The 72,089-nt window shown below is 39.5% G+C and overlaps 2 protein-coding genes across 2 annotated transcripts; one reads left to right on the forward strand and one right to left on the reverse strand.

Moving 5' to 3' along the window:
* Nucleotides 1-27,363: 27,363 nt before the first annotated feature.
* Nucleotides 27,364-28,302, forward strand: LOC122914510 (olfactory receptor 5AN1-like). The gene has a single exon (XM_044261124.1). The coding sequence runs from the start codon at nucleotides 27,364-27,366 to the stop codon at nucleotides 28,300-28,302; it is 939 nt and encodes a 312-aa protein (XP_044117059.1).
* A 23,734-nt stretch (nucleotides 28,303-52,036) lies between these two features.
* LOC122914511 (olfactory receptor 5AN1-like) lies at nucleotides 52,037-52,975 on the reverse strand. Its single transcript, XM_044261126.1, has one exon. The coding sequence runs from the start codon at nucleotides 52,973-52,975 to the stop codon at nucleotides 52,037-52,039; it is 939 nt and encodes a 312-aa protein (XP_044117061.1).
* Nucleotides 52,976-72,089: the final 19,114 nt, after the last annotated feature.

Here is a 72,089-nt window from a genome sequence, read left to right on the forward strand (position 1 = left end):
AGTGGCTTATTGATCTTATTGATTCTTTCAAAAAACCAGCTTCTAGTTTCATTGATACGTTCTACTGTATCTCTTGTTTCTACCTCATTGATCTCAGCTCTAATCTTGATGATTTCCCTTCTTATGTGTGGAGTTGGTTTGATTTGTTGTTGATTCTCCAGTTCTTTAAGGTGTAGAGACAGCTGCTGTGTTCTAGATTTTTCAATTTTTTTGAGGGAGGCTTGGATGGCTATGTATTTTCCCCTTAGGACCGCCTTTGCTGTACCCCATAGGTTTTGGACCGAAGTGTCTTCATTCTCATTGGTTTCCATGAATTGTTTCAGTTCTTCTTTGATCTCCTGGTTGATCCAAGCATTCTTAAGCAAGGTGGTCTTTAGCTTCCAGGTGTTTGAGTTCCTTCGGAACTTTTCCTTGTGATTGAGCTCCAGTTTCAAAGCATTTTGATCTGAGAATATGCAGGGAATCATCTCAGTCTTTTGGTATCAGTTGAGTCCTGATTTGTGACCCTGTATGTGGTCTATCCTGGAGAAGGTTCTGTGTGCACTTGAGAAGAATGAGTATTCTGTTGTTTTAGGGTGGAATGTTCTGTATATATCTATGAGGTCCATCTGGTCCAGTGTGTCATTCAATGCTCTTGTTTCTTTATTGATTTTTCTGCTTTCTCTGTCTAATTCTGAAAGAGACATGTTAAGATCTCCTACGATTAGTGTATTCATATCAATATGACTCTTTATCTTGATTAACAGTTTTCTTAAGTAATTGGCTATGGGAACATAGATATTTACAATTGTTAGATCATCTTGGTGGATAGTCCCTTTAAGGATTATGTAGTGTCCTTCTGTATCTCTGACTACAGTCTTTAGTTTGAAGTCTAATTTATCTGATATGAGAATCGCTACCCCGGCCTTCTTTTGAGGCCCACTGTCATGAAAGATGCTTCTCCACCTCTTCACTTTCAGTCTGCGTGTATCTTTAGGTTCAAAATGGGTCTCTTGTAGACAACATATGGATGAGTCCTGTCGTTTTATCCAATCTGCAACCCTGTGCCGTTTTATGGGTGCATTTAGGCCATTCACATTGAGAGTGATTATTGATAGATACGTTTTTATTGACATCGAGTTACCTTTGAAGTCTTTCTTTCTGTAGACTGTCTCTATATTTCTGTTCAATGTTATTCTTGGGATTTTTTCTCTTTTATAGAACGCCCCTTAATATTTCCTGCAGTGTCGGCTTGGTGGTTGCATAGTTTTTTAAGCCTTGCCGGTCTTGAAAACTCTTTATCGGTGCACCTTGACTGCACCAGAGTTGATACATCCAGCTACATCTGTTCAGTCTTCTCCCACCAAAATGACTAGGAGGAGGAATGCCTAAGAAAAATACAGAGGATGGACCTTCTGCAACAGAGCTAACGGCTATCAACATAGACAATATGTCGGAAAGAGAATTCAGGCTAACAATTATCCAGGCAATAGCTAGGTTGGAGAAAGCCATGGATGACCAAACAGAATTGATTAGGGCCGAACTGAAAGCAACCAGACAGGATGTTCACAATGTTAGGGCGGAGCTCAAAGCTACCAGGGAGGAGGTTCACAATGCTCTCAATGAGTTCCAATCTAATCTAAACTCTCTCAAAGCTAGGGTAACTGAGACAGAAGATAGAATTAGTGATCTGGAAGACAAACAGAGAGAAAGGATCAGGAGGAAGCCTGGAACAAACAGCTTAGAAACCACGAAAACAGAATCAGGGAAATAAATGATGCCATGAAGCGTTCCAACGTCAGAATTATTGGAATCCCTGAAGGGGAGGAGAAAGAAAGAAGTCTAGAAGATATAGTGGAACAAGTCCTTCATGAAAATTTTCCCAATCTCGTGAATTGAACCAGCGTTCATGTACTAGAGGCTGAACGGTCTCCACCCAAGATTATATATTCCAAAAAAACATCACGACACCTGATAGTCAAATTGAGGAATTATAATTGTAGGTATAATTTCTTGAAAGCCGCCAGGGCAAAGAGGCTCCTTACTTACAGAGGGAAGCCCATCAGAATAACGTCAGACCTGTCCACAGAGACCTGGCAAGCCAGAAGAGGCTGGCAAGATATATTCAAGGCACTAAATGAGAAGAACATGCAGCCAAGAATACTTTATCCAGCAAGACTGACATTCAAAATGGATGGAGACCTGGAACACTTCTGAGCAATCAGGATTCCCCACCCAAACGAGAGACAAAAGAAAAGAAAAAGAAAAAGAAAAAAAAGAAAAGAAGAAGAAAAAGAAAAAAAAAAGAAAAAAAAGAGAGAGAGAGAGAGACAAAAAAGAAAGGGAAGATGAAAAAGAAGGTTCAGCCCAGATGGGCCCCAAGGTAAGATTTATCAAGTAGACAAAAAAAAAGGGATAAAAAGACTGATACAAGTATATGGCAAGAGAAAAAAAATATATATGCAAATAAAGAAAGAACCTCGTCAAAAAGAACCACAAGTGTAAGATTTATATGCTATCAGGACAAACACAAAAAACACAGAAACACTGGTGGAAGAAGATGGGAGAGTTCTTATAAATTCTCAGTGTGTGCGAGGAAGGTTGTTTTGATTCTTCCTGGATGTATCTTGATATCTTTGTTAAAGGACTCAACTTTCCTAAGATAAAGGGGATTAAAAATTGGTTTACCTATAGGGGTAGTATTGATTGGGGAAAGGAGATTATTTTGAAGTTTAACTCTATATGAATATTAGAAGATAAAAATAAGAAGGAATAAACTAGACTAAACTAAACTAAAATTTTAAAAAAGGAATTCAAAAAATAAAAATGCAAAAGAAAAACATAGGTGTATGCATCAAAAAGTTCAGGTTAGAAAGGTATTATGGAATTTGATGTACTGTACAGCTCGCTGTGATGGTAAATAGGTTAAAAAAATTACCTATGTGTAAAAAAAAAAAATATATGAACCGGAATAGTGGAAACGAGGTGAACAATACAAGTTTTCCTATGAAGTAGTGGTTGTTCTCTTGTAGTCCTTTTTTTTTTTCTTTCTTGGTTTGTTTTCTGGGGGAGGGGCCTGCCACGTGGGTTGTCAGTCAATGATGTTTCCTGAGTTGATTCCTCCCGCCCCCCTCAAGGGGGTGGGCTCTGGGGAAACTGGGTTTTTTTCAGGCTTTCAGGCATAAAAAGCGGTTTTTATGCTTGCTCACTTTTTTTCCTCTCACCTTGACCGCCTTTGATGGTTTTTGTAGTATTAGAAGAAATCAAACCGCACCCTGATCTCCCTCTCAGAGAGAAGCCTCAGTCTGGGTGCAGAAGCTGAATAAATTCCCCCTTGGCCGCTGGCAGAGCAAGTTCCAAGTTGCAGACTCTGGGGGCACAGGATCTTTTGCTTGTACCCAAAGCCAAGGCAGTGGCGGCTGTCTGGGGGCTCCCGACCGCCAGAGAGGTTCCAAGCAGCAGTCGCACACTGAGATTTTGCCTCTGGCCCGGGCTGGGAGTGCCTGGCTTGCGCGCACCTCTTTTCAGAGGCGGCTATGAGTCGGGCACGCGTCTGGGGCACTGAGAACGGGGCGCTGGTCCATAAGCCCCAGGCTGGGCTTTTGCGAGCCTCTGTCAGGGGAAGAGTTTTGGGCGTGCGGCTTAGGTTTTGAAACAATGGCACGGGTCAAAGAGCGCCAGCCGGGCCTTTGTAACTCAGGGAAGCATGAGGGACAGGCTGGGCTTTTGCACGCCTCTGTCAGGGGGAGAGTTTCACGCACATGGCTTAGGCTTTGAAACAATGGCGCGGGTCAAAGAGCTCCGGCTGGACCTTTGTAACTCAGGGGAGCATGAGGGACGTGCGCGTGTATCTCGAGCTTTGTGGTAGGGCTAGCGCGCGTTCTGCAGACCGGCGCGGCTCCCATCCCCTCACAGGAGCCAGAACCCACCCATTCTTGGGCGTGCTGGCGGCTTAGGGACCAAGAGCGGTTTCTCCACCGCACTCTCTCTGCCTCAGCGCCGGAGAGGCTGTCTGGGACCGGGGACTTAAGCCCCTGTCCCTAGCTGCCCCGATTCCCACAATTTCCCCCCGTGATCCTTTGCTCTTTTGGAGTGCTTTCAACCAGTCTCCAAGTTAATGCTGGTCCCCAGACGCAGGGCACTCTCCCTCGTATTGGGGTATTAGTTTCCAACCGGTCGCCTCTGGTGGCTCCCTCCCCCCTTTTGTTTATCTTCCGATATCAGTCTGCAGTTCCCATTCCGCTTTACCTGCCCACTGGTGTCTTCTGCCCCTGTAGAGATCCAGACGTGTATAATTCTGATCTCAGGCTGATTTCATGGGTGATTGGAGTTCTTTGGTAGGTAATCAGCTCACTTTGTGGTACAGGCTGAAAAGGCGCCTCTTCCTACTACCCTGCCATCTTGTCCCCCCTCTCTTATATAGTTTTAATATACATTTGAACTTAAGTTGTTACCAGTTTAAAGTAGACCGTTGTAATGTGTTTTATGTAAGCCTTGTGGTAATCACACATCCATACCTATAGTAAATCCACAAAAGATAAGGAGAAGGGAATCTAAATATACTACTACATGAAATTATCAAGTAGAAAGGGAGAGAGCAAGAGATCAAGAAACAAACGAATTACAAAACATGGCAAAAAACAATGAACAAAATGCAGCATTAATCCACACTTGTTAATACTACGTTAAATATTAAAGGACTAAATTCTCCAATCAAACATGTTGAGTGACTGAATGGATTAAAAAAAACAAGATCCAACTATATGCTGCCTACAAGAGACTTTCTAGAGCTTTAAAGATACACACACAAAGACTAAAAATGAAGGGGTGGAAAAATAAATTCTATATAAATTGAAATCAAAAGAAAGAAAGTTCAGATGTCTTTATTAAAAAAAGATTTAATAGGACACAGAGATCATTATATAAGAATAAGGGGTCAACTCAACAAGAGGATATAACATTTGAAAGTATTTATGCACCCAACTTAGGAACATCTAAATGCATCAAGGAAATGTTAACAGACTCAAAGGGAGAAAGAGCAATACAATAACAGTAGCAAAACTTGCTAACTCATTTTAAACACTAGATAGACCAGACAGAATATTAATATCAACATGTGGGACTGAAACTACATGTTAGAACAAATGGGCTTAAGAGATGTTTCCAGAATATTTGATCCAAAAGAAGCAGAATATATACTCTTCTAAAGTACAAATGAAACATGCTCCAGAACACTTCATATGTTAAACCACAAAATAAGTCTTATTAAATTTAAAGAGATTAAAATCATATTGAGCATCTTTTCCTGTGATATGAAACTAGAAATCAAGTACAAGAAGAAAACTGGAAAATTCACAAATATGTGCAGAGAAAACAACATACTACTCAACACCATGCTACTGAGCACCAACATGCTATTGAACAACGGATCAAGAAGATATCAAAAACAGAAACTGAAGTATTTTTGAGGCAAATGAAATTCAAATATAACATTTCAAAACTTAGGGATACAGCAAAAGCAGTTCTAAGAGGGGAAGTACATAGCAATGAATGCTTGAATTAAGAAAGGTGAAATGTAAGGGGGTGGAGTCAAATGGCGGAGACGTAGCAGGCTGAGACTACTTCAGGTAGCAGGAGATCAGCTAGATAGCTTATCTAAACATTGCAAACACCTACAAATCCAACAGGAGATCAAAGAGAAGAAGAACAACAATTCTAGAAACAGAAAATCAACCACTTTCTGAAAGGTAGGACTGGTGGAGAAGTGAATCCAAAGCAATGGGAAGATAGACTTCGGGGGGAGGGGCCAGCTCCCGGCAAGCTGTGGAGCAATGGAGCACAAAATCAGGACTTTTAAAAGTCTTTTCTGCTGAATGACATCGCTCCAGAGGCTCAACCGGGGTGAAGCCCACGCGGGGTCAGCATGGCCTCAGGTCCCGCAGGGTTACAGAAGGATCGGGGGTGTCTGAGTGTCACAGAGCTTGCAGGTATTAGAACAGGGAAGCTGGCTACAGAGACAGAACCGAGGAGTGATCTTACAGCTCAGGGTTACCTTGAATCTGTCGCAGGCTTGGGGAGCTCAAACGCAGCCGGAGGCCAGGCAGACGGGAGTAAATGGGCGCTATTCTCTGGGTGCACTGAGTGGGGCCCTGAGCTCTGGGCTCCTCTGGGCCAGAGACTAGGAGGCCGCCATTTTCATTCCTGTCCTCTGGAACTCTACGGAAAGTGCTCAGCGAACAAAACTCCTGAAAGCAAACCCAAGCGGATTACTCAGCCCGGCCCCTGGTAAGGGCGGTGCAATTCCGCCTGGGGCAAAGACACTTGAGGATCACTACAACAGGCCCCTCCCCCAGAAGATCAACAAGAAATCCAGCCAGGACCAAGTTCACCTACCAAGGAGTGTAGTTTCAATACCAAGGAGAGCAGCGGAATTCCAGAGGAGGAGAAAGCAAAGCATGGAACTCATGGCTTTCTCCCCATGATTCTTTAGTCTTGCAGTTAATTTAATGTTTTTATTTTTCAATTTCTTTTCTCTTCATCTGCTAATTTTTTTAACCTTTACCCTTTTCTTTTTTAACGTTTTTTAACTAGTTTACCTAATATATATACATATATATGTATATATATACGTATATATGTTTTTTCTTTCTTTTTTATATTTTTCTTTATCCGTTTTCTATTTTTAATTATTTCTTTTTTTTTCTGAACCTCTTTTTGTCCCCTTTCTCCCCCCCCCATGATTTGGGATCTCTTCTGATTTGGTTAAAGCATATTTTCCTGGGGTCTTTGCCACCCTTTTAGTATTTTACTTGCTCCTTCATATACTCTTATCTGGACAAAATGACAAGGCGGAAAAATTCACCACACACACACACAAAAAAAAGAACAAAGAGGCAGTACCAAAGGCTAGGGACCTAATCAATACAGACATTGGTAATTTGTCAGATCTAGAGTTCAGAATGACAATTCTAAAGGTTCTAGCTGGGCTCGAGAAAGGCATGGAAGATATTAGAGAAAACTTCTCGGGAGATATAAAAGCCCTTTCTGGAGAAATAAAAGAACTAAAATCTAACCAAGCTGAAATCAAAAAAGCTATTAATGAGGTGCAACAAAAAATGGAGGCTCTCATGGCTAGGATAAATGAGGCAGAAAAAAGAATTAGCGATATAGAAGACTAAATGACAGAATAAAGAAGCTAAGCAAAAGAGGGACAAACAGCTACTGGACCATAAGGGGAGAATTTTAGAGATAAGTGACATCATAAGATGAAGTAATATTAGAATAATTGGGATTCCAGAAGAAGAAGAAAGAGAGAGGGAAGCAGAAGGTATATTGGAGAGAATTATTGGAGAGAATTTCCCTAACATGGCCAAGGGAACAAGCATCAAAATCCAGGAGGTGCAGAGAACCCCCCTCAAAATCAATAAGAATAGGTCCAGGGGCACCTGGGTGGCTCAGTGGGTTGAGCCGCTGCCTTCAGCTCAGGTCATGATCTCGTGTCCCGGGATCGAGCCCTGCATTGGGCTCTCTGCTCAGCAGGGAGCCTGCTTCCTCCTCTCTCTCTCTCTGCCTGCCTCTATGCCTACTTGTGATCTCTCTCTGTCAAATAAATAAATAAAATCTTTTTAAAAAATTAAATAATGAATAATGTTTTTCTGAAAATAAATAAATTGGAAAAAATATATACTTAAAAAAAATTAAAAAAATAAAAAAAATAAGAATAGGTCCACACCCCATCACCTAATAGTAAAATTTATAAGTCTTAATGACAAAGAGAAAATCCTGAAAGCAGCCAGGGAAAAGAAGTCTGTAACATACAATGGTAAAAATATTAGATTGGCAGCAGACTTATCCACAGAGACCTGGCAGACCAGAAAGAACTGGCATGATATATTCAGAGCACTAAATGAGAAAAACATGCAGCCAAGAATACTATATCCAGCTAGGCTATCATTGAAAATAGAAGGAGAGATTAAAAGCTTCCTGGACAAATGAAAACTGAAAGAATTTGCAAACACCAAACCAGCTCTACAGGAAATATTGAAAGGGGTCCTCTAAGCAAGGAGAGAGCCTAAAAGTAGTAGATCAGAAAGGAACAGGGACAATATACTGTAACAGTCACCTTACAGGCAATACAATGGCACTAAATTCATATCTCTCAATAGTTACTCTGAATATTAATGGGCTAAATGCCCGAATCAAAAGACACAGGGTATCAGAATGGATAAAAAAACAAAACCCATCAATATGTTGCTTTCAGGAAACTCATTTCAAACCCAAAGACACCTCCAGATTTAAAGTGAGGGGGTGGAAAGCAATATACCATGCTAATGGACATCAGAAGAAAGCAGGAGTGGCAATCCTTATATCAGATCAATTAGATTTTAAGCCAAAGACTATAATAACAGATGCAGAAGGACACTATATCATACTCAAAGGATCTGTCCAGCAAGAAATCTAACAATTTTAAATATCTATGCCCCTAATGTGGGAGCATCCAACTATATAAACCAATTAATAACAAAATCAAAGAAACACATCAACAATAATACAATAATAGTAGGGGACTTTAACACTCCCCTCATTGAAATGGACAGATCATCTAAGCAAAAGATCAACAAGGAAATAAAGGCCTTAAATGATACACTGGACCAGGTGGACATCAGAGATATATTTAGAACATTTCAACCCAAAGCAGCAGAATATACATTCTTCCCTAGTGCACATGGAACATTCTCCAGAATAGACGACATCTTCGGCCCTAAATCAGGTCTCAACCAGTATCAAAAGATTGGGATCATTCCCTGCGTATTTTCAGACCACAATACCCTGAAACTAGAACTAAATCTCAAGAGGAAATTTGGAAAGAACCCAAATACATGGAGACTAAACAGCATCCTACTAAAGAATGAATGGGTCAACCAGGAAATTAAAGAAGAATTGAAAAAATTCATGGAAACAAATGATAATGAAAACACAATGGTTCAAAATCTATGGGACACAGCAAAGGCAGTCCTGAGAGGAAAATATATACCAGTACAAGCCTTTCTTAAGAAACAAGAAAGGTCTCAAATATACAACCTAACCCTACACCTAAAGGAGCTGGAGAAAGAAACTCTAAACCCAGCAGGAGAAGAGAGATCATAAAGATCAGAGCAGAAATCAATGAAATAGAAACCAAAAAAAAAAAAAAAACAATAGAACAAATCAATGAAACTAGGAGCTGGTTCTTTGAAAGAATTAATAAGATTGATAAACCCCTGGCCAGACTTATCAAAAAGAAAAGAGAAAGGACCCAAATAAATAAAATCATGAATGAAAGAGTAGAGATCACAACTAACAACAAAGATATACAATTATAAGAACATTCTATGAGCAACTCTACACCAACAACTTTGACAGTCTGGAAGAAATGGATGCATTCCTAGAGACATATTAAATTAACAAATGAACCAAGAAGAAATAGAAAACTTGAACAGACTCATAACCAGTAAGGAGATTGAAACAGTCATCAAAAATCTCCAAATCCATTCATATGTTGTCTACAAGAGACCCATTTTGAACCTAAAGATACACGCAGACTGAAAGTGAAGGGATGGAGAAGCATCTTTCACGACAATGGGCCTCAAAAGAAGGCTGGGGTAGTGATTCTCATATCAGATAAATTAGACTTCAAACTAAAGACTGTAGTCACAGATACAGAAGGACACTACATAATCCTTAAAGGGACTATCCACCAAGATGATCTAACAATTGTAAATATCTATGCTCCCAATATGGAAGCAGCCAATTACTTAAGAAAACTGTTAATCAAGATAAAGAGTCATATTGATATGAATACACTAATCGTAGGAGATCTTAACATGTCTCTTTCAGAATTAGACAGATCATCGAAGCAGAAAATCAATAAAGAAACAAGAGCATTGAATGACACATTGGACCAGATGGACCTCATAGATATATACAGAACATTGCACCCTAAAACAACAGAATACTCATTCTTCTCAAGTGCACACAGAACCTTCTCCAGGATAGACCACATACAGGGTCACAAATCAGGACTCAACTGATACCAAAAGACTGAGATGATTCCCTGCATATTCTCAGATCAAAATGCTTTGAAACTGGAGCTCAATCACAAGGAAAAGTTCCGAAGGAACTCAAACACCTGGAAGCTAAAGACCACCTTGCTTAAGAATGCTTGGATCAACCAGGAGATCAAAGAAGAACTGAAACAATTCATGGAAACCAATGACAATGAAGACACTTCGGTCCAAAACCTATGGGATACAGCAAAGGCGGTCCTAAGGGGAAATACATAGCCATCCAAGCCTCCCTCAAAAAAATTGAAAAATCCAGAACACACCAGCTGTCTCTACACCTTAAAGAACTGGAGAATCAACAACAAATCAAACCAACTCCACACATAAGAAGGGAAATCGTCAAGATTAGAGCTAAGATCAATGAGGTAGAAACAAGAGATACAGTAGAACGTATCAATGAAACTAGAAGCTGGTTTTTTGAAAGAATCAATAAGATTGATAAGCCATTGGCCACACTAATACAAAAGAAAAGAGAGAAAGCCCAAAATCATAAAATTATGAATGAAAAGGGAGAGATCACAACTAACACCAAAGAAGTAAAACAATCGTCAGAAGTTATTATCAACAGTTATATGCCAATAAGCTTAGCAACCTAGATGAAATGGATGCATTCCTGGAAAAATATAAACTACCAAACTTGAACCAGGAAGAAATCGACAACCTGAATAGACCGATATCTAATAACGAGATTGAAGCAGTGGTCAAAAACCTCCCAAAAAACAAGAGCCCAGGACGTGACAGATTCCTGGGGGAATTCCACCAAACCTTCAAAGAAGAAATAACACCTATTCTGAAGCTGTTTCAAAAAATTGAAGCAGAAGGAAAACTTCCAGACTCTTTCTATGAAGAAAGTATTACCCCGATCCCCAAACCAGGCAAGGACCCTACCAAAAAGGAGAATTTTAGACCAATATCACTGATGAATATGGATGCTAAGATTCTCAACAAGATCCTAGCCAACAGGATCCAACAGCACATCAAAAAGATTGTACACCATGATCAGGTGGGATTCATCCCTGGGCTACAAGGATGGTTCAACATTTGCAAATCAATCAATGTGATACAACAAATTAATATGAGAAGAGAGAAGAACCACATGGTCCTCTCAATTGATGCAGAAAAAGCATTTGATAAAATCCAGCATCCGTTCCTGATTAAAACGCTTCAAAGTATAGGGATAGAGGGAACATTCCTGAACCTCATCAAATCTATCTATGAAAGACCCACAGCAAATATCATCCCCAATGGGAAAAAGCTTGCAGCCTTCCTGTTGAGATCAGGAACAAGACAAGGATGCCCACTTTCACCACTCTTGTTCAACATAGTATTAGAAGGAGATTCAAATTAAAACCACATTGAGATATCACCTTACACCAGGTAGAATGGCCAAAATTAACAAAACAGGAAACAACATGTGTTGGAGAGGATGTGGAGAAAGGGGAACCCTCTTACACTGTTGGTGGGAATGCAAGTTGGTGCAGCCTCTTTGGAGAACAGTGTGGTGGGACGCCTGGGTGGCTCAGTTGGTTAAGCAGCTGCCTTCGGCTCAGGTCATGATCCCAGCATCCTGGGATCAAGTCCCACATCGGGCTCCTTGCTCAGCAGGGAGCCTGCCTCTCCCTCTGCCTCTGCCTGCCACTCTGTCTGCCTGTGCTCGCTTGCTCTCCCTCTCTCTCTGATAAATAAATAAAATCTTTAAAAAAAAAAACTTTATAGAACAGTGTGGAGATTCCTCAAGAAATTAAAAATAGAGCTTCCCTATGACCCAGCAATTGCACTCCTGGGTATTTACGCCGAGGATACAAGTGTCGTGAAAAGAAGGGCCATCTGTACCCCAATGTTTATAGCAGCAATGGCCACGGTCGCCAAACTGTGGAAAGAACCAAGATCCCTTCAACGGATGAATGGATAAGGAAGATATGGTCCATATACACTATGGAGTATTATGCCTCCATCAGAAAGGATGAATACCCAACTTTTGTGGCAACATGGACGGGACTTGAAGAGATTATGCTGAGTGAAATAAGTCAAGCAGAGAGAGTCAATTATCATATGGTTTCACTTATTTGTGGAGCATAACAAATAGCATGGAGGACAAGGGGTGTTAGAGAGGAGAAGGGAGTTGGGGGAAATTGGAAGGGGAGGTGAACCACGAGAGACTATGGACTCTGAAAAACAATCTGAGGGGTTTGAAGTGGCGGGTGGGTGGGAGGTTGGGGTACGAGGTGGTGGGTATTATAGAGGGCACAGCTTGCATGGAGCACTGGGTGTGGTGAAAAAATAATGAATACTGTTTTTCTGAAAATAAATAAATTGAAAAAAGAAAAAGAAAAAAATAAAGAAAGTTTAGTCAGTTATCATATGGTTTCACTTATTTGTGGAGCATAACAAATAGCATGGAGGACAATGGAAGGTGGAGAGGAGAAGGGAGTTGAGGGAAATTGGAAGGGGAGGTGAACCATGAGAGACTATGGACTCTGAAAAACAATCTGAGCATTTTGAAGGGGCAGAGGGTGGGAGGTTGGGGGAACCAGGTGTTCGGTATTGGAGAGGGCACGGTTTGCATGGAGCACTGGGTGTGGTGCAAAAACAATGAATACTGATGAACAATGAATACTGAATATGCTGAAAATAAATTTAAAAAAAATTTTTAAAAGTTTACTTTGAAAGACTAAGGAATCATGAGGGGAAGCCATGAATTCTATGTGTTGTATTCCCCTAGCACTGGAGTTTTGAAGTTTTCATTGGTCAATAAACTTGATCTTGGCTGGATGTTCTTGCTGATATTCTGGGATAGTGGCCTCTTGCAGTGATTCTCAAATATCTTTGCCTGAGGTGGAACTGGACTGCCCTTGCAAGGGGCCATGCTAAGTAATTTTCTTAGTTTTGCTCTCAATTGATTTTGTTCTTTGAAAGTTTTCTGTATAGCTTTGGAGGACAAGAATGAAAATGTTGGCCTCTGAATCGCTGGCCCTGGAGCTGAGAACTAGGGGTCCCACTCCTCTGTGAGCCCTCAGAGAAAAGCAGTCAATCACTCCCTTCTCCCTGGTCTCTGGGCATCCTCCATGCTCTCCTGGCCTGTGACTGAGAATTTCTGTCTCTGGCACACAACCTTGTTTGGCATCTCCAAACCCAGCTAATTCCTGCAGTGCTGTCCTGTGCCACTCCTCCTGGGGAGGAAGGGTAGTATCCCTGGATCAAAGAGTAGTGGTCTCGCTGTGCTGCAGATCATGGTGTATGGCAACCCCGAGCTCAGAGCCCACTCCTGGGCTCTGTCTCTGAAGTCCAGCTTCCCCACTTTGCTACCTGGGAGCTTTGCCCCAGTCAGGCACCCCTGGTCTTTTGGTGACCCTGAGTGTCCCAAGACCACACTATCCCAGTGAGTGTTCCATCCCTGGCTTAGCCCCTGAAGCGGAGCAGACTTCTAAGAGTACTGATTTTATGCTCTGCTGCTCTATCACTTGCTGGGAGCCAGCTTATGGAGACTCCAACCCCATAGAATCTATCTTCCCATATATAGCCTCAGACATACTTCTCTGTATGTCCTGGCTTCCAGGAAATGTTCATTTTTCTGTGCATAGAATTGCTGCTATTCTTTTCTTCAATCTCCTGTTGAGTTTGTAGGTGTTCAGAATGGTTTGATAACTATCTAGCTGAATTCTGGGACCAGACAAAATTTAGGTCTCCTACTCCTCTGCCACCTTACACCTCCACCAGTGTTATACCTTTAAAACTACGTTAAGAACCTGCTTAGTTTAATATTAAGTTATTATAGTTCTTATCAGAAGGAATATATAACTATTAACATATCAGAAGGAGTTAAATAATTAATCATTGCCCACCCACCCCTATCTCCCTAGAAATGAAAATAGTTGAAGTAGATCAAAGCAAGAATGGGACCTCACCGAAAACATCTCTGGATCCTTTTTTTTTTTTTAATTATTATTTATTTATTTATTTTCAGAAAAACAGTATTCATTATTTTTTCACCACACCCAGTGCTCCATGAAAGCCGTGCCCTCTATAATACCCACCGCCTGGTACCCCAACCTCCCACCCCCCCACCACATCAAACCCCTCAGATTGTTTTTCAGAGTCTATAGTCTCTCATGGTTCACCTCCCCTTCCAATTTACCCAAATTCCCTACTCCTCTCTAACACCCCTTGTCCTCCATGCTATTTGTTATGCTCCACAAATAAGTGAAACCATATGATAATTGACTCTCTCTGCTTGACTTATTTCACTCAGCATAATCTCTTCCAGTCCCGTTCATGTTGATACAAAAGTTGGGTATTCATCCTTTCTGATGGAGGCATAATACTCCATAGTGTATATGGACCACATCTTCCTTACCCATTCATCCGTTGAAGGGCATCTTGGTTCTTTCCATAGTTTGGCAACTGTGGCCATTGCTGCTATAAACATTGGGGTACAGATGGCCCTTCTTTTCACGACATCTGTGTCTTTGGGGTAAATACCCAGGATTGCAATGGCAGGGTCATAGGGAAGCTCTATTTTTAATTTCTTGAGGAATCTCCACACTGTTCTCCAAAGAGGCTGTACCAACTTGCATTCCCACCAACAGTGTAAGAGTGTTCCCCTTTCTCCACATCCTCTCCAACACATGTTGTTTCCTGTTTTGTTAATTTTGGCCATTCTAACTGGTGTAAGGTGATATCTCAATGTGGTTTTAATTTGAATCTCCCTGAGGGCTAATGATGATGAGCATTTTTTCATGTGTCTGATAGCCATTTGTATGTCTTGATTGGAGAAGTGTCTGTTCATATCTTCTGCCCATTTTTTGATGTGTTTGTCTGTTTCATGTGGGTTGAGTTTGAGGAGTTCATTATATATCCTGGATATCAACCTTTTGTCTGTACTGTCATTTGCAAATATCTTCTCCCATTCCGTGGGTTGCCTCTTTGTTTCCTTAATAACTGCCAAGGTACATGACTTTCATTTTCAAAACACTAGAAACAAAAAAAACCTCTAGACACAAGCAAACATATTTGTGGGAATGATGTTAAGTAGATATATTTAGTGAAAGATTAGTAATGCAGCATAACATGTTGGAGAGAACTCCAAATAAGAACATAGAAATTACACTGTTAACAGAAGACATGCTTGTCCTACACCTCCTGGTCAGTGCCTTACAAGCATTATCCAGTTTGATTCTTTCTATGAAGACCTACTCTATAGAGTAGCTACTACTATCAGCCCCATTTTATGATAATCCTGAGGTGATAATCCCGAGTCTGGAAGAGGTTAATTTTTTTTTTACTACAATCTGAAGTTTTTTTGTATTTTTACATTTTTGTAATATATTTGAACGGAAGTTATACTATACTAATCACATTTTTTTTACTTATCTAGTAATTTTTTTTAATTTTTTTAATCTTTTTTTATTTTCAGCATAACAGTATTCATTATTTTTGCACGACACCCAGTGCTCCATGCAATCTGTGCCCTCTCTAATACCCACCACCTGGTTACCCCAACCTCCCACCCCCCACGCCACTTCAAACCCCTCAGATTGTTTTTCAGAGTCCATAGTCTCTCATGGTTCACCTCCCCTTCCAATTTCCCTAAACTCCCTTTTCCTCTCTAACTCCCCATGTCCTCCATGCTATTTGTTATGCTCCACAAATAAGTGAAACCATATAATTGACTCTCTCTGCTTGACTTATTTCACTCAGCATAGTCTCTTCCAGTCCCATCCATGTTGCCACAAAAGTTGGGTATTCATCCTTTCTGATGGAGGCATAACACTCCATAGTGTATATGGACTACATCTTCCTTATCCATTAGTCTATTGAAGGGCATCTTGGTTTTTCCACAGTTTGGCAACTATGGCCATTGCTAATATAATCATTGGGGTACAGATGGCCTTATTTTCACTACATCTGTATCTTTGGGGTAAATAACCAGTAGTGCAATTGCAGGGTCATAGGGAAGCTCTATTTTTAATTTCTTGAGGAATCTCCACACTGTTCTCCAAAGAGACTGCACCAACTTGCATTCCCACCAACAGTGGAAGAGGGTTCCCCTTTCTCCACATCTCCTCCAACACATGTTGCTTCCTGTCTTACTAATTTTGGCTATTCTAACTGGTATAAGGTGATATCTCAATGTGGTTTTAATTTGAATCTCCCTGAGGGCTAGTGATGATGACCATTTTTTCATGTGTCTGATAGCCATTTGTATGTCTTCATTGGAGAAGTGTCTCTTCATATCTTCTGCCCATTTTTTGATATGATGGACCTGACGGATTCCTGGAGAATTCTACCAAACTTTTTTTTTAATTTATTTTTTATTTTCAGCATAACAGTATTCATTATTTTTGCACCACACCCAGTGCCCCATGCAATCCGTGCCCTCTCTAATACCCACCACCTGGTACCCCGACCTCCCACCCCCCACCCCTTCAAAACCCTCAGATTGTTTTTCAGAGTCTATAGTCTCTCATGGTTCACCTCCCCTTCCAATTTCCCCCAACTCCCTTCTCCTCTCTAACTCCCCATGTCCTCCATGCTATTTGTTATGCTCCACAAATAAGTGAAACCATATGATAATTGACTCTCTCTGCTTGACTTATTTCACTCAGCATAATCTCTTCCAGTCCCGTCCATGTTGCTACAAAAGTTGGGTATTCGTCCTTTCTGATGGACTTTCAAAGAAGAAATAACACCTATTCTCCTGAAGCTGTTTCAAAAAAATTGAAGCAGAAGGAACACTTCCAAACTCTTTCTATGAAGCCAACATTACCCTGATCCCCAAACCAGGCAAAGACCCCACGGAAAGGGAGAATTTCAGACCAATATTACTGATGAATATGGATGCTAAGAATCTCAACAAGATTCTAGCAAACAGGATCCAACAGCACATTAAAAAGATTATCCACCATGAACAGGTGGGATTCATCCCTGGGCTACAAGGATGGTTCAACATTCACAAATCAATCAATGTGATAGAACAAATTAATAAGAGAAGAGAGAAGAACCACATGATCCTCTCAATTGATGCAGAAAAAGCATTTGAAAAAATCCAGCATCCATTCCTGATTAAAATGCTTCAAAGTATAGGGATAGAGGGAACATTCCTGAACTTCATCAAATCTATCTATGAAAGACCCACAGCAAATATCATCCCCAATGGGAAAAAGCTTGCAACCTTCCCGTCGAGATCAGGAACATGACAAGGGTGCCCACTTTCACCACTCTTGTTCAACATAGTATTAGAAGTCCTAGCAACAGCAATCAGACAACAAAGAGAAATAAAAGGTATCCAAATTGACAATGAAGAAGTCAAACTCTCTCTCTCCCCAGGTTGTAACCATGGTAAGTCATGGCTCAATCATCGATTAGTTATACTATTTTCCTTATGGACTCAATGTCCCTGTTTACCCATAGGAAATAATGCCATGCATGCCTCACAAGTTGCAGTGACAATTGGATCTGGTCAGATAGTTGAGAAAATGTACGGATGTATATATCTAAGATGAAAGTACTTTGACAACATGGAAATGCCTGCATATCTAATTTATTTTAATTAAAGTATTTCACCAACTAGTATTTTACCAGTGTCATCTTGAGCAAATCTTTTAGCTTCTCTAGCTTTAGGCTCCTCACCTGGTAATTGAAGGTATCAGAGTGAATGATTCCTAGGTTCTTCCCTGCTCTAATGATTCTTTCTAATAGAAAAGCTTCTAATAGAAAAGTTTCTATTAGAAAAGCTATAATTATATGGACATGACTGGACTATGGGGTAGGTGGGGAATGGATCCACAAGGGACATGGCAAAATGGGACATGAAATTAGCAGGGATAAAAACTCCATGACAACCATGACCCCAGAGAACAAGTACCTAGAGGGTTTTCTCCCTCTAATTGTCTTTCCCCCTATTATCTCTGCCCTTAACAATAACACATTTAAGAGGATCACCAGTTGTTGGCATCTCTCTTACTCTGAGTGGACAGCCTATTTTGTGGCCAAAGGGTCCCATCTTGGAGAGCAATAGAATCCACCTGGAAAATTCCTTTGGAAAATAAATAAACAATTTCAGCTTTTGGTAAGAGCTCTGTCTTCTTGTGGAATCTGGGTCAAGGTGAGAGGGCAAGATTTAGTGAGAACAGTGGATTCTGTGCTATCTTAACAGCCATGTGATTCTTCCAGTAGGACCTGTGTAGAGCAAGGTTTATCATTCTCAGTCTCTCCAATTCTTTACCTCTCTTCACTTCCACACCCTCTGCTGTGGGCTATTTTTGGGTTCTCTTTCTCTTTTCCCAACTTCTCTGACCTTCACTGAAAAGATTAATCTCTAACCAAAAATTTCAGGGATAATTCTGGGGTGAGGGATGAATGTGGAAGTCCAGTTCTGCAATTTTGTAAGGGTGTGATCTTGGGCTCTGTTATCTTCTGTTGTTTTTCCCCCCACGTGTAAAATAGGGAATAATGGGATTATTTAAAATCTAATGAGACAATGTTTATAAAATCTACCAAATTTTAGAAGTCAATAATTGAGCACTGAATTAAAAATAAAAAAAGAAAAGAGTGGAGGGAACAGGGACATAGGAAGTAAATGGACAGATGAAGCAAGACTTCAAGACTGGTGAAAGGTAAGATGTAGATATTCATGATAACTTCTCCTACCCTTTTGGAATTTCCCAGTAAGTTTCTGGGGCACCTGGGGTGGTTCACTTGGTTAACTTTACTGACTTTCAGGAGAATTTCCTAAGATCCCAAATTCTTGTCTAGATTTTCCAACTTTTTCATCCCAAGAACTCTTTGAATTTTTTTTATTTAAGGAGTCTGTTTTTTTCTTAAGGAGTCTGTTTTTATAATAATATTAATTAATTTCATTTCCATGTTAATATATGGCTTTGATAATTTCTGAGTAGCAAAAGGCAAGCAGCTCACCAATTAATGATATAATAAAGTACTCATGTACAATGCCATTGGTCTTTTGAAATACTTCCAATAGTTCTCTCTGGTCATCTTCAGAGTACCTGCAGGTCTGGAGGCACTGTGTGGGTAACACAGATATCAGAGATGCCTCACTTCAAGTCATTGTTGGTCTGTCTCTTTTAACCTTTTCTGTTACTTATATTGTTCTAATTCATTGAAACATCTTGGCTTTCCTTACCTGATTTTGTACTCTGCACAACCTTGCGAACTGGCTACATCCTCAGTAGTCAAAATTGGAAAGGATTTGTTTATCTAGATGTACATAGTAAAATCTCCAATTAATATTGGAAATAATAATAATAATAATAATAAACCAGTCTCCGTTTCTTTAACTTGTCTTGGGAAATGGTGGACACATGCAAAAATTTAACTGAAAGGTGAACTTTTCCCCCTTTCCTATAGCTTAACAAGATATGTTTTGTCTTGTGTGTATTGAGTTTGAGAAATTCTTTATAGATCCTGGATATCAGCCCTTTGTTTGTAGTGTCATTGGCAAATATCTTCTCCCATTCTGTGGGTTCCCTCTTTGCTTTATTAACTGTTTCCTTTGCTGTGGAGAAGCTTTTGATCTTGATGAAGTCCCAAAAGTTCACTTTCGCTTTTGCTTCCTTTGCCTTTGGAGACATATCTTGAAAGAAGTTGCTGATATCGAAGAGGTTACTGCTTGTTCTCCTCCAGGATTTTTTTTTCCTTTTTTTAAAAAAATTAATTTATTTTTAAAATTTCTTTTCAGTGTTTCAGAATTCAATGTTTATGTACCACACCCAGTGCTCCATGCAATACGTGCTTTCCTCTAGGGTTTTGATAGATTTCTGTCTCACATTGAGGTCTTTTATCCATTTAAAGTTTGTCTTTGTATATGGTGTAAGAGAATGGTCAAGTTTCATTTTTCTACATATAGCTGTCCAATTTTCCAACCACCATTTATTGAAGACTGTCTTTTTTCCACTGTATACTTTTTCCTGCTTTGTCAAAGATTATTTGACCATAGAGTTGAGGGTCCATATCTGGGCTCTCTACTCTGTTCCACTGGTCTATGTGTCTGTTGTTGTGCCAGTACTGCTGTCTTGGTGATACAGCTTTGTAGTAAAGCTTGAAATCTGGCAACGCAATGCCTCAGTTTTGTTTATCTTTTTCAACATTTCCCTAACAATTTGGGGTCTCTTCTGGTTCTATACAAATTTTAGGATTGTTCTTTCCAGCTCTTTGAAAAATGCTGGTGGAATTTTGATCAGAATGGCATTGACAGTATAGATTGCTCTAGGCAGTATAGATATTTTAACAATGTTTATTCTTCTGACCCATGAGCATGAATGGTCATCCTTCTTTTTGTGTCTTCTTCATTTTCTTTTTTTTTTTTTTTTTTCCCCAATTTATTTATTTTCAGAAAAACAGTATTCATTATTTTTTCACCACACCCAGTGCTCCATGCAAGCTGTGCCCTCTATAATACCCACCACCTGGTACCCCAACCTCCCACCCCCCCGCCACTTCAAACCCCTCAGACTGTTTTTCAGAGTCCATAGTCTCTCATGGTTCACCTCCCCTTCCAATTTACCCAAATTCCCTACTACTCTCTAACGCCCCTTGTCCTCCATGCTATTGGTTATGCTCCACAAATGAGTGAAACCATATGATAATTGACTCTCTCTGCTTGACTGATTTCACTCAGCATAATCTCTTCCAGTCCCGTCCATGTTGCTACAAAAGTCAGGCTCCCAGCTCCATGGGGAGTCTGCTTCGCTCTCTGGTCTTCTTCATTTTCTATCACGAGTGTTCTGTAGTTCCTCAAGTACAGATCATTTACCTCTTTTGTTAGGTTTATTCCCAGGTATCTTATGGTTCTTGGTGCTATAGTAAATTGAATAGATTCTCTAATTTCCCTTTTTATATTTTCATTGTTAGTGTATAAGAAAGCCACTGATTTCTATACATTGATTTTGTATCCTGCTACATTACTGAATTGCCATTTTCTAATGGTTTGGGGGTGGAGTCTTTTGGATTTTCCAAATAAAGTATGTCATCTGCAAAAAATGAGCAGAAGATACAAACAGACACTTCTCCAAAGAGGACATACAAATATCTAATAGGCACATGAAAAAAAGTTCATCATCATTAGCAATCAGGGAGATCCAAATCAAAACCACATTGAGATACCACTTTACACCGGTAAGAATGGCCAGAATTAACAAGACAGTAAACAACAAGTGTTGGAGGAATTGTGGAGAAAGGGTGAGAATGCAAGTTGTTTCAGTCACTTTGGAAAGCAGTGAGGAGAATCTTTAAGAAATTAAAAATAGAGCTTCCCTATGACCCTGCCATTGCACTACTGGGTATTTACCCCAAAGATACAGATGTGGTAAGAAGAGGGGCCATCTGTACCCCAATGTTCATAGCAGCAATAGCCACAGTTGCCAAACTGTGGAAAGAACTAAGATGCCCAATGGACGAATGGATAAGGAAGATGTAGTCCATATACACTATGGAGTATTATGCCTCCATCAGAAGGGATGAATACCCAACTTTTGTATCAACATGGATGGGACTAGAAGAGATTATGCTAAGTGAAATAAGTCAAGCAGAGAGAGTCAAGTATTATATGGCTTCATATCCTTTGTGGAGCATAAGGAATAACATGGAGGACATTGGGAAATGGAGAGAAGTGAGATGGGGGAAATTGGGCGGTGACACAAACCATGAAAGACTGTGGACTATAAGAAACAAACTTAGGGTTTTGGAGAGGAGGGGGTGGGAGTATGGGTGAGCCCGGTGGTGGGTATTATGGAGGGCATGTATTGCATGGAGCACTGGGTGTGGTGCATAAACAATGAATTTTGGAACACTGAAAAGAAATAAAATAAAATGGGAAAAAAGATACATATTGTCATGAAATAGTAGAACAATCCACAATTCCTTATCTTTTTGGGAATGATGAGTCACATGAAATACCTTTTTTTTTCCAATTTAATTATTTTCAGAAAAACAGTATTCATTATTTTTTCACCACACCCAGTGCTCCATGCAAGCTGTGCCCTCTATAATACCCACCACCTGGTACCCCCAACCTCCCACCCACCCGCCACTTCAAACCCCTCAGACTGTTTTTCAGAGTCCATAGTCTCTCATGGTTCACCTCCCCTTCCAATTTACCCAAATTCCCTACTCCTCTCTAACGCCCATTGTCCTCCATGCTATTTGTTATGCTCCACAAATAAGTGAAACCATATGATAATTGACTCTCTCTGCTTGACTTATTTCACTCAGCATAATCTCTTCCAGTCCCGTCCATGTTGCTACAAAAGTTGGGTATTCATCCTTTCTGATGGAGGCATCATACTCCATAGTGTATATGGACCACATCTTCCTTATCCATTCATCCGTTGAAGGGCATCTTGGTTCTTTCCATAGTTTGGCGACTGTGGCCATTGCTGCTATAAACATTGGGGTACAGATGGCCCTTCTTTTCACGACATCTGTGTCTTTGGGGTAATACCCAGGAGTGCAATGGCAGGGTCATAGGGAAGCTCTGTTTTTAATTTCTTGAGGAATCTCCACACTGTTCTCCAAAGAGGCTGCACCAACTTGCATTCCCACCAACAGTGGAAGAGGGTTCCCCTTTCTCCACATCCTCTCCAACACATGTTGTTTCCTGTTTTGTTAATTTTGGCCATTCTAACTGGTGTAAGGTGATATCTCAATGTGGTTTTAATTTGAATCTCCCTGAGGGCTAATGATGATGAGCATTTTTTCATGTGTCTGATAGCCATTTGTATGTCTTGATTGGAGAAGTGTCTGTTCATATCTTCTGCCCATTTTTTGATGTGTTTGCCTGTTTCGTGTGTGTTGAGTTTGAGGAGTTCATTATAGATCCTGGATATCAACCTTTTGTCTGTACTGTCATTTGCAAATATCTTCTCCCATTCCGTGGGTTGCCTCTTTGTTTTTTTGACTGTTTCCTTTGCTGTGCAGAAGCTTTTGATTTTGATGAAGTCCCAGAAGTTTATTTTCGCTTTTGTTTCCTTTGCCTTTGGAGACGTACATGAAATACCTTTATCTCTGGCTGCCTCTGTCACCAGAATGTGATAAGAAAGTGAAGAATTCTACTGCAAGTGATTGATCAGAAGCCTGATTTCTTTTCATCAAATTGATTGATCAGAATATTTTCATTGACTCCAACTCACCTTGGATAAAATTGTGGAGAAGTTATATTGGCCACACTTTAGGAGTCAAAAGAAAGATTTCCAAGTTCATAAAAGTATAGTTGAAATGAAATAAGATAATTTTAGTTTTGCTCCCAAAAGTGGGTGAAAGAACCATTTGCTCACCATGTATTTGTTCAGTAACACAAATACTCGTATACAAGGTGCTTGTCGGTAATAGTGAAACATGTCCACTAGACCATGCACTGTATGGAGCTTCATCAGCTCAGAGTGCCTGGTGGTGGTGGTCCATGAAAAGCGGCATCAGCAGTTTACACTGCAGCTGACTGGGAGATAACGGAGTAACACCAGACAGAAATAAATACTGTCATTAACTAACAATATTCTTGAGTCTCAGATTAGAGACCATCTAATTTAGAAAAAAATTTATGTGAAGAGCTTCTTGATATTTCAGTATTACTTTGCTGTATTTTTCCTTCACAGAGAGGAATGATAATGGGGATGATAGTCGCCAACATTTATTGAGTCCTTACTGTTTTAAGCACTTTATGTCAATCAGTCTTTGCAGCAACCCGCTGAGGTGGTAAGTACTCTTTTTTTTTTCTTTCCAGCATAACAGTATTCATTATTTTTGCACCACATCCAGTGCTCCATGCTATCCACACCCTCTCTAATACCCACCACCTGGTACCCCAACCTCCTACCCTCCCCCACCACTGCAAACCCTTCAGATTGTTTTTCAGAGTCCATAGTCTCTCCTGGTTCACCTCCCCTTCCAATTTGCCCAACTCCCTTCTCCTCTCTAACTCCCCTTGTCCTCCATGCTATTTGTTATGCTCCACAAATAAGTGAAACCATATGATAATTGACTCTCTCTGCTTGACTTATTTCACTCAGCATAATCTCTTCCAGTCCCATCCATGTGGATACAAAAGTTGGGTATTCATCCTTTCTGATGGAGGCATAATACTCCATAGTGTATGTGGACCACATTTTCCTTATCCATTCGTCCATTGAAGGGCATCTTGGTTCTTTCCACAGTTTGGTGACCGTGGCCATTGCTGCTATAAACATTGGGGTACAGATGGCCCTTCTTTTCACTACATCTGTATCTTTGGGGTAAATACCCAGGAGTTCAATTTCAGGGTCATAGGGAAGTTCTATTTTTAATTTCTCGAGGAATCTCCACACTGTTCTCCAAAAGGTACAAAGGTAAGTACTCTTAGTGCTGTTTATAGATGAGGCAACTGAGGCACAGGGGGGTAAATAACTTGCTAAGGGTGATACAGCCAGTAGGTAAAAGCCTGGAAATTCTGAAAGTCTGTTTTCTGTGTGATTCTCTCTTCCCTTTACTTCCCCTCTCCCTTTCTCTCTCACTCTGTGCTTCCTTTTAAGGATTTATATCTATCTTAACAGCTTTTGTTCCTGTCAATATAGGGGTTCTTGAAAACTGATCAAACATGGAGAGGTTTAAAGAAGGAAACCAGAATCATACCTTTCATTACTTCAGGCAGTTTTATTTATTTCCTGTATTGAATGTGTGTGTAAGAGAGAGAGAGAGAGAGAGAAAGAGACAGAGAAATGCTAAGAGACAGAGATATTTTAAAAAGCAAAAAAAAAAAAATTCCTTCAGGCAGGTATAATCATTCTGTACCCTCATCAGTAGTAAATATGAGTATCCCATCCCCTGATTTATGCCTTTTATATTAAAGGCATTACTATGTCTTTTTAAATGCATTGTGACTATTTTCCCCTTATGAATTGTATTTCAAAAGTATTTAACTTAGGGACGCCTGGGTGGCGCAGTTGGTTGGACGACTGCCTTCGGCCCAGGGCGTGATCCTGGAGTCCCGGGATCGAGTCCCACATCAGGCTCCCAGCTCCATGGGGAGTCTGCTTCGCTCTCTGACCTTCTCCTCGCTCATGCTCTCTCTCACTGTCTCTCTCAAATAAATAAATAAAATCTTTAAAAAAAAAAAAAAGTATTTAACTTAAGTGGGTTTTTCTCACCTAACCAAATTTTAAATTGTCATATTTTACTCTTATACTTTCTGTTCTGGTGTTATATTTCAGACATTTTTCCACATACCAAGATTATATAAATGCATATCAAAATTTATCCTTTTCCTTTTCTATCGCTTTGAAATACAAATTTTATCATATTTAAATTCTTAACTGATATTTAAATTTTCATAAAATGTCTATAAGGTCTTTTGACACATGTCTATTTTCTTGTTCCTTTTTTAAAATATTTTACTTATTTATCTGACAGAGAGGGGAGAGAGATCACAGATAGGCAGAGAGGCAGGCAGAGACAGAGAGGGAAGCAGGCTACTCACTGAGCAGAGAGCCCAATGTGGGACTTGATCCCAGGACACTGAGATCATGACCCGAGCCGAAGGCAGAGGCTTAACCCACTAAGCCAACCAGGCACATGTCTATTTTCATAGGAATAGTAAGTGATCAGTGTTCACAATGCTTTTTGATATTTGAAAGTTCATGTCTTTTTAATTACTAATATTTTCTCAAAATTCCTAAGCTGTTCTCATTGATGTACTCTTTCTTCTGAAGGAAAGACAGGCAGTTATGGAGTATGGGCCATTGTTGCAACCTACTGTGAATCTGTTAATGAGCTCTAATATGGTGACTGTATCAATAAAACATATGACATATAGCTATGTAATACTTGGTAATTAAAATTATTTACTTTTCCTCTGCATCAGTGTCCATCATAGTCTGATGCAGGTTGTCAGTTAATCAACTGCACTCAAACTCAAACAAACTAAATAGAAAATTGTTTATGTGCTTTGTGTCTTCATGGCCCTGGGTGGTTTGATTTGCTTCTACATGAGGTCTGAATCTACATCTGCCTAGAGGTAATGATTACTCACTGTCTGCAAGGTCAGTGATGCCTCAGAAAATCCCTTAAATTAACCCATACAACTGTAACACTGTTGACATTCCTAAGCATGGGTACAGCTGTCATTCATGGTTATCTGTAACCAATCCATAATAATAGCCAACACCTATTGAACAATTACTGTGTACAGGATTGTGTGCTGAGCATCTCCATGAATTTTCTTGTAACTGTCCTAGTAATTTCATAGTCCAGGGGTTCTTAATTTTATCACTTCACTTTGAGTAAATCAATATTAGTGTTTTTAAGCTACTGGGAGAAGCTTATAAAGTGAGAGAGTATCAGACAAAACTCCAAAGTCTGAATCTTTAAGCAAAGTACCATGTTTTTTCTCAAGTAGTAAAGTACCCTAAAATTGAAAAAATGTTAGAGTCAATAGTGAGCTGCACTGCCTTCCCTTTGGTATATGTAGTACAAAGGCTTCCCTAAGAAGACTAGTTCCATAACTTTATTGGGCACATATACTGTGCCTCAAGAAAATATTATCAGAGTCATAAGTTATGGTGTAGTTTTCCAGGTCAGTTAAAAGATGATACATTAACTGCATTCATATAAAAGTTTGTGATATTATTAAAAGAGGATAAATAACTTTCTTAGGGATAAAAGAGGAAATTTCAAAACATTATCTAGATGGCCATGTGGGCCTGAGAGCTATCTCAGTTTTAATCTAGAGCGATTCTACTTATGGTCTTGTAAAGCAGTGCTAATATAATGAATTATCAGAGGTTTTAAAAAACTTTTAATGAATGATCTCTGTAATAATCACTTTATTTATATATTTTAGTTATCAAATTCAAACATATCTCTTTTTTAAATTTATTTTTTATTTATTTTCAGCATAACAGTATTCATTATTTTTGCCCCACACCCAGTGCTCCATGCAATCTGTGCCCTCTATAATACCCACCATGTGGTTCCCCCAATCTCCCACCCCCCCGCCACTTATCTCTTTAATTTTCATGAGAATTTATGAAAAGATTGAGAACCTGAAGCCCTTAAAAAAATTTCAGTTCTATTAGGTAACATATAATACATCATTTTTGAAGCATTTTTAAAATCACTCTTCTTAATAATTTGAGATGAAGAGCTGGGTCTTTTCATCAGGACAGTGAGACATTGGTGCTTTCCAGCACTCTATGGAGGGAAAAAACAGCACACACAGGAATTGTAATACTGTCATCTCACCTGAGTCAGCTGTGCATTCTCTTCTCTCTTTCCTGATTTTAGAAGCAGCAAGCCAATGATTGGGGGAGGAAATATTACACAGATCACCTATTTCATCCTTTTGGGATTCTCTGATTTTCCCAGAATCCTAGCAGTGCTCTTTGTTGTATTCCTGCTGATCTACATTTTGACTCTGACTTGGAACCTGTGCCTCATCATCTTAATAAGGATGGACTCTCACCTCCACACACCCATGTACTTCTTCCTCAGTAATCTGTCCTTCATAGATATCTGCTATGTGACCTCTATAGCTCCCAAGATGCTCTCCAACTTTTTCCAAGAGCAGAAGACCATTACCTTTGTGGGTTGTGCTGTTCAGTACTTTGTCTTTTCAACCATGGGACTGAGTGAGTCTTGTCTCATGACAGCCATGGCTTATGACCGATATAGTGCCATTTGCAATCCACTTATCTATTCATCCATCATGTCACCCACCCTGTGTATTCGGATGGTGCTGGGATCCTATTTGGCTGGACTCTCTGCTTCTACATCTCAGTTGTGTACCATGTTTCAGCTCCACTTTTGTGGGCCTAATGTCATCAAGCACTTCTTCTGTGACATGCCCCAACTGATAATCCTGTCCTGCACTGATACTTTCTTTGTGCAACTGTTGATTGCTATATTAACAATGTTCTTTGGGATAATAAATGCCCTCATTATCATGATATCCTATGGCTATATTGTTAAGTCCATCATGAAGATCGCTTCAGCTAAAGGCAGGTCCAAAGCATTCAACACTTGTGCTTCTCATCTGACAGCAGTTTCCCTCTTCTATACTTCAACTGTCTATGTTTATTTGAGTTCCAGCTCTGGCAGTTCCTCCAGTTTTGACAGATTTGCATCAGTATTCTACACTGTGGCCATTCCGATGTTGAATCCCTTGATTTACAGTCTGAGGAACAAGGAAATCAAAGATGCCTTGAAGAGGTTCCAAAAGAAGAGATGGTTCAGCTGAGGCTCTGTCCAGATTTGTCCTTTCATAAAACTTAACCCCTAGTAACATGCACAGGAATGAAATCTAACAAAATTTATACTGCCTTTGGGTAAAGAAAGGTTAATTTGACACAGATAATATGCCAAATGGACTGACAGCTGACTTGATTCCACACAAGAACAATACCTTTAAGTCCTGGAGGTTCATACTTTCACCCTACACAAGGAGTGGCCTCATCATTTATTAGTAAACTGCATGTGGGGCACCTGGTTGGCTCAGTTGGTTAAGCGTCTACCTTCTGCTCAGGTTAGAATCCCAGGGTTCTAGTGATTGAGCCCTGCTAAGCAGAGAGCCTGCATCTCCCTCTCCCTCTATCCCTTGTTCTCCTTGTGTTCTCTCTCTCTCTCAAATAAATAAATAAAATCTTAAAAATAATCTGCAAGTATTTGTAAAATGTTAAGCTTTAAAAACTTGTACTTCTCTTTACTTTAGAGATTGAGCCCTGTTCAATCTTAGACCTCTGACTGTAAAAGAGTGATACCTGACAGAGGTCCCCAGGAGTGTAGAGACCTTGTCTCCCAAAAATTTTGATGCAGCATAATCCAGACACGAGGGTGATTGAGGTTTCTTCTGTATATCAGACCTTAATGGGAACAAAAATATATAGGTGATGTGCCTTTGAATAGAAACATAGCTATACAATTGCCCTGGTTGTGTCTCCTGGGAAGAACAGTCTGAGCTGGCTAATGTTTGTCTGAAGTCTCTTTTCTGCTTAAGCACCTAGTAAATTTAGTCACATCCCAGTTTTCACCAGCTATAATCTAAGGAAGCAGGAGATGATTTGAAGCATACAGAGGAATGGAATGAAGGATGTGTTTCCTTCAGTACCATTTATTTTATGAGTCTAATGACGTGTTTCTTGCTTCTAGTATTCAGTGGGGATTTCTCTTTTTTTTTCCACATCCTAATTTAATTTTATTTTTTTCAGTGTTCCAGGGTTCATTGTTTATGCACTGCACCCAGTACTCCATGCAATATGTGCCCTCCTTAATACCCACTACCAGGTTCACCCATCACCTCTCCTGCCTCCCTTCCAAAACTCTCAGTTTGTTTCTCAGAGTCCACTCTCTGGTTCTGTCTTACCCTCTGATTTTCCCCATTCACTTTTCCTTTCCATCTCCTGGTATCCTCCATCTTATCAACATGGATGAGACTTGGAGGAGATTATGCTGTGTGGAATAAGTCAAGCAGAGAAAGTCAACTATCATATGGTTTCACTTACTTGTGGAGAATAAGGAATAACATGGAGGACATCAGTGGGGATTTCTGATAGAAGATGATGTTCAAAATCCATATCCTAGCCAAAAGCTTTTTCTGACATTGTGGGATTCAAATTTCTCTCTCAATGAGAGAAAATTTACCCTGACATAGCTGGCATTTCACACTCTCAAATCATTTCTAATATTTCAGACATCTGTTCATGTTTGGTGTGAGGAGACTTGTGTGAAAACTGATTGTAATAATGGTTACTGAGGGGTACCTGCATCGCTCAGTTGGCTAACTGTCTACTTTCAACTCAGGTCATGATCTCAGTGTCCTGGGATCAAGCCCCACATTAGACTCTGCTCAGTGTGGAATCTGATTCTCCTTCTCACTCCATCTGTGTTTTCTTTCTCTCAAAAATACATGAAAATATTTTAAAAATAATAGAGTTATCAAAGATTAAATGTTGCCAACTAAGACCAAATATGGAAAGCTAGTATACTTCTTTATTGTCTTTGTTCAACATTTTATGTCATAGAGATCTATGGTTTTGTATGGGGTGATCTAATTTATGGAGTAGATAGTTAGACTTACACAAATGCTGATATTTTGTGGGAACCCTTAAGAGCCAGAGAGGAAGGAGATTGTGTGATAGGCAGGGTTTTAAACGCTGGCCAGTTTTTCTGTCTAAAGTAAAACACAATACATTTGGTCCTTGTGATCTTCTTGAAACGTGGAACAAGAAGTGTATCTTGGGGTGCCTGGGTGGCTCAGTGGTTAAGCCACTGCCTTCGGCTCAGGTCATGATCTCAGGGTCCTGGGATCGAGTCCCGCATCAGGTTCTCTGCTCAGCAGGGAGCCTGCTTCCCTCTCTCTCTCTATCTCTCTCTCTGCCTGCCTCTCCATCTACTTGTGATCTCTCTTTGTCAAATAAATAAATAAAATCTTAAAAAAAAAGAAGTGTAACCATGAGAGACTATGGACTCTGAAAAACAATCTGAGGGGTTTGAAGTGGTGGGGGGGTGGGAGGTTGGGGTACCAGGTGGTGGGTATTATAGAGGGCATGGCTTGCACGGAGCACTGGGTGTGGTGAAAAAATAATGAATAATGTTTTTCTGAAAATAAATAAATTGAAAAAAAAAAAGAAGTGTATCAACACTGACTGTTGATAACCAGGTTCCTCAGACTTGAACCAACTGATATAAAACAGATGTCATTACAATTACATATTATCCTTGGAGATTCACTAGGTTCCTAATGTGGTTTTGGGGGCAGCGTCTTAACTCTGGTAAATCACATAATTCTTCCATTTAGTTAAGGACTATAACTGAAGAGGTATTGGAAGCCTTGACAAATTTTTCACAAGTTTACAGTTGGACAGGACTAAGAGCAGGAGAGTCACTGAACCTCTGAGAGAGAATGTGAAGGCTTATCCCATGCCAAAGAAGTAGTGCAGTATTAATAAAGGATGCGTGCCCTCCTCCCCCCATTGCAGGCACAGGTATGTTCTTTGAAGCATTGTTCTTTCAAAATGTGCAAGAACATTTGAGACGTCTTTCTAAGAACAATAAGGGCTTCAGTAGGAGAAGCACCTCTGTGAGGAATGTAACACAGTGTTATTGATTATGGTCATTATTCTATGCATTATATTGCCAGATTTCTTCATCTTTTAGTTGCAAGACTGTATCTTCAAAAAACATCTCTCCTGATTCCATACAGATTTTAGGATTATTTGCTCCAGCTCTTTGAAAAATACCGGTGGAATTTTTATCAGAATGGCCTTAAAAGTATAGATTGCTCTAGGCAGTATAGAAATTTTAACCATGTTTATTCTTCCAATCCAAGAGCATGGAATGGTCTTCCATCTTTTTGTGTCTTCTTCAATTTCTTTCATGAGTGTTCTGTAGTTCCTCGAGTATGGATCCTTTACCTCTTTGGTTAGGTTTATTCCCAGATATATTATGGTTCTTGGTGCTATAGTAAATGGAATCAATTCTCTAATTTCCTTTATTGGATTTTCATTGTTAGTGTATAAGAAGGCACTGAATTCTGTACATTGTCTTTGTATCCTGCCACGTTACTGAATTGCTGTATGAGTACCAGTAGTTTGGGGATGGAGTTTAAGGAAATGTGAAAAACAAAAATAAAACCGGTGGCATCACATTACCTGATTTCAAGCTTTACTACAAAACTGGGATCACCAAGACAGAATGGTACTGGCATAAACAGACACATAGACCAGTGGAACAAAGTAGAGAGCCAAGATATGGATCCTCAATTCTATGGGCAAATAATCTTCAACAAAACGGGAAAAAATATACAGTGGAAAAAAGACAGTCTCTTCAACAAATGGTGCTGGGAACACTGGACAGCTATATGTAGAAGAATGAAACTCAATCATTCTCTTACACCATACACAAAGATAAACTCAAAATGGATAAAAGACCTCAATGTGAGACAGGAATCCATCAGAATCCTAGAGGAGAATATAGGCAGTAACTTCTTCGATATCAGCCACAGCAACTTCTTTCAAGATATGTCTCCAAAGGCAAAGAAAACAAAAGTGAAAATGAACTTTTGGGACTTCATCAAGATCAAAAACTTCTGCTCTACAAAGGAAATAGCCAATAAAACAAAGAGGCAACCCACAGAATGGGAGAAGATATTTGCAAATGACAATACAGACAAAAGGTTGATATCTAGGATCTATAAAGATCATTTCAAACTCAACACACACAAAACAGACAATAATATCAAAAAATGGGCAGAAGACATGAACAGAAAATTCTCCAATGAAGACATACAAATGGCTATCAGACACATGAAAAACTGTTCATCATCATTTACACCGTACACGAAGATAAACGCAAAATGGATAAAAGACCTCAATGTGAGACAGGAATCCATCAGAATCCTAGAGGAAAACATAGGCAGTAATCTCTTCGATATCAGCCACAGCAACTTCTTTCAAGATATGTCTCCAAAGGCAAAGGAAACAAAAGCAAAAATAAACTTTTGGGACTTCATCAAAATCAAAAGCTTCTGCACAGCAAAGGAAACAGTCAAGAAAACAAAGAGGCAACCCACGGAATGGGATAAGATTTTTGCAAATGACAGTACAGACAAAAGGTTGATATCCAGGATCTATAAAGAACTCCTCAAACTCAACACACACAAAACAGGCAATCATATCAAAAAATGGGCAGAAGATATGAACAGACACTTCTCCAATGAAGACATCAGAGAGATTCAAATTAAAACCACATTGAGATACCACCTTACACCACTTAGAATGGCCAAAATTAGCAAGACTGGAAACAACATGTATTGGAGAGGATGTGGAGAAAGGGGAACCCTCTTACACTATTGGTGGGAATGCAAGTTGGTGCAGCCACTTTGGAGAACAGTGTGGAGATTCCTCAAAAAATTAAAAATAGAACTTCCCTATGACCCTGCAATTGCACTCCTGGGTATTTACCCCAAAGATACAGATGTAGTGAAAAGAACGGCCATCTGTACCCCCAATGTTTATAGCAGCAATGGCCACAGTCGTCAAACTGTGGAAAGAACCAAGATGCCCTTCAATGGACGAATCGATAAGGAAGATGTGGTCCATATAGACTGTGGGGTATTATGCCTCCATCAGAAAGGATGAATACCCAACTTTTGTAGCAACATGGCTGGGACTTGAAGAGATTATGCTGAGTGAAATAAGTCAAGCAGAGAGAGTCAATTATCATATGGTTTCACTTATTTGTGGAGCATAACAAATAGCATGGAGGGCAAGGGGAAATGGAGAGGAAAAGGGAGTTGAGGGAAATTAGAAAAGGAGGTGAACCATGAGAGACTATGGACTCTGAAAAACCATCTGAGGGTTTTGAAGGGGCGGGGGGGTGGGAGATTGGGGGAACCAGGTGGTGGGTACTAGAGAGGGCACGGACTGCATGGAGCACTGGGTGTGGTGCAAAAACAATGAATATTGTTTTGTGGAAAAGAAATAATTTTTTAATTAAATTTATTTCTTTTCCGCATAACAATATTCATTAGTTTTTCACCACACCCAGTGCTCCATGCAATCCGTGCCCTCTCTAATACCCACCACCTGGTACCCCAACCTCCCACCCCCCGCCACTTCAAACCCCTCAGATTGTTTTTCAGAGTCCATAGTCTCTCGTGTTTCACCTCCCCTTCCAATTTCGCCCAACTCCCTTCTCCTCTCTATCTCCCCATGTCCTCCATGCTATTTGTTATGCTCCACAAATAAGTGAAACCATATGATAATTGACTCTCTCTGCTTGACTTATTTCACTCAGCATAATCTCTTCAAGTCCCGTCCATGTTGCTACAAAAGTAGGGTATTCGTCCTTTCTGATGGAGGCATAATACTCCATAGTGTATATTTTCAATTTTTTGAGGAATCTCCATACTGTTTTCCAGAGCAGCTGTACAAGCTTGCATTCCCACCAACAGTGTAGGAGGATTCACCTTTCTCTGCATCCTCGCCAGTATCTGTCATTTCCCGACTTCTTAATTTTAGCCATTCTGACTGGTGTGAGGGGGTCTCTCATTGTGATTTTGTTTTGTATTTCTCTGATGCCGAGTAATGTGGAGCACTTTTTCATGTGTCTGTTGGCCATTTGGATGTCTTCCTTGCAGAAATGTCTGCTCATGTCCTCTGCCCATTTCTTGATTGGATTATTTGTTCTTTGGGTGTTGAGTTTGGTAAGTTCTTTATAGATTTTGGATGCTAGCCCTTTATCTGATATGTCATTTGCAAATCTCTTCTCCCATTCTGTCACTTGTTTTTTGTTTTGTTAACTGTTTCCTTTGCTGTGCAATAGCTTTTGATCATAATGAAGGCCCAAAAGTTCATCTTTCCACTTGCTTCCCTTGCCATTGGCGATGTTCCTAGGAAGAAGTTGCTGAGACTGAGGTCGAAGAGGTTTCTGCCTGTGTTCTCCTCAAGGATTTTGATGGATTCCTTTCTCACACTGAGGTCCTTCATCCGTTTTTTTTTTTTTAAAGATTTTATTTATTTATTTGACAGAGAGAAACCACAAGTAGATGGAGAGGCAGGCAGAGAGAGAGAGAGGGAAGCAGGCTCCCTGCTGAGCAGAGAGCCCGATGCGGGACTCGATCCCAGGACCCTGAGATCACGACCTGAGCCGAAGGCAGCGGCCTAACCCACTTAGCCACCCAGGCGCCTGGTCCTTCGTCTGTTTTGAGTCTATTTTTGTGTGTGGTGTGAGGAAATGCTCCAGTTCCATTTTTCTGCATGTGGCTGTCCAATTTTCCCAACACCATTTATTGAAGAGACTGTCTTCTTTCGATCAGACATTCTTTCTTGCTCTGTCGAAGATTAGTTAACCATAGAGTTGATGGTGTATTTCTGGGCTCTCTATTCTGTTCCATTGATCTATGTGTCTGTTTTTGTGCCAGTACCATACTGTCTTGATGATGACAGCTTTGTAATAGAGCTTGAAGTCTGGTATTGTGATGCCACCAACGTTGGCTTTCTTTTTCAATATTCCTCTAGTTTTTTGAGGTCTTTTCTGGTTCTATATACATTTTAGGATTATTTGTTCCATTTCTTTGAAAAAATAAACGGATGGGATTTTGATAGGGATTGCATTAAATGTGTAGATTGCTTTAGGTAGCATAGACATTTTTACAATATTTGTTCTTCCAATCTATGAGCATGGAATATTTTTCCATTTCTTTGTGTCTTCCTCAATTTCTTTCATGAGTACTTTATAGTTTTCTGAGTATAGATTCTTTGCCTCTTTGGTTAGGTTTATTCCCAGGTATCTTATGGTTTTGGGTGCAATTGTAAATGGGATTGACTCCTTAATTTCTCTGGTGTTGGTGTAGAGAAATGCAACTGATTTCTGTTCATTGATTTCATATCCTGACACTTTAATGAATTACTGTACAAGTTTTAGCAGTTTTGGAGTGGAGTCTTTTGGGTTTTCCACATATAGTATCATATCATCCGCAAAGAGTGCGAGTTTGTCTTCTTCTTTGCCAATTTGGATGCCTTTAATTTCTTTTTGTTGTCTGATTGCTGAGGCTAGAACTTCTAGTACTCTGTTAAATAGCAGTGGTGTAATGGGCATCCATCCCGTGTTCCTGACCTTAGTGGAAAAGCTCTCAGTTTTTCCTCTATTGAGAATGATATTCGCAGTGGGTTTTCCTTAGATGGCTTTGATGATATTGAGGTATGTACCCTCTATCTCTACACTTTGAAGAGTTTTGATCAGGAAAGGATGCTATACTTTGTCAAATGCTTTTTCAGCATCTATTGAGAGTATCATATGGTTCTTGTTCTTTCTTTTTTTAATGTATTGTATCACAAAGACTGATTTGCAGATGTTGAATCAACCTTGTAGCCCTGGAAAAAATCCCACTAGGTCATGGTGAATAATTCTTTTAATGTACTGTTGGAACCCATTGGCTAGTATTTTGGTGAGACTTTTTGCATCTGTATTCATCAAGGATATTGGTCTGTAATTCTCTTTTTTGATGGGATCCTTGTCTGGTTTTGGGATCAAGGTAATGCTGGCCTCATAAAAGGAGTTTGGAAGTTTTCCTTCCATTTATATTTTTTGGAACAGTTTCAGGAGAATAGAAATTAATTCTTTTTTAAATGTGTGGTAGAATTCCCCTGGGAAGCCATCTGGCCCTGGGTTCTTGTTTCTTGGGAGATTTTTTTTTTCTGATATGATTTATTACAGGTTTTCACCTTTCCTTTTGTTTTTCTTTTTTTTTTAATTTATTTTCAGCATAACAGTATTCATTATTTTTATACCACACCCAGTGCTCCATGGAATAAGTGCACTCTCTAATACCCCCCACCTGGTTCCCCCAATCTCCCACCCCCTGCCACTTCAAAACCCTCAGATTGTTTTTCAGAGTCCATACTCTCTCATGGTTCACCTCCCCTTCCAATTTCCCCCAACTCCCTTCTCCTCTCTAACTCCCCATGTCCTCTATGCTATTTGTTATGCTCCACAAATAAGTGAAACCATATGATAATTGACTCTCTCTGCTTGACTTATTTCACTCAGCATAATCTCTTCCAGTCCTGTCCATGTTGCTACAAAAGTTGGGTATTCATCCTTTCTGATGGAGGCATAATACTCCATAGTGTATATGGACCACATTTTCCTTATCCATTCGTCCATTGAAGGGCATCTTGGTTCTTTCCACAGTTTGGCGATGGCCCTTCTTTTCACTACATCTATATCTTTGGGGTAAATACCCAGGAGTGCAATTGCAGGGTCATAGGGAAGCTCTATTTTTAATTTCTTGAGGAATCTCCACACTGTTCTCCAAAGAGGCTGCACCAACTTGCATTCCCACCAACAGTGTAGGAGGGTTCCCCTTTCTCCACATCCTCTCCAATACATGTTGTTTCCTGTCTTGCTAACTTTGGCCATTCTAAGTGGTGTAAGGTGGTATCTCAATGTGGTTTTAATTGAATCTCCCTGATGGCTAGTGATGATGAACACTCATGAAAGAAATTGAAGAAAGCACAATAAGATGGAAGACCATTCCATGCTCTTGGATCAGAAGAATAAACATTGTGAAAATGTCTATACTGCCTAGAGCAATCTATACTTTTAATGCCATTCCGATCAAAATTCCACTGGTATTTTTCAAAGAGCTACAGCAAATAATCCAAAAATTTGTATGGAATCAGAAGAGACCCCGAATCACTAAGGAAATGTTGAAAAACAAAAATAAAACTGGGGGCATCACGTTACCTGATTTCAAGCTTTACCACAAAGCTGTGATCACCAAGACAGCATGGTACTGGCATAAAAACAGACACATAGACCAGTGGAACAGAGTAGAGAGCCCAGATATGGACCCTCTACTCTATGGGCAAATAATCTTCGACAAAACAGGAAAAAGTATGCAGTGGAAAAACGACAGCCTCTTCAATAAATGGTGCTGGGAAAACTGGACAGCTATATGTAGAAGAATGAAACTCGACCATTTTCTTACACCGTACACAAAGATAAACTCAAAATGGATAAAAGACCTCAATGTGAGACAGGAATCCATCAGAATCCTAGAGGAGAACATAGGCAGTAATCTCTTCAATATCAGCCACAGCAACGTCTTTCAAGATATGTCTCCAAAGGCAAAGGAAACAAAAGCGAAAATAAACTTTTGGGACTTCATCAAGATCAAAAACTTCTGCACAGCAAAGGATACAGTCAGCAAAACAAAGAGGCAATCCACAGAATGGGAGAAAATATTCGGTTTTCTCCTTTTCCAATTTACCCAAAAGCACATACCCTCCCCAATGTCCATAACCCTACCCCCCTTCTCCCAACCCCCTTCCCCCCAGCAACCCACAGTTTGTTTTGTGAGATTAAGAGTCACTTATGGTTTGTCTCCCTCCCAATCCCATCTTGTTTCATGGATTCTTCTCCTACCCACTTAAGCCCCCATGTTGCATCACCACTTCCTCATATCAGGGAGATCATATGATATTTGTCTTTCTCCGCTTGACTTATTTCGCTAAGTATGATACGCTCTAGTTCCATCCATGTTGTCGCAAATGGCAAGATTTCGTTTCTTTTGATGGCTGCATAGTATTCCATTGTGTATATATACCACTTCTTCTTGATCCATTCATCTGTTGATGGACATCTAGGTTCTTTCCATAGTTTGGCTATTGTGGACATTGCTGCTATAAACATTCGGGTGCACGTGCCCCTTTGGATCACTACGTTTGTATCTTTAGGGTAAATTCCCAGTAGTGCAATTGCTGGGTCATAGGGCAGTTCTATTTTCAACATTTTGAGGAACCTCCATGCTGTTTTCCAGAGTGGTTGCACCAGCTTGCATTCCCACCAACAGTGTAGGAGGGTTCCCCTTTCTCCGCATCCTCGCCAGCATCTGTCATTTCCTGACTTGTTGATTTTAGCCATTTTGACTGGTGTGAGGTGATATCTCATTGTGGTTTTGATTTGTATTTCCCTGATGCCGAGTGATATGGAGCACTTTTTCATGTGTCTGTTGGCCATCTGGATGTCTTCTTTGCAGAAACGTCTGTTCATGTCCTCTGCCCATTTCTTGATTGGATTATTTGTTCTTTGGGTGTTGAGTTTGCTAAGTTCTTTATAGATTTTGGACACTAGTCCTTTATCTGATATGTCGTTTGCAAATATCTTCTCCCATTCTGTCAGTTGTCTTTTGATTTTGTTAACTGTTTCCTTTGCAGTGCAAAAGCTTTTGATTTTGATGAAATCCCAAAAGTTCATTTTTGCCTTTGATCCCAATCTTTTGATAGCAGTTGAGACCTGATTTGTTACCCAGGATGTGATCTATTCTGGAGAATGTTCCATGTGCACTAGAGAAGAATGTGTATTCTGTTGCTTTGGGATGGAATGTTCTGAATATCTCTGTGATGCCCATCTGGTCCAGTGTGTCATTTAAGACCTTTATTTCCTTGTTGATCTTCTGCTTGGATGATCTGTCCATTTCAGTGAGGGGAGTGTTAAAGTCCCCTACTATTATTGTATTCTTGTCAATGTGTTTCTTTGATTTTGTTATTGATTGCCTTTTATAGTTGGCTGCTCCCATGTTAGGGGCATATATATTTAAATTTTAGATCTTCTTGTTGGGCAGACCCTTTGAGTGTGATATAGTGTCCTGCCTCATCTCTTGTTATAGTCTTTGTCTTAAAATCTAATCTAAAATCTAATCCTAATTGAGGGTAAATTGGAAGGGGAGGTGAACCATGAGAGACTATGGACTCTGAAAAACAGTCTGAGGGGTTTGAAGTGGCGGGGGGGGGGTGGGAGGTTGGGGTACCAGGTGGTGGGTATTATAGAGGGCACGGCTTGCAAGGAGCACTGGGTGTGGTGAAAAAATAATGAATAATGTTTTTCTGAAAATAAATAAATTGGAAAAAAAATCTAATTGATCTGGTATAAGGATTGCCACCCCAACTTTCTTTTGACATCCATTAGCGTGGTAAATGGTTTTCCACCCCCTCACTTTAAATCTGGAGGTTTTCTTGGGTCTAAAATGAGTTTCTGTAGGCAGCATATTGATTCTTTTCTTTTTTAATCCATTCTGATATCCTGTGTCTTTTGATTGGGACATTTAGCCCATTTACATTCAGGGTAACTATTGAGAGATATGAATTTAGTGCCATTGTATTGCCTGTAAGGTGACTGTTACTGTATATTGTCTCTGTTCCTTTCTGGTCTACTACTTTTAGGCTCTCTCTTTGCTTAGAGGACCCCTTTCAATATTTCCTGTAGAAGCCGTTTGGTGTTTACAAATTCTTTTAGTTTTTGTTTGTCCAGGAAGCTTTTTATCTCTCCTTCTATTTTCAGTGATAACCTATCTGGATGTAGTATTCTTGGCTGCATGTTTTTCTCATTTAGTGCTCTGAATTTATCATGCCAGTTCTTTCTGGCCTGCCAGGTCTCTGTGGATAAGTCTGCTGCCAATATAATATTTTTGCCATTGTATGTTACAGACTTGTCCTGGGCTGCTCTCAGGATTTTGTCTTTGTCACTAAGACTTGCAAGTTTTACTGTAAGATGACTATAGGGTGTGGACCTATTCTTATTGATTTTGAGGGGAGTTATTTGCACCTCCTGGATTTTGATGCCTGTGCCCTTTGCCATATTAGGAAAATTCTCTACAATGATTCGCTCCAATATACCTTCTGCCCCCTCTCTCTTTCTTCTTCTTCTAGAATCCCAATTATTCTAATATTGTATCATCTTATGGTATCACTTATCTCTCAGATTCTCCCCTCATGGTCCCGTAGTTGTTTGTCTCTCTTTTGCTCACCTTCTTTATTCTCTGTCATTTGTTCTTTGATATCACTAATTCTCTCTTCTGCCTCATTTATCCTAGCCTCCATTTGGAGTAAGAGCCTCCATTTTTGATTGCCCCTCATTAATAGCTTTTTTTATTTCAACTTGGTTAGAGTTTAGTTCTTTTATCTCTCCAGAAAGGGCTTTTATTTCTCCAGACAGGGTTTCTCTAATATTTTCCATGCCTTTTTTGAGCCCAGCTAGCACCTTGAGAATCGTCATTCTGAACTCTAGTTCTGACATATTACCAGTGTCCATATTGATTAGACCCCTAGCATTTGGTACCACCTCTTCTTTTTGTGTGTGTGATGCACTTTTCCATCTTCTCATTTTATCCAGATAAGAATATCTGAAGGAGAGAATAAAATACTAAAGGGGAGGCAAAGAGAATAAAATACTAAAGGGGAGGCAAAGACAGGAAAATGTGTGTTAACAAATCAGAAAAGACCCCAAATCATGGGGAAAAGAAAGAAGTAAAAAGAAGTTCAAAAAAATTTTAAAGAAAAAAGAAAATATATATATTTGACTGGTAAATAGAACAGAACCACCCACTTAATTTTGGGAGTATTTTGGTCTCTTAGAAAAAACTACCTCCCAAACTACCTCCCAAAACTTTAAAGAAAGAATATATATATACATATCATTCATCTTTACAGTCCTATTCCATCCCTTCATTGTGTATACCCTTATCTTCTGTGTGTGTGTGTGTATGTACATATATATATATTCTTCTGTGTGCGCACACACACACACAGAGAAAAGTAAGTATATATACATATATATGTATATATATATATATACCCAGTGTATATATATACACATGTATGTACATATGTATATATGTATATACACACACACAGAAAGTAAGGGTATACATACACACACACACACACACACAGAGAGAAAAGCAAGGATATACACAATGAAGGGATGGAATAGGACTGTAAAGATGCAAATTTTTTTTAAAATTTTAAAAAAGGAGTTGATATGTTGGATGGGAAAAGAAAGAAAAATAAAGTGGAGAGAATTTTCTCAGACTGGAGACTAGAACAAAGCTCTGTGCTAGATTAAGGGTATATTTTGATCTATTAGAAGAAATTATCTCCCAAAAGTTTTTAGAAGAAAAAACGCTATGTGTACACAAAAATAAAATTAGAAACAATGAAGGAAAAATATGACTATAATAATGAAGTTTCAAAAAGATTTTTTAATTAAATCTATTTATTTTCAGCATAACAGTATTCATTAATTTTTTCACCACACCCAGTGCTCCAGGCAATCCGTGCCCTCTATAATACCCACCACCTGGTACCCCGACCTCCCACCCCTCCCGCCACTTCAAACCCCTCAGATTGTTTTTCAGAGTCCATAGTCTCTCAAAAATATTTTTTTAAGGGGCACCTGGGGGGCTAAATGGGTTAAGCCTCTGCCTTCAGCTCAGGTCATGATCTCAGGGTCCTGGGATCAAGCGCTGCATCAGGCTCTCTGCTCAGCAGGGAGCCTACTTCCCCTCCCCCTGCCTCTCTCTGTCTCCTTGTGATCTCTCTCTCTCTGTGTCAAATAAATAAATAAAATCCTCTCCAATGAAGACATACAAATGAAAAAATGAAAAAATGTTCATCACATGAAAAAATGTTCATCATCACTAGCCATCAGGGAGATTAAAATTAAACCCACATTGAAATATCTGAAAAACAATCTGAGGGGTTTGAAGCAGCGGGGGTTGGGAGGTTGGGGAAACTAGGTCGTGGGTATTAGAGAGGGCACAGATTTCATGGAGCACTGGGTGTGGTGCAAAAACAATTAACAAAACAGGAAACAACATGTGTTGGAGAGGATGTGGAGAAAGGGGAACCCTCTTCCACTGTTGGTGGGAATGCAAGTTGGTGCAGCCTCTTTGGAGAACAGTGTGGAGATTCCTCAAGAAATTAAAAATAGAGCTTCCCTACGACCCTGCAATTGCACTCCTGGGTATTTACCCCAAAGATACAGATGTCGTGAAAAGAAGGGCCATCTGTACCCCAATGTTTATAGCAGCAATGGCCACAGTCGCCAAACTATGGAAAGAACTAAGATGCCCTTCAACGGATGAATGGATAAGGAAGATGTGGTCCATATACACTATGGAGTATGATGCCTCCATCAGAAAGGATGAATACCCAACTTTTGTAGCAACATGGACGGGACTTGAAGAGATTATGCTGAGTGAAATAAGTCAAGCAGAGAGAGTCAATTATCATATGGTTTCACTTATTTGTGGAGCATAACAAATAGCATGGAGGACAATGGGCGTTAGAGAGGAGTAGGGAATTTGGGTAAATTGGAAGGGGAGATGAACCATGAGAGACTATGGACTCTGAAAAACAGTCTGAGGGGTTTGAAGTGGCGGGGGGGTGGGAGGTTGGGGTACCAGGTGGTGGGTATTATAGAGGGCACGGCTTGCATGGAGCACTGGGTGTGGTGAAAAAATAATGAATACTGTTTTTCTGAAAATAAATAAATTGGAAAAATAAATAAATAAATAAATATAGAACATACCTTTTTAACAAATGTAGGAATGTTGTTAATGCCCTAGTCTTTAAATCCACCTACTTTTGAAAATTAAGAGCTGGATTTATAATGTACTTCAGTCCTTCTTATGTGTTGAAAATAAAACTATTAACTCTTTAGTTATCAGAAGAAAAAAAAATGAATACTGTTATGCTGAAAATTAAAAAAAAAAAAAAAAGAAATACTACCTTACACCAATTAGAATGGCCAAAATTAGCAAGACAGGAAACAACATGTGTTGGAGAGGATATGGAGAAAGGGGAACCCTCCTACACTGTTGGTGGGAATGCAAGTTGGTGCAGCCACTTTGGAGAACAGTGTGGAGATTCCTCAAGAAGTTAAAAATAGAACTTCCCAATGACCCTGCAATTGCACTACTGGGTATTTACCCCAAAGATTCAGATGTAGTGAAAAGAAGGGCCATCTGTACCCCAATGTTTAGAGCAGCAATGACCATGGCCACCAAACTGTGGAAAGAACCAAGATGCCCTTCAACGGACGAATGGATAAGGAAGATGTGGTCCATATACACTATGGAGTATTATGCCTCTATCAGAAAGGATGAATACCCACCTTTTGTAGCAACATGGGCGGGACTGAAAGAGATTATGCTGAGTGAAATAAGTCAAGCAGAGAGAGTCAATTATCATATGGTTTCACTTATTTTGTGTAGCATAACAAATAACAAGGAGGACATAGGGAGCTGGAGAGGAGAAGGGAGATGAGGGAAATTGGAAGGGGAGATGAACCATGAGAGACTATGGACTCTGAAAAACAATCTGCGTGCTTTGAAGGGGCGGGGGGTAGGAAGTTGGAGGAACCAGGTGGTGGGTTATGAGGGCACGTATGGCATGGGGCACTGGGTGTGGTGCATAAACAATGAATTCTGTTACACTGAAAAGAAATTAATAAAACAAAATTTTAAGAAATGTATTGTTAAGATAAACTCATTTTAAAAAGTTAAAAGATGAAAGAGTAAAAGTTTAAAAAAATAGAATAAAAAAATAAAATTAAAAAATTAACTTTACAAGATTAAAGAATCGTGGGGAGAAAAGCATGAATTCCATGCTTTGTTTCCCCTCCTCTGGATTTCCGCTGTTCTCCTTGATCAGTGAGCTTGGTCTTGTCTGGATTTCTTGCTGATCTGGGGGAGGGGCCTGTTGTAGTGATTCTCAGGTGTCTACTTCTGAGGTGGAATTACTCTGCCCTTGCCAGGGACCTGATAAGTAATCTGCTCAGGTTCGCTCTCAGGAGCTTTTGTTCCCTGAATGCTTTCTGTAGAGCTCTAGAAGACGGGAATGAAAGGGCGGCTTCCCAATCTCTGGCTGGAGGAACTGAGAGCTTGGGGCCCCATCATCAGTGTGCCCTCAGAGAAAAGTGCTCAATCACTCCCATTTCCCTCATCTCCAGCCACGCCCCGAGCTCATCCACCCTATGACCCAGCATCTCTTTCTCCAGCACACAGCCCCACCTGGAGTCTCCAAACCCAGCAGATACCTGTCGCTCTTCCAGGGGGGTCTCCCCAGATCTGCACTTTGGGGATGCTGCTCAAAGAGCAATGGCCTGACAGTGCCATGGATCACAGTTTAAGGTAACCCCAAGTTGAGAGCTCATTCCTCAGCTCTGTCTCTGTCGCTGGCTTCCCTACTCTAATACCTGTGAGCTATGTGACACTCAGACACCCCTGATCCTTCTGTGACCCCATGGGACCTAAGAACATGCTGTCCCCATGTGTGTTCCACACCTGCTTACCCGCCTGAGTGATATCCCTCAGGGGAGCAGACTTTTAAAAGTTCTGACTTTGTGCTCCATTACTCTATCACTTGTGGGGAGCCGGCCTCTGCCCCCATGGTCTATCTTCCCATTGCTATGGATTCACTTCTCCACATGTCCTACCTTTCAGAAAGTGGTCGATTTTCTGTTTCTAAAATTGCTGCTCTTCTTCTCTTCAATCTTCCTTTGGATTTGTAGGTGTTCGGAATGGTTTGATAAATTATCTAGCTGATCTCCTGCTACCTGATGCCATCTCAGCCTGTTACTCCTTCACCATCTTGACCTTCCCAGTCAAAGCAATCTTAAGAACAAAAGTGAAGGCATCACACTCCTGATTTCAAAGTATACTATAAACCTATACTAAACAAAAGAGCATGGGTCTGACATAAAAAGGCACATAGACCAAAAGAACACAATAGTGTCCAGAAATAAACTCCCACCTATATGTCAACTAATATTTAACAAGGGAACCACCAATACTCATTGGGGAAAGAATACTGTCTTTAAGAAATGGCTTGGGATGCCTGGGTGGCTCAGTTGGTTAAGCAGCTGCCTTCGGCTCAGGTCATGATCCCAGCGTCCTGGGATCGAGTCCCACATCGGGCTCGTTGCTCAGCAGGGAGCCTGCTTCTCCCTCTGCCTCTGCCTGCCTCTCTGTCTGCCTGTGCTCGCTCTCTCTCCCTCTCTCTCTGACAAATAAATAAATAAAATCTTAAAAAAAAAAAGAAATGGCTTTGGAAAAACTGGATAGCCATAGGCACAATAATGAAGTTGGATCACTGTCTTTCAGCACTCACAAAAATTAAGCCTGGATGGATTAAAGACAAGAACATATATATTAAACCATAAAATTCCTAGAAGATAAGATATGGAAGCAGCTCCTTGACTTTGGTCTTGTAAATGTTATTTTGTATCTCACACCAAAAGCACAAGCAACAAAAGCAAAAAGCAACATGTGGAACTATATCAAACTTAAAAGCTTTCTCACAGCAAAAGAAAAAATCAACAATATCAGGCAACTGACAGAATGGGAGGAAATACCTGAAAACTACAGCTTGAAAAATATTTGTCAACCATGTATCACATAAAGGGTTAATATCTAATATATAAAGACCTCCTACAACTCAAAAGCAAAACAATCTGATTAAAAAATGGGTAGAGGCCTAAAACAGCAGAATACTCATTCTTCTCAAGTGCACACGGAACCTTCTCCAGAATAGACCACATACTGGGTCACAAATCAGGACTCAGCCGATACCAAAAGACTGAAATTATTCCCTGCATATTCTCAGATCACAATGCTTTGAAACTGGAGCTCAATCACAAGGAAAAGTTCCGAAGGAACTCAAACACCTGGAAGCTAAAGACCACCTTGCTTAAGAATGCTTGGATCAACCAGGAGATCAAAGAAGAACTGAAACAATTCATGGAAACCAATGAGAATGAAGACACTTCGGTCCAAAACCTATGGGATACAGCAAAGGCGGTCCTAAGGGGAAAATATATAGCCATCCAAGCCTTGCTCAAAAAAATTGAAAAATCCAGAACACACCAGCTGTCTCTACACCTTAAAGAACTGGAGGATCAACAACAAATCAAACCAACTCCACACATAAGAAGGGAAATCATCAAGATTAGAGCTGAGATCAATGAGGGAGAAACCAGAGATACAGTAGAACGTATCAATGAAACTAGAAGCTGGTTTTTTGAAAGAATCAATAAGATCGATAAGCCACTGGCTACACTAATCCAAAAGAAAAGAGAGAAATCCCAAATTCATAAAATTATGAATGAAAGGGGAGAGATCACAACTAACACCAAGGAAGTAGAAACAATCATCAGAAGTTACTACGAACAGTTATATGCCAATAAGCTTAGCAACCTAGATGAAATGGATGCATTCCTGGAAAAATATAAACTACCAAAATTGAACCAGGAAGAAATCGACAACCTGAATAGACCGATATCTAATAACGAGATTGAAGCAGTGATCAAAAATCTCCCAAAAAACAAGAGCCCAGGACCTGACGGATTCCCTGGGGAATTCTACCAAACCTTCCAAGAAGAAATAACACCTATTCTCCTGAAGCTGTTTCAAAAAATTGAAGCAGAAGGAAAACTTCCAGACTCTTTCTATGAAGCCAGCATTACCCTGATCCCCAAACCAGGCAAGGACCATACCAAAAAGGAGAATTTCAGACCAATATCACTGATGAATATGGATGCTAAGATTCTCAACAAGATCCTAGCCAACAGGATCCAACAACACATTAAAAAGATTATCCACCATGATCAGGTGGGATTCATCCCTGGGCTACAAGGATGGTTCAACATTCGTAAATCAATCAATGTGATACAACAAATTAATATGAGAAGAGAGAAGAACCACATGGTCCTCTCAATTGATGCAGAAAAAGCATTTGACAAAATCCAACATCCGTTCCTGATTAAAACGCTTCAAAGTATAGGGATAGAGGGAACATTCCTGAACCTCATCAAATCTATCTATGAAAGACCCACAGCAAATATCATCCTCAATGGGAAAAAGCTTGCAGCCTTCCCGTTGAGATCAGGAACAAGACAAGGATGCCCACTTTCACCACTCTTGTTCAACATAGTATTAGAAGTCCTAGCAACAGCAATCAGACAACAGAGAGAAATAAAAGGTATCCAAATTGGTAATGAAGAAGTCAAACTCTCTCTCTTCGCAGATGACATGATTCTTTATATGGAAAACCCAAAAGACTCCACCCCCAAACTACTAGAACTCATACAGCAATTCAGCAGCGTGGCAGGATACAAAGTCAATGTGCAGAAATCAGTGGCTTTCTTATACACTAACAAGGAAAATACAGAAAGGGAAATTAGAGAATCGATTCCATTTACTATAGCACCAAGAACCATAAGATACCTGGGAATAAACCTAACTAAAGAGGTAAAGGATCTATACTTGAGGAACTATAGAACACTCATGAAAGAAATTGAAGAAGACACAAAAAGATGGAAGACCATTCCATGCTCTTGGATCGGAAGAATAAACATCGTTAAAATGTCTATACTGCCTAGAGCAATCTATACTTTTAATGCCATTCCGATCAAAATTCCACCGGCATTCTTCAAAGAGCTGGAGCAAATAATCCAAAAATTTGTATGGAATCAGAAGAGACCCCGAATCGCTAAGGAAACGTTGAAAAACAAAAATAAAGCTGGCGGCATCACCTTACCTGATTTCAAGCTTTATTACAAAGCTGTGATCACCAAGACAGCATGGTACTGGCATAAAAACAGACACATAGACCAGTGGAACAGAGTAGAGAGCCCTGATATGGACCCTCAACTCTATGGTCAATTAATCTTCGACAAAACAGGAAAAAATATACAGTGGAAAAAAGACAGTCTCTTCAATAAATGGTGCTGGGAAAGCTGGACAGCTATATGTAGAAGAATGAAACTCGACCATTCTCTTACACCGTACACAAAGATCAACTCAAAATGGATAAAAGACCTCAACGTGAGACAGGAATCTATCAGAATCTTAGAGGAGAACATAGGCAGTAATCTCTTCGATATCAGCCACAGCAACTTCTTTCAAGATACGTCTCCAAAGGCAAAGGAAACAAAAGCGAAAATAGACTTCTGGGACTTCATCAAAATCAAAAGCTTCTGCACAGCAAAGGAAACAGTCAAAAAAACAAAGAGGCAACCCACGGAATGGGAGAAGATATTTGCAAATGACAGTACAGACAAAAGGTTGATATCCAGGATCTATAATGAACTCCTCAAACTCAACCCACACGAAACAGACAAACACATCAAAAAATGGGCAGAAGATATGAACAGACACTTCTCCAATCAAGAAATACAAATGGCTATCAGACACATAAAAAAATGCTCATCATCATTAGCCCTCAGGGAGATTCAAATTAAAACCACATTGAGATATCACCTTACACCAGTTAGAATGGCCAAAATTAACAAAACAGGAAACAACATGTGTTGGAGAGGATGTGGAGAAAGGGGAACCCTCTTACACTGTTGGTGGGAATGCAAGTTGGTGCAGCCTCTTTGGAGAACAGTGTGGAGATTCCTCAAGAAATTAAAAATAGAGCTTCCCTATGACCCTGCAATTGCACTCCTGGGTATTTACCCCAAAGATACAGATGTCGTGAAAAGAAGGGCCATCTGTACCCCAATGTTTATAGCAGCAATGGCCACAGTCGCCAAACTATGGAAAGAACCAAGATGCCCTTCAACGGATGAATGGATAAGGAAGATGTGGTCCATATACACTATGGAGTATTATGCCTCCATCAGAAAGGACGAATATCCAACTTTTGTAGCAACATGGACGGGACTGGAAGAGATTATGCTGAGTGAAATCAGTCAAGCAGAGAGAGTCAATTATCATATGGTTTCACTCATTTGTGGAGCATAACCAATAGCATGGAGGACAAGGGGCGTTAGAGAGTAGTAGGGAATTTGGGTAAATTGGAAGGGGAGGTGAACCATGAGAGACTATGGACTCTGAAAAACAGTCTGAGGGGTCTGAAGTGGCGGGGGGGGGGGGTGGGAGGTTGGGGTACCAGGTGGTGGGTATTATAGAGGGCACAGCTTGCATGGAGCACTGGGTGTGGTGAAAAAATAATGAATACTGTTTTTCTGAAAATAAATAAATTGGGAAAAAAAAAAAATGGGTAGAGGAAATTAATAGATATTTTCCCTAGAAGACACCCAAATGGCCAACAGGGACATGAAAAGGTACCTACATCACTAATCATAAGGGAAATGCAAATCAAAAGCACAATGAGATATCAACTCACACCTGTTAGAATGGCTATCATCAAGAAAGAGATAACAAGTCATGGTGAGGATGTGGAATAAAGAAAATACTTCCTCTTACCATATCCAAAAAAGAAAGAGAGAGAATATTTCTACACTGCTAGTGGAAATGTAAAATGGTTCATTATAAAAAATAGTATGGATGTTCCTCAAAACACTTGAGAACTACCATATGATCCACCAACCCCACTTCTGGATATACATTCAACAGAAACAAAAACAGATACCAAAAAGATAATCTGCACTCCCATGTTTATTGCAGCATTATTCATAATAGACTAGATACGGGAATGATAAAGAAGACATGGTGTTTACACACAATACAGTAGACTATTATTCAACTAGGACAGTGAAGGAAATCCTCACATTTGAGGCATCATGGATGCACACTGAAGGCATTATACCAAGTGAGATGAGCCAGACAGAGAAAGACAAATACTGTAGGAGATTACTAATATACAGAATCAAAAAGCCAAACTCCGGGACGCCTGGGTGGCTCAGTTGGTTAAGCAGCTGCCTTCGGCTCAGGTCATGATCCCAGCGTCCTGGGATGGAGTCCCACATCGGGCTCGTTGCTCGGCAGGGAGCCTGCTTCTCCCTCTGCCTCTGCCTGCCTCTCTGTCTGCCTGTGCTCGTTCTCTCTCCCTCTCTCTCTGACAAATAAATAAATAAAATCTTTAAAAAAAAAAATCCAAACTCCTAGTAACAGAGAGTACAATGGTGGTCAGCAGGGCCTGGAGTTCAAGGGAACTGGAGAGGGTTTTTTGACAAGGTACAACTTTGCAACTAAAAGATGAAGAAATCTGACAATCTAATGCATAGCTTAATGACCATAACCAATAACACTGTGTTACATTCCTCACAGAGGTTCTTCTCCTACTGAAGCCCTCATGGTTCCTTAGAAAGACATCTCATACATTATTAAACATTTTGAAAGAACAATGTTTCAAAGAACATACCTGTGCCTGCATGGGGAGGAGGGGGGTGGAGGGCACACATTCTTTATTCATACTGCACTACTTCTTTGGCATGGATGGGCCTTCACATTCTCTCCCAGAGGTTCAATGATTCTCATTCTCTCAATCCTGTCCATCTACTGACTTGTGAAAAATTTGGCAAAGCTTCTAATACCTCTTCAGTTATAGCCCTTAATTAAATGAAATAATTACTTGACTTATTAGAACAGAGACCCTACCCCAAAAGACATGTTTAGAACCCAATGAATCTCTAATGGTAATATGTAATTGTAATGACATCTGCTTTATATCATTTGGTTCAAGTCTGAGCCTCCTGTATATCAGTGGTCAGTGTTCATACACTTATTGTTCCACTTTTCAAACAGATCACAAATACCAAAAGTATTGTGTTCTGCTTTAGATAGAGAAAACTGGCCAAAGTTAAAAACTCTGCCTATCACACTATCTATACCCACTCAGGTTCTTGAGTCTTCCTAGTAAATATCAGCATTAGAGTAAGTCTAACCATCTACTCCGTAAATTAGATCACCCCCAAACAAAATCATAAATCTCTAAGCCATAAAATGTTGAACACAGACAATAAAAAAGTATACCAACTCTCCATATTTCTTCTTAGTCTACAATATTTAATATTCAGTAACTCTTTTTTTTTTCATTTATTTCTTGAGAGACAAAGCACAGAGGGAAGGTGAGAGGAAGACCAAATCCCTACTGAGTGGAGAGCCCAATATGGAGCTTGATCCCAGAGCTGAGATCATGACCTGAGGCAGACGCTTATCCAACTGAGCCACCCAGGCACCCCTCAGTAACTATTACTACAATGAACTTTCACACAGGTTTCCTCACACCAAACATGAAAGATGCTTGAAATATTAGAAATTGTTTCATAGTCTGAAACACTGGCTATTTCAGACAGGGTAAATTTTGCTGACTTAATGAGAGAGAGAGGTTTGAATTCCACAATGTCAGAAAAAGCTATTGGCTGTGATATGGATGTTGAACATCATCTTCCATCAGAACTCCCCACTGAACACTAGAACGAGGAAACAAAGTCATTAGACTCATGAAGTAAATGGTACTGAAGGACACATCCTTCAATCCATTCCTCTTTATGATTCCAATCACCTCCTGTTTCCTTATTACAGCTGGTAAAGACTGGGATGTGGGCAGAAACCCCTGATGTGGGGCTCAATCCCAACACCCTGATATTATAACCATAGCAGAAGGCAGATGCTTAACTGACTGAGACACCCAGGTAACCCACTTGCAGAATATTAATAAATGATGAGGCCACTCCTCATACAGGTTGAAAGTATGAACCTCCAGAACTTAAAGATATTGTGCTTGTGAGGAATCAAGTCAGCTGTCATTCCATTTGGCATATTATCTGTGTCAAATTAAACTGTCTTTATTCAAAGGCAGTACGAACTTTGTTAGAGTACATTCCTGTGCATATTACTGGGGACTAAGTTTTCTGAGAGGACAAATCTGAACAGGGCCTCAGCAGAACCATCTCTTCTTTTGGAACCTCTTCAAGGCATCTTTGATTTCCTTGTTTCTCAGACTGTAAATCAAGGGGTTCAACATTGGAATAACCACAGTGTAGAATACTGATGCAAATCTGTCAAAACTGGAGGAACCACCAGAGCTGGAACTCAAATAGACAGAGATACTTGAAGTATAGAAGAGGGAAACTGCAGTCAAATGAGAAGCACAGGTGTTGAAAGCTTTAAACCTGCCTTTAGCTGAAGTGATCTTCATGATGGACATAACAATATAGCCATAGGATATCATGATAATGAGGGCATTTATAATCCCAAAAATCATTGATAATATAGCAATCAACAGTTGCACAAAGAAAGTGTCAGTGCAAGACAGGATTATCAGTTGGGGCATGTCACAGAAGAAGTGCTTGATGACATTAGGCCCACAAAAGTGGAGCTGAAATATGGTACACAACTGGGATACAGAAGCAGAGAGTCCAGCCAAATAGGATCCCAGCACCATCCGAATACACAGGGTGGGTGACATGATGGATGAATAGAGAAGTGGATTGCAAATGGCACTATATCGGTCATAAGCCATGGCTGTCATGAGACAAGACTCACTCAGTCCCATGGTTGAAAAGACAAAGTACTGAACAGCACAACCCACAAAGGTGATGGTCTGCTGCTCTTGGAAAAAGTTGGAGAGCATCTTGGGAGCTATAGAGGTCACATAGCAGATATCTATGAAGGACAGATTACTGAGGAAGAAGTACATGGGTGTGTGGAGGTGAAAGTCCATCCTTATTAAGATGATGAGGCACAGGTTCCAAGTCAGAGTCAAAATGTAGATCAGCAGGAATACAACAAAGAGCACTGCTAGGATTCTGGGAAAATCAGAGAATCCCAAAAGGATGAAATAGGTGATCTGTGTAATATTTCCTCTCCCAATCATTGGCTTGCTGCTTCTAAAATCAGAAAAGAGAGAGGAGAATGCACAGCTGACTCAGGTGAGATGACAGTATTACAATTCCTGTATGTGCTGTTTTCTCCCTCCATGGAGTGCTGGGAAAGAATCAGTGTCTAGGTGTCCTGATGAAAAGACCCAGCTCTTCATCTCAAATTATTATGAAGAGTTATTTTAAAAATGCTTCAAAATAATGATGTATTATATGTTGCCTAATAGAATTGAAATTAAAAATGAAAAAAGTGCTTTAGGTTCTCAATTATTTCATAAAGTCTGATGAAATTTAAAGAGATATGTTTGAATTTGAGAACTAAAATAATATAAATGAAGTGATTATTACAGAGATCATTCATTAAAAGATTATTAAAACCTCTGATAATTCATTATATAACCACTGCTTTACAAGACCATAAGTAGAATCACTCTAGATTAAAACTGAGATAGCCCTTCAGGCCCACATGGCCATCTAGATAATGTTTTGAAACTTCCTCTTTTATCCTTAAGAAAAGTTATTTATCTTCTTTGTAATAATTTCACAAACTTTTATATGAATGCAGTTAATGTGTCATCTTCTTACTGACCTGGGAAAGTATACCATAACTTATGACTCTGATAGCATTTTCTTGAGACACAGTATATGTGCCCAATAAATTTATGGAACTAGTCTTCTTAGGGAAGTCTTTGTATTAAGTATACCAAAGGGAAGGCAGTATAGCTCACTATTAACTCTAATATTTTTTCAATTTTGGGGTACTTTAATACTGAAGAAACAGCATGAGAACATTAAAGGTTCAGACTTTGGAGTTTTGTCTAATACCCCCTCACTTTATGAGCTTATCCCAGTAGCTTAAAGACTGATTTACTCAAAATGAAGTAATAACATTAAGAGCCCCTGAACTAAAAGATTACTAGGACAGTTAGAAGAAAATTCATGGAGATGCCTAGGACACAATCCTTTTTTTATTATTTTTTTCAGCATAATAGTATTCATTATTTTTGCACCACACCCAGTGCTCCATGCAATCCGTGCCCTTTCTAACACCCACAACCTGGTTCCCACAACCTCCCAACCCCCGCCACTTCAAAACCCTCAGATTGTTTTTCAGAATCCATAGTCTCTCATGGTTCATCTCCCCTTCCAATTTCCCTCAACCCCCTTCTCCTCTCCATCTTCCCTTTTCCTCCATGCTATTTGTTATGCTCCCCAAATAAGTGAAACCATATGATAATTGACTCTCTCTGCTTGACTTATTTCACTCAGCATAATCTCTTCCAGTCCTGTCCATGTTGCTACAAAAGTTGGGTATTCATCCTTTCTGATGGAGGCATCATACTCCATAGTGTATATGGACCACATCTTCCATATCCATTCGTCCGTTGAAGGGCACAGTTCCACAGTTTGGTGACCATGGCCATTGCTGCTCTAAACATTGGGGTACAGATGGCCCTTCTTTTCACCACATCTGTATCTTTGGAGTAAATACCCAGTAGTGCAATGGCAGGGTCATAGGGAAGCTCTATTTTTAATTTCTTGATGAATCTCCACACTGTTCTCCAAAATGGCTGCACCAACTTGCATTCCCACCAACAGTGTGGGAATCCTCTCCAATGCATGTTGTTTCCTGTCTTGCTAATTTTGGCCATTCTAACTGGTGTAAGGTGGTATCTCAATGTGGTTTTAATTTGAATCTCCCTGATGGCCAGCGATGATGAACATTTTTTCATGTGTCTGATAGCCATTTATATGTCTTCATTAACCTAACCAAAGAGGTAAAGGAACTGTACTCAAGGAACTACAGAACATTCATGAAAGAAATTGAAGACACAAAAAGATGGAAGACCATTCCATTCTCTTGGATTGGAAGAATAAACATTGTGAAAATGTCTATACTGCCTAGAGCAATCTATACTTTTAATGCCATTCTGATTAAAATTCCACTGGTATTTTTCAAAGAGCTGGAGCAAATAATCCTAAAATTTCTATAGAAATAGAAGAGACCCCTAATCGCTAAGGAAATGTTGAAAACAAAAATATAACTGGGGGCATCATGTTACCTGATTTTAAGCTTTACTACAAAAAGCTGTGATCACCAAGACAGCATGGTCCTGGCATAAAAACAGACTCATAGACCAGTGGAATAGAGTAGAGAGCCCAGATATGGATCCTCAACTCTATGGTCAATTAATATTTGACAAAACAGGAAAAAATACACAATGGAAAAAAGACAGTCTCTTCAATAAATGGTGCTGGGAAAACTGGACAGCTATATGCAGAAGAATGAAACTCAACCATTCTCTTACTCCATACACAAAGATAAACTCAAAATGGATAAAAAATCTCAATGTGAGACAGGAATCCATCAGAATCCTAGAGGAGAATATAGGCAGTAACCTCTTCGATATCAGCCACAGCAACTTCTTTTAAGATATGTCTCCAAAAGCAAAGGAAACAAAAGCGAAGATGAACTTTTGGGACTTTATCAACACCAACAGCTTCTGCAAAGCAAAGGAAACAGTCAAGAAAACAAAGAGGCAACCCACGGAATGGGAGAAGATATTTGCAAGTGACAGTACAGACAAAAGGTTGATATCCTGGATCTATAAAGAACTCCAGAAACTCAACACACACAAAACAATCATATAAAAAAATGGGCAGAAGATATGACCAGCACACAATTCTGCACACAGTAATTGTTCAATAGATGTTGGCTATTGTTACCATGAATTGCTTACAGATGACCATGAGTGACAGCTGTACCCATGGTTAGGAACATCAACAGTGCTATAGTTGTATGGCTTAATCTGAGGAATTTCCTGAGACATCATTGACCTTGTAGACAGTGAGGAATCATTAACTCTAGGCAGATGTAGATTCAGACCTCATGTAGATGCAAATCAAACCACCCAAGGCCATGAAGACACAAAGCACATAAACAATTTTCTATTTAGTTTGCTTAAGCTTGAGTACACTTGGTTAACTGACAACCAGCATCAGACTATGATGCACCTGATGCAGAGGAAAAGTAAATGGTTTTAATTACCAAGTACCACACAGTTATATATCATACGTTTTAATGTTATAGTCATCATGTTAGAGCTCATTAACAGATTCATAGTAGATTGCAACTATGACCTATGCTCCATAACTGCCTGTCCTTCCTTCAGATGAAAGAGTAAATCAATGAGAACAGCTAATAAATATTTGACAAAAATCAGTAATTAAAGAGACATGAACTTTCGAATTTTAAAAAGTGTTATGAACCAAGAGAGGCTGTGGACTCTGATAAACACACTGAGTGTTTTAGAGGGGAAGAGGGTTGAGGGGTGAGTAAATCTGGTGGTGGGTATTAAGGAGGGCATGAACTGCATGGAGCACTGGGTGTTGTACATAAACAATGAATTTGGAACACTGCATAAGAAATGAATGATATAATTTATGGTGACTAATATAACACAATAAAAAAAGGAAAGAAAATTACATGTGCATCCACATAATAAAAAAACTTAAAAGTAAAAATATTTTTAAAAGAAAGAAATTAAAAAGTAGTATAAACATTGATCATTTACTCTTCTTTTTTCTTTTTTTTTTAATTTCTTTTTAGCAAAACAGTTTTCATTTTTTTTGCACAACACCCAGTGCTCCATGCAATCCATGCCCTCTCTAGTACCCACCACCTGGTTCCCCCAACCTCCCACTACCCGCCTCTTCAAAACCCTCAGATTGTTTTTCAGAATCCATAGTCTCTCATGGTTTACCTCCCCTTCCAGTTTCTCTCAACTCTTTTCTCCTCTCCTTTTTTTTATTTAATTTTAATTTTTTCAGTGTTCCAGGATTCATTGTTGATAATTCACTATTCTTACAAAAATAGACATGTGTAAAAAGACCTTATAGACATTTTAGAAAAATTTAAAGATCAGTAAGAATTTAAATATAATAAAATCAGCATTTTAAGTTGATAAAGGATAAATTCTTCATATGCATTTATATAATCTTGGTATGTGGAAAAATATCTGAAATCTAACACCAAAAACAGAAACTATAAGAGAAAAATATAACAATTTAAAACTTGGTTATGTGACAAAAATCCACCTAAGTAAAATACTTTTGAAATACAATTGATAAGAGAAAAATAGTCAAAAGGCATAAAAAAGACAATGTAGTAATGCCTTTAATATAAAAGGCATAAATCAGGGAAGGGGGCACTCATATTTACTACTGATGAGGATACAAAATGATTCTACTATCCCAAAGGAATTTTTTTTTTTTTGCTTTACAAAATATCTCTGTCTCTTAGTATCTTTCTATCTCTTTCTCTTTCTCTCTCTCTCTCTCTCTCTCTCTCTCACACACACACACACACACACACATACAAACAGAGGAAAAATTGAAAATGCCTGAAGTAATTACTAAATGATTAGTAATGAATAGTATTGAATGGTATGATTCTGGTTTCCTTCTTTAAATCTCTCCGTGTCTGATCAATTTTCAACAACCCCTGTATTTATAGGAACAAAAGCTATTAAGAGATATAAATCCTTAAAAGTAAGCACAGAGTAAATTGGAAGGGGAGGTGAACCATGAGAGACTATGGACTCTGAAAAACAGTCTGAGGGGTTTGAAGTGGCGGGGGGGGTGGGAGGTAGGGGTACCAGGTGGTGGGTATTATAGAGGGCACGGCTTGCATGGAGCACTGGGTGTGGTGAAAAAATAATGAATACTGTTTTTCTGAAAATAAATAAATTGGAAAAAAAAAGAAAAATAGAAAAAAAAAAGTAAGCACAGAGTAAGACAGAAAGGGAGGGGGTACAGGTAAATGAAAGGGAGAGAGAATTACAGAGAAAACAGACTTTCAGAATTTCCTGGCTGTTACCTACTGGCTGTGTCACCCTTAGCAAGTTATTAACCCTCTGTGCCTCAGTTGCCTCATCTATAAATGGCACTAATAGTACTCACTACCTCAGAGGGTTGCTGCAAGGACTGATTGAATAAAAGGCTTAACAGTTGTTAGCAACTATCATCTCCATTATCATTCTTCTCTCTGAAAGAAAAATAAAGCAAACTAACACTGAAATATCAAGGAGCTCTTCACATAAATTATTTTCTAAATTAGATGGTCTCTAAGTCGAGACTCAAGAATATCATTAGTTAATGACTGTATTTATTTCTGTCTGGTGTTACTCTGTTATCTCCCAGTCAGCTGGAATGTAAACTGCTGATGCTGCTTTTCATGGGCCACCACCACCAGGAACTCTGAGCTGATGAAGCTCCATACAGCACATGGTCTACTGGACATGTTTCACTATTACCGACAAGCACCTTGTATACGAGTATTTGTGTTACTGAACAAATACATGGTAACAAATGATGCTTTCACCCATCTTTGGAAGCAAAACTAAAATTATCTTCTTCATTTCAATTATACTTTTATGAACTTGGAAATGTTGACCCCTAAAGTGTGGCCAATATAACTTCTCCACATTTTATCCAAGGTGAGTTGGAGTCAATGAAAATATTTTGAAAATATAAACTCTCATGCACAACATCCCCCAATACACCAATATAATCAATCAGTTCGGTGAAAAGAAGTTAGGCTTCTGATCAATCACTTGCAGTAAAGCTCTTCCTTTTCTTATCACATTATGGTGATAGAGGCAGCCAGAGGTGAAGGTATTTCATGTGACTCATCATTCCCAAAAAGATAGGAATTGTGGATTGTTCTACTAATTCATGACAAAATGTATCTTCTTAAACTTTGGTAAGCTATAGGAAAAGGGGGAGAAATTCACTGTTTGGTTAAGTTTTTGCATGTGTCCACCATTTCGCAAGACAAGTTAAAGAAATGGTGACCGATGTAAATATTAATTGGAGATTTTACTAAGTGCATCTAGGTAAACAAAACCTTTCCAATTCTGACTACTGAGGATGTGGGCAGTTCACAAGGTTGTGCAGAGTACAAAATCAGGTAAAGAAAGCGAAGATGTTGCAATGAAGTAAAACAATATAAGTAACAGAAAAAGTTCCAAGAGACAGACCAACAATGCCTTGAAGTGAGGCTTCTCTGATGTTACCCACACCAGTGCCACCAGACCTGCAGGGACTCTGAAGATGACCACAGAGAGCTATTGGAAGTATTTCATGTGACTCATCATTCCCAAAAAGATAAGGATTGTCTTTTGCTACTCAGAAATTATCAATCAAAGATATATATTAACATATAAATCAAATTAATCTTATTATAACAATACATTCCTTAAACAAAAAAAAAAATTCAAAGAGTCCTTGGGATGGAAAAGTTGGAAAATCTAGACAAGAATATGGGACTGGAAGAGATTATGCTGAGTGAAATAAGTCAGGCAGAGAGAGTCAATTATCATATGGTTTCACTTATTTGTGGAGCATAACAAATAGCATGGAGGACAAGGGGTGTTAGAGAGGAGAAGGGAGTTGGGGTAAATTGGAAGGGGAGGTGAACCATGAGAGACTATGGACTCTGAAAAACAATCTGAGGGGTTTGAAGTGGCGGGGGGGTGGGAGGTTGGGGTACCAGGTGGTGGGTATTATAGAGGGCACAGATTGCATGGAGCACTGGGTGTGGTGAAAAAATAATGAATACTGTTTTTCTGAAAATAAATAAATTGGAAAAAAAAGAAGAAAAATAAATATATTAATCAAAAAAAAAAGAAGTAAAAAAAAAAGAAGAAGAATATGGGATCTTTGGGAATTCCCCTGAACATCAGTAAATGTTATTTTTAATTCAGTGATCAATTATTGACTTCTAAAATTTGTTAGCCTTCATAAACATTATCTCATTAGATTCTAAATAATTGTATTATCTCCCATTTTACAAATGAAAATAAAAATAAATGGAAGAGGAGAAGGGAATTTGGGTAAATTGGAAGGGGAGGTGAACCATGAGAGACTATGGACTCTGAAAAACAATCTGAGGGGTTTGAAGTGGTGGGGGGGTGAGAGGTTGGGGTACCAGGTGGTAGGTATTATAGAGGGCACGGATTGCATAGAGCACTGGGTGTGGTGAAAAAATAATGAATACTGTTTTTCTGAAAATAAATAAATTGAATAATAAATAAATAAATAGATAAATATTTTTTAAAAAATAAAAAAAAATGGAAGATAACAGAGTTCAAGGCCACATCCTTAAGAAATCGCAGTACTGGATCTCCACATTCATCCCTCACCCCAGAATTATCTCTGAATTTTTTGATTAGAGATTAATCTTTTCAGTGAAGGTCAGAGAAGCTGGATAAGAAGAAAGAGAACCAAAGAAGAACCTGCAGTGGAGTGGGTGGAAGTGAAGAGAGGTGAAGAATGGGAGAAACTGAGGACTATAAACCTTGCTCCACACAGGTCCTACTGGAAGAATCACATGGCTGTTAAGATAGCACAGAATTCACTGTTCTCACCAAAGCTTGCCCTCTCACCTTGACCCAGATTCCACAAGAAGACAGAGCTCTTGCCAAAGGCTGAAATTGTTTATTTCTTTTCCAAGGAATTTTCCAGGTGGATTCTATTGCTTTCCAAGATGGGACCCTTGGGCCACAAAATAGGCTGTCCACTCAGAGTTAAGAGAGATGCCAACAACTGGAGAGCCTCTTAAATGTGTTATTGTTAAGGACAGAGATAATAGGAGAAAAGACAATTAGAGGGAGAAAACCCTCTAGGTACTTGTTCTCTGGAGTCATGGCTGTCATGGAGATTTTGTCCCTGCTAATTTCATGTTCCATGTTGCCATTCCCTTGCTGGATCCATTCCCCACTTCACTCCTAGTCCAATCATTTTCCCTTTTTTGGTATGTCTTCTTTAACTTCATCAGTGTATTGTAGTTTCAATAGTACAGGTTTTTTAATTCCTTGATTAAATTTCTTCTAAAATATTTTTATTTTCTTAATGTCATCGTGTTGTGGCCAGCGTGACAAATCAACCAGAAACGTGAGAGTAAGAGGATGGTGAAAAGAAATTAAGAGACAAAGAGATGGGGGCAGGAGGAGAACTGAGGAGGATATCCAACAGTGCCAATTTTATTCCACATCTTACAATCATTTATAAGGCAGACCACAATAGAAGGAGTAATACATCAGTATCTAGTCAGATGACCGCATTAACTACAAGCAAACCTCATGATGCCAGGTAGTCACGGCTAATGACATTAGCAAGACAATCAACCACGGAGTGGGTTATGGGAGGTACAGGAACAACAAGGACCAACTAAGAATTCATGACCCTGACCACATTGTTCCCTTCTGTAGGGAGAGCATGTGGGAAGTCACGTAGGTGAGCGCAGGACACATAGCACAGACCCTTCCTCAGTGTTACTCAACTTTCCTGTCCTTAACCCCTTATCAAGGCATCCAGACTTTAAAGGAGACACAAGTCAGGGCCTGGTTTGATCCACGACTCCAACCATGCCATAGCCTCCAACATCATCGTGATGGTAAAATATATTTTACTTCTTTTTCAGGTGTTGCATTTTTAGTATGTAAAAATACAACTTGTTTCCATATGTTGAATTTTATATATTGCAACTGTACTGACTTTGTTAATTACTTCCACAGATTTTTTAGTTGAGTGTTTATTACTTTCTAGATATAAGGATATATCACTTACTGGAAAGATAATTTTCCTTTTTTTTTCCAATTTATTTATTTTCAGAAAAACAGTAGATAATTTTCCTTTTCCCTTTTTGATTTTGGTGCCTTTTATTTCTTTATCTTGGCTAATTGCTCTAGCTAGGACTTCCAGTACTATGTTGAGTAAGAGTAGTGAGCATGGGTAGTCTTATCTTGCTCTTTTTTTTTTTTCCTTGCTCTTGATCTTAGAGGAAAATATGTTAACTTTCATTGTTTAATGTAATGTTACATGTGGGTTTCTCACTTATGGCCTTTATTATGTTGAAGTCCATTCCTTCTATATCCAATTTGTTGACAATTTCAATTAAGAAAGGATATTAGACTTTTCAAATCCTTTTTCTGCATCTATTGAGATGATATTATTTTTATCATTTATTATATTAATGTGGTGCATCACATTTATGATTTTGTGTATGTCAAACTATCCTTGCATCCAAGGACAATATTCACTTAATCATAGTGTATGATCTTTTAACATGTTGTTGATTTAGGCTTGCTGATATTTTATTGTGAATTTTTGTATCTGTGTTGATCAGGGATATTGGTCTATAATTTTCAGGTAGTATCATTATCTCTCTTTGGTGTCATGGTAATGCTGGCATCATAAAATGAGGTTTAGGGGCAAGGCTAGAGTTAGACTTTTTTTTCTTAGTCTAGCTAAATATGTGTTACTTGGTTTTCCTTTTTTTAAAAACACAGCTTTTAGTTTCGTTGATTTTTTCTATTACTTCTTTGACTTTATTCCATTTATTTCCACTGTGATCTTTATTTCCTTTCTTCTGCTAACTTTGGCTATGTCTTAACTTCTTTTCCTAGCTCCATAAGGTAATAAGTTAGGTTGTTTATTTGAAATCTTTATGTTTTCTTTTCTTTTTTTAAACAAAGATTTTATTTTATTTATTTGACAGAGAGTACAAGCAGGGGGAGAAGCAGGGAGAGAGAGGAGCAGGCTCCCCACTGAGCAAGGATCCTGATACAGGACTCAGTCCCAGGACCCTGGGATTATGACTTGAACTGAAGGCAGATGCTTAACAGAATGAGCCACCCAAGCATCCCTTGAAATCTTCTTGTATTCTTAGTATATGTTGTTATCCCTGCAAAACTCCCTCTTAGAACTGCTTTTGTAGAATCCCGTAGGTTTTCCTTTGTTGTGTTGCCATTTTCATTGTTTTGCCATTTTTTAAAGATTTTATTTATTTATTTGATAGAGAGAAATCACAAGTAGGCAGAGAGGCAGGCAGAGAGAGAGAGAGGAGGAAGCAGGCTCCCTGCCGAGCAGAGAGGCCGATGCGGGACTCGATCCCAGGACCCTGAGATCATGACCTGAGCCGAAGGCAGCGGCTTAACCCACTGAGCCACCCAGGCGCCCTGTTTTGCCATTTTTTATTCTTGTTTGAATTCTTCTTTGACCTTTGGTTTCTTCAGGAATGTGTTGTTTAGTTTTTACTGGCTTGTCAATTTTCCAACTTTTCTCTTGTTGATTTCTAGTTTTATAACAATGTCGTTGGGAAAGATACTTGGGATGATTTCAGTCTTCTTGTGAAGACTTGTTTTGTGTCCTTTCATATGATTTATTCTGAAGAATTTTCAGTGTGCACTTAAGAAGACTGTGTTTTCTAACTGGTGTAAGGTGATATCTCAATGTGGTTTTAATTTGAATCTCCCTCAGGGCTAATGATGATGAGCATTTTTTCATGTGTCTGATAGCCATTTGTATGTCTTGATTGGAGAAGTGTCTGTTCATATCTTCTGCCCATTTTTTGATGTGTTTGTCTGTTTCGTGTGGGTTGAGTTTGAGGAGTTCATTATAGATCCTGGATATCAACCTTTTGTCTGTACTGTCATTTGCAAATATCTTCTCCCATTCCGTGGGTTGCCTCTTTGTTTTTTTGACTGTTTCCTTTGCTGTGCAGAAGCTTTTGATTTTGATGAAGTCCCAGAAGTTTATTTTCGCTTTTGTTTCCTTTGCCTTTGGAGACATATCTTGAAAGAAGTTGCTGTGGCTGATATCAAAGAGATTACTGCCTATGTTCTCCTCTAAGATTCTGATGGATTCCTGTCTCACATTGAGGTCTTTTATCCATTCTGAGTTGATCTTTGTGTACGGTGTAAGAGAATGGTCGAGTTTCATTCTTCTACATATAGCTGCCCAGTTTTCCCAGCACCATTTATTGAAGAGACTTTTTTCCACTGTATATTTTTTCCTGTTTTGTCAAAGATTAATTGACCATAGAGTTGAGGGTCCATATCAGGGCTCTCTACTCTGTTCCACTGGTCTATGTGTCTGTTTTTATGCCAGTACCATGCTGTCTTGGTGATCACAGCTTTGTAATAAAGCTTGAAATCAGGTAAGGTGATGCCGCCAGCTTTATTTTTGTTTTTCAACATTTCCTTAGTGATTCGGGGTCTCTTCTGATTCCATACAAATTTTATTGAGATATCACCTTACACCAGTTAGAATGGCCAAAATTAACAAAACAGGAAACAACATGTGTTGGAGAGGATGTGGAGAAAGGGGAACCCTCTTCCACTGTTGGTGGGAATGCAAGTTGGTGCAGCCTCTTTGGAGAACAGTGTGGAGATTCCTCAAGAAATTAAAAATAGAGCTTCCCTACGACCCTGCAATTGCACTCCTGGGTATTTACCCCAAAGATACAGATGTCGTGAAAAGAAGGGCCATCTGTACCCCAATGTTTATAGCAGCAATGGCCACAGTCGCCAAACTATGGAAAGAACCAAGATGCCCTTCAATGGATGAATGGATAAGGAAGATGTGGTCCATATACACTATGGAGTATGATGCCTCCATCAGAAAGGATGAATACCCAACTTTTGTAGCAACATGGACGGGACTTGAAGAGATTATGCTGAGTGAAATAAGTCAAGCAGAGAGAGTCAATTATCATATGGTTTCACTTATTTGTGGAGCATAACAAATAGCATGGAGGACAATGGGCGTTAGAGAGGAGTAGGGAATTTGGGTAAATTGGAAGGGGAGATGAACCATGAGAGACTATGGACTCTGAAAAACAGTCTGAGGGGTTTGAAGTGGCGGGGGGGGTGGGAGGTTGGGGTACCAGGTGGTGGGTATTATAGAGGGCACGGCTTGCATGGAGCACTGGGTGTGGTGAAAAAATAATGAATACTGTTTTTCTGAAAATAAATAAATTGGAAAAAAAAAAGTTAAAAAAAAAAAAGAAGACTGTGTTTTGGTGCCATTGGATATAATCTCCTATAAATGTCTGTCAGAGACACAGGGTCTATTGCTTGGTTTTGTCCAAAATTTCCTTGTTGATTTTGTGCCTGGATGATCTCTTTGTTGCTAATAGTGGAGGTACTGAAGTCTCCTAGTATTGTTGTATTGCTGTTTCTCCCTTCAGATTTGTTAATGTTTACTTCATATATATTGGCACTCTGATATTGGGTGCATATATTTATTTTTTTTTAATTTTTTCAATTTATTTATTTTCAGAAAAACAGTATTCATATTTTTTCACCACACCCAGTGCTCCATGCAATCCGTGCCCTCTATAATACCCACCACCTGGTACCCCAACCTCCTACCCTCCCCGGCCACTTCAAACCCCTCAGATTGTTTTTCAGAGTCCATAGTCTCTCATGATTCACCTCCCCTTCCAATTTACCCCAACTCCCTTGTCCTCTCTAACACCCCTTGTCCTCCATGATATTTGTTATGCTCCACAAATAAGGGTGCATATATTTATGATTGGTATGTTTTCTTCATGAATTGACCCCTTTATTATTACATAATGACCTTCCTTGTCTCTTATTTCCATCTTGACTAAAAATCTGTTTTGTCTTATAGAAGCATAGAGAACCTGCTTTATTTTGGTTTCCACTTTTTTCACTTGCTCTTTTTTTTTCAGCATAACAGTATTCATTATTTTTTCACCACACCCAGTGCTCCATGCAATCCATGCCCTCTATAATACCCACCACCTGGTACCCCGACTTCCCACCACCCCGCCCCTTCAAAACCCTCAGATTGTTTTTCACTTGCTCTCTTTTAGCCTCTGTGTCCTGACAGCTGAAGCTGGGATTTCTTCTAGGCAGCATATGGTTGGGTCTTGTTTGTTTGTTTGTTGGTTGGTTGGTTTTATGTTGTTTTTGTGCCTGTATTTACATTTAGGATACTTTTTAATATGTTATGTTACTAACATGAACTTATTAATTGCTTTCTGTCCATTTTGTTATTCCCATGTTTTTCTTGTTTCCTCCTAACTTTGTGAATTGGTTTTTTTTTTCCTGATGTTCTGCTTTGATTCCCCTCTTTTGTGCATCTAATATGGGTTTTTGCTTTGTGGTTACCACATGGCTCATATAAAACATAGATTAATAAATCAGTTTTTAGCTGATAGCAACTTAACTCTAGTGTCATACAACTTAACTCTAGTGTCATACCAAAAGAGGTATTTTTCAGAGTCCATAGTCTCTCATGGTTCACCTCCCCTTCCAATTTCCCCCAACTCCCTTCTCCTCTCTAACTCCCCATGTACTCCATGCTATTTGTTATGCTCCACAAATAAGTGAAACCATATGATAATTGACTCTCTCTGCTTGACTTATTTCATTCAGCATAATCTCTTCCAGTCCCGTCCATGTTGCTACAAAAGTTGGGTATTCATCCTTTCTGATGGAGGCATCATACTCCATAGTGTATATGGACCACATTTTCCTTATCCATTCGTCCATTGAAGGGCATCTTGGTTCTTTCCACAGTTTGGCAACCGTGGCCATTGCTGCTATAAACATTGGGGCACAGATGGCCCTTCTTTTCACGACATCTGTATCTTTGGGGTAAATACCCAGGAGTTCAATTTCAGGGTCATAGGGAAGTTCTATTTTTAATTTCTTGAGAAATCTCCACACTGTTCTCCAAAGAGGCTGCACCAACCTACATTCCCACCAACAGTGTAACAATCTGAGGGGTTTGAAGTGGCTGGGGGGTGGGAGGCTGGGGTACCAGGTGGTGGGTATTATAGAGGGCACGAATTGCATGGAGCACTGGGTGTGGTGAAAAAGTAAGGAATACTGTTATGCTGAAAATAAATAAATTTAACTTAAGAAAAAGACAGCAAGTCTAAAAAAGAGCTATTTTTAACTTCCTCCTTTAATATTTCTGATAACACAGTTTATTTCTTTTTATGTTGCATTTATGTTTTTTAAATATTTATTTATTTAGACAGTGAGAATTGAGAGAGCACAAGAAGGGTACAGCAGAGGGAGAAGGAGAAGCAGGCTCCCACTGAGCAGGGAGCCCTATGACAGGGGGCTCAATCCCAGAACCCCAGGATCATGACCTGGGCCAAACACAGAGGCTTAACTCACTGAGCCACCAAGGCACCACTGTGTTGTAGGTTTATTAACATACTACAGTAGCTGTACTATAGTTATACTATAATTAAGTGGTTAAAACTCTATCCTATACAGAAATAACCTTCTAAATCTGACTGTATATTTACCTCTACCAGTGTGCTATTTTCATTTGCTTTCAGGTTACATATTCTCAATTCAGCTCAAGGATCCCCTTTCATCATTCCTTGCTGGGAAGGTCTAATGATGATTAATACCCTCAGCTTTAATTTTTGGGGAACTCTTTATGTCTCCTTTCTATCCAAAGGACAATTTTGGCAGACAGAGGTTCTCAGCTGGCATTTTTTCCTAACACTATTTATATGTCATTCCACTGTCTCCTGGCCTAAGGGTATCTGCTGTGATGTCCATTGATAGCCTAATGGGGGTTCCTTTGTAGTTTATACTCTTTTTCTCACAAGTTGCTTTTAGGATTCTTTCTTTTTCTTTAATTTTTGGCATTTTCATTTTAATATGCCCTGGAGAAGGTTGTTTTGCAATGAGATAATGTGGCAGTATATTAGATTCATTAAATTGGATGGTCATGTATTCCTAGGTTTGGGAAGTTCTCAGCTATTATATCTTTAAATAGACTCTTTGCTTCCTTCTCCTCACTTCTCTTTTTCTAACTCCAATTATTCTAAAATCGAATGTTTCTTGGTCCCCATAGGCTTTCTATGCACTCTTTTATTCTTTTTCTTTTCTTGTTGTCTGGCTGGGTTATCTCAAAGTTCCTTCACTCTGGTTGGAGGAGTCAAGATGGCAGAGAAGTAGCAGGCTGAGATGACTTCAGGTAGCAGGAGATCAGCTAGATAGTTTATCAAACCATTCTGAACACCTACAAATCCAACAGGAGATCGAAGAGAAGAGCAGTAATTCTAGAAAGAGAAAATCAACTACTTTCTGAAAGGTAGGATCGGAAAGTGAATCCAAAGCCATGGGAAGATAGAGCATGGTGGGAGGGACCGGCTCCCAGCAAGTGGCAGAGCAATGGAGCACAAAATCAGAACTTTTGAAAGTGCTCCACTAAGGAACATCATTCCAGAGACTAAGCTGGGGTGAAGCCCACACGGGGATAACACAGTCTCAGGTCCCGTGGGGTCAGAGAAGGATCGGGGTGTTTGAGTGTTGCAGAGCTCACAGGTATTAGAGCAGTGAAGCTGGCTACAGAGATGGAGTCAAGGAGTGAGCTCTCAACTCGGGGTTACCTTAAATTGTGATCCGTGGCACAGCCCACTGCTCTGTGAACAAAGACCCCAAAAATCCAGGGAGAACCCCCTGGAAGAGCACAGGGATCTGCGGGGCTTGGTGACTCCAGGTGTGACTGTGTGCCAGAGACAAAGACGCTGGGTCCCCAGAGACAGGGAGCCTGGGTGAGCTCAGAGCACGGTCAGAGGCCAGGGAGATGGGAGTGATTGAGTGCTTTTCTCCGAGGACACACTGAGGACTGCGCCCCTGAGCTCTCGGCTCCTCTGGGCAGGAGATTGGGAGGCCACCAGTTTCATTGCTGTCCTCCAGAACTCTACAGAAAGCGTTCAGGGAACAAAAGGTCCTGAAAGTGAACCCAAGTGGATTACTTAACCTGGTCCCTGGTAAGGGAGATGCAATTCCGCCTCCAGCAAAAATACTTGAGAATCACTACAACAGGCCCCTCCCCAGAAGATCAGCAAGAAATCCAGCCAAGACCAAGTTCACTTACCAAGGAGAACAGTGGAATTTCAGACAAGAGAAAGCAAAGCAAGGAATTCATGGCTTTCTCCCCATGATTCTTTAGTCTTGCAAAGTTAATTAAATTTTTTTAATTTTATTTTTTTCTTCTGATAAAATTTTTTAACTCTACCCTTTCCTCTTTTAACATTTTTTAAGCTACAAAAATATACAGAATACCTTTTTTCCATAGTCAATTATTGCATCCCCAAAGCATTTTTCAAATATTATAGGTTGTTTTAAATTTATATTTCTGATAGCTTGTGAGGTTCGTCATCTTCTAAAATATTTATTGGCCAGGAGTGTAGGGTGGTTCAGTCGGTTAACTGGTCAACTCGTGTTTTTTGTTGTTGTGGTTGTTTTTTGGATTAACATCTTTAATGGGGGATTAACATCTTTCAATAGAATTTTATTTTATTTTATTTTTATTTGCCTGCTGCTGAGGCTTGATTTTTTTAATTTATTTTTTATTTATTTTCGACATAACAGTATTCATTATTTTTTCACCACACGCAGTGCTCCATGCAATCCATGCCCTCTATGATACCCACCACCTGGAACCCCAACTTCCCACCCCCCTGCCACTTCAAACCCCTCGGATTGTTTTTTAGAGTCCATAGTCTCTCATGGTTCACCTCCCCTTCCAATTTCCCCCAACTCCCTTCTCCTCTCTAACTCCCCATGTCCTCCATGCTATTTGTTATGCTCCACAAATAAGTGAAACCATATGATAATTGACTCTCTCTGCTTGACTTATTTCACTCAGCATAATCTCTTGCAGTCCCATCCATGTTGCTACAAAAGTTGGGTATTCATCCTTTCTGATGGAGGCATAATACTCCAAGTGTATATGGACCACATTTTCCTTATCCATTCGTCCATTGAAGGGCATCTTGGTTCTTTGCATAGTTTGGCGACCATGGCCATTGCTGCCATAAACATTGGGGTACCACAGCAACTTCTTTCAAGATAAGTCTCCAAAGGCAAAGGAAACAAAAGCGAAAATAAACTTTTGGGACTTCATCAAAATCAAAAGCTTCTGCACTGCAAAGGAAACAATCTAAAAAACAAAGAGGCAACCCACGGAATGGGAGAAGATATTTGCAAATGACAGTACAGACAAAAGGTTGATATCCAGGATCTATATGAACTCCTGAAACTCAACACACATGAAAAAGGCAAACATATCAAAAAATGGGCAGAAGATATGAACAGACACTTCTCCAATCAAGACATACAAATGGCTATCAGACACATGAAAAAATGTTCATCATCATTAGCCCTCAGGGAGATTCAAATTAAAACCACATTGAGATATCACCTTACACCAGGTAGAATGGCCAAAATTAACAAAACAGGAAACAACATGTGTTGGAGAGGATGTGGAGAAAGGGGAACCCTCTTACACTGTTGGTGGGAATGCAAGTTGGTGCAGCCTCTTTGGAGAACAGTGTGGAGATTCCTCAAAAAATTAAAAATAGAACTTCCCTATGACCCTGCAATTGCACTCCTGGGTATTTACCCCAAGGATACAGATGTCGTGAAAAGAAGGGCCATCTGTACCCCAGTGTTTAGAGCAGCAATGGCCATGGTCGCCAAACTGTGGAAAGAACCAAGATGCCCTTCAACGGATGAATGGATAAGGAAGATGTGGTCCATATACACTATGGAGTATGATGCCTCCATCAGAAAGGATGAACACCCAACTTTTGTAGCAACATGGACAGGACTGGAAGAGATTATGCTGAGTGAAATCAGTCAAGCTGAGAGAGTCAATTATCATATGGTCAACTCTTTTTTAACATTTTTTAACTAGTTTATCTTAACAATACCTTTCATTAAAAAAAAATCCTTTCTGAATCATCATTATTAGAGTCATATTTTATCCTTCATTGTATCTAACTTTATTTTTTTAATACATATAGGGTTTTTTCTTCTAAAAAATTTTGAGATACAACTTAAACTGGAAGGGGAGATGAACTATGAGAGACTATGGACTCTGAAAAACAATCTGAGGGTTTTGAAGGGGCAGGGGGGTGGGAGGTTGGGTGAGCCTGGTGGTGGGTATTATGGAGGGCATGGGTGGCATGGAGCACTGGGTGTGGTGCATAAACAATGAATTCTTTTATGCTGAAAAGAAATTAATAAAAATATATATATAATTTTAAAAAAGAAGTTAAAAATAGAACTTCCCTATGACCCCGCCATTGCACTACTTGGTATTTACCCCAAAGATACTGATGTAGTGAAAAGAAAGGCCATCTGTACCTCAATGTTTATAGCAGCAATGGCCACGGTCACCAAACTGTGGAAAGACCAAGATGCCCTTCAATGGACGAATGGATAAGGAAGATGTGGTCCATATACACTATGGAGTATTATGCCTCCATCAGAAAGGATGAATACCCAACTTTTGTAGCAACATGGATGGGACTGCAAGAGATTATGCTGAGTGAAATAAGTCAAGCAGAGAGAGTCAAATATCATATGGTTTCACTTATTTGTGGAGCATAACAAATAACATGGCGGACAAGGGGAGATGGAGAGAAGAAGGGAGTTGAGGGAAACTGGAAGGGGGGGTGAACCATGAGAGACTATGGATTCTGAAAAACAATCTGAGCGTTTTGAAGGGGCGACGGGTGGGAGGTTGGGGGAACCAGGTGGTGGGTATTAGGAAGGGCACGTATGGCATGGAGCACTGGGTGTGGAGCAAAAACAATGAATACTGTTAAGCTGAAAAAAATAAATATTTTTTTTAAAAAACTGAAAAACTCTTCAGAATCACTAGGTTATCCATTTCCATGGTGTGTATAACCGGGAAAATAAGGACCAAGCCAAGTATTCAGTTATATGTGACTGGTTGAATAAACTATGCAAAGTACACACAATGGAATGTAATCCCTTGTTAAAAGGAAGAAAATGTCTCTGCACATTGATAGGGAAGTGAGTACCAAGACATAGTAAGTGAAAACAGCTGTGTAAGTGTTGAATCACTAAATTCTACACCTGAAACTAATATATACATTGTATATTCACTAACTGGAATTTAAATAAAAACTTAAAGAATAAAAAAAAATAAAAACAATAAAACATATCAACGAAAGTAGGAGGTGGTTCTTTGAAAGAATTAAGACTGATAAACCCCTGGCCAGACTTATCAAAGAGAAAATACCCAATAAATAAAATCATGAATGAAAGAGGAGAGATCACAACCAACACCAAAGAAATAAAAACAATTATGAGAACATATTATGAGCAATGATACACCTGCAAATTTGACAATCTGGAAGAAATGGATGAATTCCTAGAGACAAATAAACTACCACAACTGAACCAGGAAGAAATAGAAAACCTGAACAGACACATAACCACTACG

The sequence above is a fragment of the Neovison vison genome, chromosome 7 (assembly GCF_020171115.1).
Source record: "Neovison vison isolate M4711 chromosome 7, ASM_NN_V1, whole genome shotgun sequence".
Classification (NCBI taxonomy): Eukaryota; Metazoa; Chordata; class Mammalia; order Carnivora; family Mustelidae; genus Neogale; species Neogale vison.

Excerpts from the sequence above, each read along its gene's own strand:
- LOC122914510 (XM_044261124.1), top strand. The coding sequence starts at position 27,364 with ATGATTGGGGGAGGAAATATTACACAGATCACCTATTTCATCCTTTTG.
- LOC122914511 (XM_044261126.1), bottom strand. The coding sequence starts at position 52,975 with ATGATTGGGAGAGGAAATATTACACAGATCACCTATTTCATCCTTTTG.